This window comes from Mauremys reevesii, linkage group 8, assembly GCF_016161935.1.
Source record: "Mauremys reevesii isolate NIE-2019 linkage group 8, ASM1616193v1, whole genome shotgun sequence".
Taxonomy (NCBI): domain Eukaryota; kingdom Metazoa; phylum Chordata; order Testudines; family Geoemydidae; genus Mauremys; species Mauremys reevesii.
The window spans coordinates 50735698-50807622 of record NC_052630.1 but is presented as its reverse complement, the minus strand read 5'-3'; the positions used below and the strand labels follow the sequence as shown (position 1 = coordinate 50807622).

Sequence of the window (71925 nt, the reverse complement as noted above, 5' to 3'; positions counted from 1 at the left end):
TACTCCCTCCAGTTTGACAGTGAACCATTGATAGCTACTTTTTGAGTATGGTTTTTCAACCATTTGGGCACCCACCTTATAATAACTTCATCTGGATCATACATCCCCAGTTTGCTTATGAGAATGTCACGTGGAACTGTGTCAAAAGCCTTACTAAAATCAAGATACATTACTTCTGCTGCTTCCCCACATCCACTAGGCCAGTAATCCTGTCAAAGAAGGAAATTAGGTTTGTTTGGCATTATTTGTTCTTGACAAATTCATGCTGGCTATTCCTTATAACCCCATTATCCTCTAGCTGCTTACAAACTGATTGTTTAATAATTTGTTCCAGTGTCTTTCCAGGTATCAAAGTTAGGCTGACTGGACTATATTTCCAGAGATCCTCTTTGTTCATCTTTTTAAAGATAGGTATTATGTTTTCCTTTCTCCAGTCCTCTGGGACCTCTTTCATCCTGCATGAGTTCTTGAAGATAATTGCTAACAGTTCCGAGATTGCTTCAGCTAGTTCCTTAAGAATCCTACGATGAATTTAATCAGGCCTGGCTGACTTGAACCCTTCTAACTTAGCTAAATATTCTTTAACCTGTTCTGTCCCTATTAAAGGAATAGTCTGCAGAAAATAAAGACATCATTGCCATATGCACCACATGTAATATAATTTCAAACATCGTCTAAAGATGGTCACTTGAGCTTTGTGTGCTGTTATACTTTACCCTTCACTGGTCAGAACCTAGATATCTGTCTGCCAATTCTTGCAATTTTGGGAACGTTGTGATATTTGTTTATCATAAATCCCCGGCTCCTGGAGGCATGTAATTAAGAGAAAAATTCAGCTTTAATTTACAAAAGTAAGTTTCTAGCCTCATGATTGCATATAAAAACTTGGAGGTATCACACAAGTGTACCCTAAAGTCTCTCAAATCAGAAGGCAAATAAAAGGAACCCGAAGTATATCTTTTAAAAATCTCATGACTTCTTTTTTGAGGCCTGACTCATGATTTGCTCCCTCCTAGAAGTCACAATACTAGATGCTGTGTGGCAGTTCAGCATACTGTGGTCCTGATTTTCTTCTGGCTTGCCTTCCACAATGGAGTTAGACCAGCGTGATGCTGAGGTGAGAGTAAAATTGGGTCCATTGTCACTAGAACAACGAACCAAGTTCTCTGGCTTCACACAAAGCTGGGTTTCACATCTCCTTTGCTAAAGTTGGATCAGGTTAGTAAAGCTGGTACAGACTTCTTGGAGAAAGGCCTGTGACCTTCTTCCCATCATACTGAAGGTAGAGGAGGGATATAACAGTTTTCAAGTACTTAAAGGGTTGTTACAAAGAGGAGGGTGAATAACTTTCTTCTTAACCACTGAGGATAGGAGAAGCAGCAATGGGTTTAAATTGCAGCCAGGATAAGTTAGGGTGTCCGTTAGGAAAAACTTCCTAACTGTCAGGGTGGCTAAGCACTAGAATAAATTGCCTAGGGAGGTTGTGGAATCTCCGTCATTGGAGTCTTTAAGAGCAGTTTAGACAAACACTTGTCAGGAATGGTCTAGTTATTACGTAGTCTTGCCTTGAATGCAGGGAGCTGGACTAGATGACCTCTCAAGGTCCCTTCCAGTCTTACACCCAGGTATAGAATCATGGAAGTGTGGGGCAGACATTGGGACTGTCCTTCCATCCACATGTTGGTGTGGCTGTCCTAGTATAACCCCTTAGCACAGAACAGCAAAGCTAGTCTTCGGATTGGTGGAAACTCCCTTAGGTAAAATACATTAGTGCCACTCACGGATTACTTGTTTTATTATCTGATGTGGCAACACTAGTGGCTAGTCACTGATACCTGAAATTGGGACAAATTCCCAGTGCAGACAAGGCCTAAATTGTCCCAGTTGTGAAACTAACACACTCCCTTAGTGGAGGCTTCCAACTATTGCTGGCGGTTTGGGACTGAGAATTTTTCCAGGTGGCTGGAACTCCTTGTAATTATTCATTCATAGATTTTTAAGGCCAGACGGGACCACAAGAATCATTTAGTCCAGGGGTAGGCAAACGACGGCCCGAGGGCCACATCCGGCCCTCCAGCATTTTTAATCTGGCCCTCGAGCTTCCGCTGGGGAGCGGAGTCTGGGGCTTGCCCTGCTCCTGCGCTCCAGTCAGGGAATGGGGTTGGAGACTGCGCCGTGTGCATGTGCCAAGGCTCCTGGAAACAGCAGCATGTCCCACTCTGGCTCCTATGTTTAGGAGTAGCCAGGGGGCTCCATGTGCTGCCCCCACCCCAAGCGCTGCCCCTGCAGCTCCTATTGGCTGGGAACTGCGGCTAATGGAAACTGCAGGGGCAGCACCTGCGGACGGGGCAGCGCACAGAGCCTCCTGGCCACACCTCCACATAGGAGCTGGAGGGAGGGACATGCCGCTGCTTCCAAGAGCTGTTTGAGGTAAGCACTGCCCAGAGCCTGCACCCCGACCCCCTCCATGCCCTGATCCCCTGCACCAGCCCTGATCCCCTTGCACCCCAACCCTCTGCCCCAGCCCGGAACCCCCTCCTGCACTCTGAACTCCTCATTTCTGGCCCAACCCCAGAGCCCTCCCCACCTCTTGCACCTCAATTTTGTGAGCATTCATGGCCCACCACACAATTTCCATACCCAGATGTGGCCCTCGGTTAAAAAAGTTTGCCCACCCCTGATTTAGTCTGACTCCCTGCCTAACACAGGCCATAGAATTTGTGACCAAGACAGAGAGTGACTGACATTTAATGGATAGCCCCAATATTCTGGTTGCCAAGCAGGCAGTCCGAGCAACTGCCTCATTTACCGTGTCTGGAGAGGAAAGATGATCTAGTTGTGCTTAAGGAGCCAGCCTACAACTTGGGAGACACAGCTGCCAGTTCCTGCTTTGCCACAGACCTTTTGTGTGACTCTGGGTAAGTCACTTAGCCTCTGTGTTGGGATTCCTCTTTTGGTTAGGGTGACCAGATGTCCCGTTTTTAAAGGGACAGTCCTGTTTTGGGGGACTTTTTCTAATATAGGTGTCTATTACCCCCCACCCCTGTCCCGTTCTTTCACAGTTGCTATCTGGTAATCCTACTCCTGGTACACAGGGGATAATAGCACTCGCCTCCCTCACAGGGATGTTGGGTGCATACGTACTCTGAGCCTCTGAGATACTGCTGTGATGGGGGCTGTATAAGTACCAGAGAGGGAGATTTTAATGGTGAACAATAACACTTCTGGAGGGTCCTCCATCTGAGGAGTACAATATTTGCAAACAATGAATTGAGCCCCCTAGTCACTTTCAGGAAAATGTTTAACTACGGGTGGCCAAAAGGATTTTGCATTTGTTTTTTAAATTGGGGAACCAGAGGCACAGCCACTTCAGTGGGGACAGAAGTTCACCCTAGGAGCCCTGGCCCCTAGTTCTGTGCTTTCACCACTAGACTATGCTTCCTCAAAGCAGAAAAAATAGTAATTGGTCCCAATTTTTAAGGGAGTAATGATCACTCACTGGCATTGCCCAGACAATTGAGTACCCACCCTTCAAGACTGGACCCCTTTTAATGTGCCTCAAGTTAAGTACCCAAATAACTAGTTGCAAGTGGACTCTTTCAGTAACTGTCTCAAAATCCAGGTGAACCAGTGCAGAGGAAACAAAATCTGACCTGAACCGTCTGTCCGAGGGTGATACAAACACATCTGAAGTTACAAAACCCCAATAATACATTTTTCTCTCTTGTCCTTTTGCACTTGCTGTCTTGGACACAGACCAGGCCTGGAAGTGACAGTAGTGAGATGGACTGTATTTTGCAATATTTCCAGCCTATTTTTTGCAGACCAGGTGTCAAAGTTTCCAAAGCACATAAGTGATTTAGGAGCTTAAGTGCCATTGCCTTTCAATAAGACACTAAGTCACATGGCGCTCTTGAAAATCTGTCCTCAGCTCTAGCTAGATAATTGTTGGATAAGCATCCAAACTCTTGGGGTGTGTCTGAACAGAACCACTGAAAGGTTAGAGCTCTGACCGTTGCAGATTTGTTAGCAGCACCATTGGAATTTGCTTTTCACTAACCTCTATGGGAAATGGCTAGAACTGCCAAGATCTGTGCTGAGAAATTAATGTAAAAACTCACAGGGACATTCTTCCTGGTATTCCCTAGGGGACTGCAGATCCTGTCTCTATCTGATTAGGGGTCTACTAGGAGATTTATTTATTCTGCTCAAAGCCTGCAGGCTTATAAACACTAGCTCTTTTCTTCAGCTGAGGTAAAAGAACAACTCCCATTTGATTTCCTTAGGGATTGGAGGCAGCTCTCGATTTCCTGCTCCCCCCACACCTTAGCATACAAGTAACAGCAAATAGAGTAAAAACTGGGGGTGGAGTGAGGAGGACTGGGCTATGAGCAGAGGAGGTGGTGTTGGGTAACTAGGGGTGGAAAACTCTGATTACACACTCAATAAAACTTTCTCTGCTGCAGCCAGGTCTCCTGCCAGGAAGATTAAATGAGTTCTTTAAACTTTTAAAGAGGCAGTGGCAGCAGCAGCCGCTATGACACAGGAGTGTGTGATTTGTCTTCCAGTTAGTAAGACAGAACTGCTGTCCAGTTCAGCATGAAGGAGAACACGTGCATTTAACAGACATCTTGGGGTAGGGTGAGGGGGAGACAGGAGTGGAGATGAGGCATTGGCCCTTTCTCTGATGACCACTTGGGATCAAGCTTTTAGCCCTTAAGCAATACTCGAGTGTCACAGAGTGAAGTCCAAAGCCCAACAGCTCGTGTGAGTGATGCAACACTTTTCTGGCGTCCAATAGGCCAAAGTCTCTGGTGCATAGCACCTTGAGTTTTCCTTCACCCCTGGGCAAAGTGAGTGTCCAGTGCTACCAGGCAGCGTTTGTACACAGGAGAGGGTGACAACACAAGGTGCAAGGCAGGGAGCATCTGAATTTTACCATATTGTATTACAGTAGCACCTAGTGGTCCCATTATACTAGGTGCTGTCTATACACATAGTGAGAGACCAACCCTGCCCTGGATACCTTGCATTCTAAATAGACAAGACAGACACTGGGTGGAGGAAAGGAAGAATTAACATCCCCACTTTACAGATGGGGCAGAGAGATGCCAAGCACGTGGCCCACTAGAGTCAAGGGTATTGCTCTTATCTCCCGAATCCCAGTCAAGCTGGGATTGAAGTGATACCTTGTCATATTCATAGAATCCAAGGCCAGAAGGGACCATTGCGGTCATCCAGTCTGCCCTCCGGGATAACAATGACCACAGAGCTCCCCCCAGGTAGTTCCTGGAGCAGATCTTTTAGAAACACATCTAATATGATGGGGGGACGCGAGCAGTTGGGGAAAGTTGGGAGGAAAACTTCATGCTTTTCCTCTCTCTCCGTTTGTTCGGTGTGCTCGGGAGAAGTTGGAGAGATGTTCTTGTGACTAAAGGATGGCCAGTGCTGCTGTTGTTGAGTGCCAAGCCCTGCCTGAAAACCTGGAGCCCTGTGGTCTAGCAGCCATGCCCTAAGGGGGGGGGGCATGTAAGCTTTGGGTCACTGTGGATATACTTTAGGTGCAGTCCTGGAGTGGAGGGAGCAGCAGCTCTGGTTACTCTCTTGTGGACCCCTTCTCTCTAGCAGATATATGGGGTGGGGGTGATGAGTTCTTGAACAGGGCCAGGGTGAGAGGAGTGTGCCAATCTTGCAGGATTTGAGGTAGAGGAGAGCCAGATAACAAATTCCTGCCCCTCCCCCCTTTAGCATGTGGCATAGACTGTGCCAATGGATACTATTCCTGCAGAGCAGCCTCTGAAGCTAGGACCTCTGGCTGGCACCATTGCAATGTCCTACACAATCAGAGCTCTCCCATGCTATCCTCTCGCTTTCCACAGGCAGGGCTACTCCCGGATATGATCAGAAGGGTCACTGAGCAGGTATGAAATTAGCACCCATGGGAGAGATACCTGACCCTCAGTTTGTTCCCAGGGACAGGTCAGGCAGAATGACAGTGTTATGAAGGTATAAGGGGAAGAAATAGCCAACATGTTAAAGTCACTATCCCTGTGTCTCATTCCTGGCTTTTGATCATTCTATCCCCAAGCCTGCTGGGGATAGAACCAGCCTGGTTCTCACCTGTGCCACCACCTCCTTTTACACTGTAAGCTCCCTGCGATAGGGAGTGTCTTTAGTATGGGTCTGATTTTCTTAAGAGCTGAGTGCTCATGGTTCCAGGCTAGCCCCTGGGAGTGGTGGATGCTTAGCACCTCTGGAAACCAGGCTTGACTATCTGCCATTGGGGGTGAAAAAAGGAACAGCTGGGCTTGGTGATGTTTTACACCCAGCTTCTCCAGGTGCCAACCCCTCCTTGAAGTGAAAAACATGGGAGAGGCAGGCCCCTAGTGCCGTTTCCACCACTTGTGCTTGAGATGGGCCCAGATCCCAAGCCCTCTGAATGTCGGGAAAGCGTGGATCCAAATTTCAGGACTGGCCCCTCTTTCAGCCTCTAAAGTCTTCATTCAGCCTTCCCCCCAGTGAAATTCAAGGGGTCCCTTTCCCAGGTTCCTTCTCACGTGCTACCACAAGTAGGATTTGTTTTGGATTCGAAGAGCCTGCTCATTCTCCACGGCTCTGCACCCTGTGTGGTCACTTCCACCTGTACCAAATCCAGAGCACTCCACCCGCTTACGTGGGCAGAAGTAGTGTAGGCTTTAGTGGGCAGAGGTGTTGTCAATGACTTCCTGAGAGGAAAGTCACTAAAGAATTGCACCCTAACTCTGCACAGGTGTGTTCGTCCCCACACGCAAACCCTGTAGAGCTGTAACTAGCTATTTTTGCACCCGAGGCAAGAATATAAAATTGTACCCTGCCCCCTCCATATAATTTCATAGTAGGTACTCTGTAAAAAAAAGAAAAATACGTAAATAACAAGAATAATAATGATAATAGAATGTTTATTTATTTTAATCATAAGTTCCGCGTACAAAATTAACTAATATATATAAGGTGTGCACCATAGTGCATGTAACATACTATTTAAATAATCACAAATAAAATTTATCTGTAGAACCATATCAGATACAATTAACGATTATTTTTCAAAATTGTACTTTTCGCGCTTTTAATGAGGCAAATTAATCGATAATTGCATCAAAATTAATATTATTTGCTACTTCATATTCTATTGACAAGATGGACATATTTGTTAATCTCTCTTGACCTGTGGTTGCTTGAAGGTAGTTTTTAATTAATTTGAGCTTACTGAAGCTTCTTTCGCAAGAAGCCACAGTTACTGGCAAGCAGAGAAATGCAATTTCTAGATCTGGGTAAGATTTAGCCAAATTATATTCATGAATTACCTGGAGAAGGTCCAAACTAGTTGCGCATGAAACGTTTGGAAACAACGCTAGTGCCTGATGTTTAAAACTCTGAATCTTTGATGAAATTTCTAAGGCATTCAAAACGCTGTCATATCTGAGACTTAAATCTACTGCTGCTTTTTGAAGATTAGTAGTGTCCATTTTAACAAGCGAATCACCCAAAAGAAAATCGAAATCAGAAGATCTCATTTAAAGTTTCATATCTTCAATTTAACTCAACTATTATAGTGTCAAATACGGTTTTTATTTGTACTTTGAAAGATTGTTCAGCTGATAAACTAGAAGATACGTCTGCACACTCATAAAGTTGCTGTCTTTTTACTTTTCGCTTTCTGGATTCAATAAATTCTGCTGGTATTTCTATATTTTGAGCCATTTTTTACAATCTGTAAAAATATTGACCATATCGTTATCGCTTTCACGCATCTCTTGCAAAATATTTCATAATCTGTCGATCATTTCACAAACCTGAGAAACAGTGATGCCTTTTGCTTGTAGGGCTTTATTCACTCTGTCAATATGAGTTAGGATATTGCGCCATATGGATAACGTGCGCAAAAATTTGTAATTAATTTTTTTAAGAAGTCTATTAGCTGTTGATACTGCTTCTGGACATTTCGATGCAACAGCAACATTTTTAGAGCCTTAGTCACTTCTGTAATCTGCGAATATAAGGCTTCAATTGCATTAGCTCTTGATGACCATCTAGTTCAGCATGACCTTTTAGTGATACTTTTAACATATCCATTAAAATATCCCAGCGACTGGTTGAATGAGAAAAAAATGTGTATAACTTTTGTACAGCGGCAAAGAATGAAACCATAGTGGAATTTATGGAAGCCGCACATACTCCAAGTAAATTTAGACAGTGGGCTGAACATGGTACAAAATTCGCTAGTCTGTTTTTTTGCAAAATGACAGCTTTGATGCCTTTGTACACACCTGACATATTTGCGCCATTATCATAGCCTTGGCCTCTTGCATTTTGAAGATCAAGCCCATCATTTTTGAGCTTCTTTATTATTTCTTCGGCTAATCCACTTCCCGTTTTTTCTTTGGTTTCAATGAAATCTATGAAACTTTCTTCTATAGATACAATTCCGTTATCAGTTCTCACGTATCTCACAATCTGGAACATTTGCTCTTGATGAGATATGTCTGATGTGCAGTCCAGAAGGACAGAATAATATTTACCTTTTTTTATTTTGGATATAATTTCATTACGAACTTGGTTTGCTAGTAAGCCAATAAATTCATTTTGTATAGCCGGTGAAAAATAACTCACTGAACCTTTTTTGTGAGTTACGATATGCTGTTTTAGTTGAACATCATAATGACTTATAAATTCCAATAGATTAAGAAATATTCCCAAATTAGGGTTTTCTATACTGCTACATGATCCTCTAAGTGGTAAATTGGTTTTGGCGCAAAACATCACGGCATCAAGAATTATTTTTTAGAATTTATCTCCATTTTTGTTTATCAGTTTCAATAGCTTTTTGTAGTGCATCATTGACACATTCTCCACTTAGTAATCTCGTTTGTAAGGATTTCCATTTGCAAAAATTTTCACGGTGATTGGTTGAATTTTCATGTTCCACAACACGGTTTAAATTTTTCCAGTCATTAAATCCTACTTTCTGATTTGCAATATTAGGTTTGGTAAAGCGCTGATCGAATAACATGCATTGAAAACAAAAAATGGACTTACTGGTTTCCGAGTAAATAAGCCAATTATGCTCTACAGTTTCACCATTAAAAAGCTTTTTAAAAAACCAATCTCCTGAAAATTTTCCTCCATCTTCCAACGTTGATTCATGGAAATCTGCAGATTTTTCCTGCTTAGGTCCATGTTCAATAAGGTGGCATCTTATTTTATCGTTTATACAGGGCCAAGATGGTGGATCGTTAAAATTGATTTCAATGATTTGCCTTGCAGAGGAATTATGTCGCTGATGGTGGCCGTTCACATTAGTTTTAGTCATGATATCGAAGGTGTCGAGGGTCTCATCATTGTCAGTAATTGATACTGAAGGTGAAGTTGTAACCTCACAATCCAATTGCTGGTCGATAGCAACAATAATTTCTGAAGTTGTATAATTCTCATTGTTACTATTAGATAGTGGTGCCGAATTTATGACATCAGAGACATCAGCTATTGGCGTATTCCCATCGTTTGATGCATTTTTCACTAGCCATTTCCCCATTGTCATTGACATTTTTTCATTTTCTATTATAGCGTGTTTTCGTCGTTTACGGTACTCTGTGCCACTCGGACGTTTAGAATTCATCCTATTCATAATGCAGGGTCTTGGTTCAATAGACTGGAATAAAAATTAAAAATACATAAATAAATGTATTAAATTTGTCTAAACATTAGACAAAATTAATATATTATAGAGATTGCAGATTCCCAATCTGTGATCTCCATAAGAAGTAAGGAATGATAAACAAAGGCACTCACCGTTTGGTGGGTCTTAAGTGGATCCAGGAAGTCCTAATATATAATAAGCGTGTGCTCACTGGGAATACTAGAACTTGATTACTCAAATGACGGTTGTTGTGTCTGTAGACAAACGCACTGATGTCATCTTTTTCTGCGCCCTTCAGCATTGTGTCCCCTAGGCAAGTGCCTCACTTGCCTCGCCCTTGTTACGGCACTGCCTGTTCTTACAGAAAAGTGTAACAATCATGAAAACAAACCATGAGCCAGATCCTTAGCTGCTGAAAATCAGCCATATTCCACTGAAGTCAGTGCAATTATGCTAATTTACACCATCTGAGGACCTGGCTTGCTGGTTAAAATACCTACTCCGGGGGTGCCAACTCTGTGACAATGTCTCTCTTTAATCCAGAATACAAAGGATGGCCTTGTGGTTAAGGCACTAGATGGGGATCTGGATCCAGTTTCCGGCTCTGCCAGACTTCCTGTGTGACCTAGGGCAAGTGATTTAGCCTCTCTGTGCCTCAGTTCCCCTTCTATAACATCCCAGCTTGCTTTATTCGCCCATAGGCCCTTTGGGCGGGGGCTGCTTCTTATGATGTATATGTACAGCGCCTAGCACAATGTTGGCTGTGATCTCAGCTGGGGCTTCCGGGCCTTAATGTCATATATACGCTATATGACACATGTTAGAACAGCAGCCAAACTCATTATAAACCCAGGTGCTTGTAACTCTGGGATACTGTGGGCCCTTCACTTGGCTCGCTTTCATTGACATGCTGCTTTCCCTTGGAATGTAAAGTCCTGCCGGCAGTACCTGGGAAGCAATTCCATTTGCTAGACTCCTGAGTCAGGTTTCAGCTGCTCTGTGATTTCTAGCTTTGCCACAGAAAGCTTCTTGGTCCAGATGCTGCTGATGGTGCCACTAACGGCCTTGGGTATCCCTTCCTGTGTCGCGGGCCATTAAAATATTTATTTCTCAGCATATAAAAAGACTTAATTCAGTTCATATTCTCTGCTGGCGTTCCTCGGAGGTGAGTGCGTCCTCTCAGCACGACTCCTCTGATGCTTCTAATTAACTTGAATGGATCGTGTCACTCCCTGGAAATGTCACTAGCCCTTTTCAAGTGCAATTCCAGGCACTCAGGATCAATATGTTCCTTTAGCTAAGCATATTAGCACTTGATTGACAGCCCCAGAGCATTAGCTCCTTTATGTGGACTTTCAGAAGCTCATTTTTCATCCCAGTATCAATAGTGATCCTGGAAGTGGCATATGAGCACTGTAGTGTCGAGCCTGCCAGTGACACATCTTATGGGTGTTCGTGCTTTCTTACAGAGCACACCTCAGTATAGAGATAGGAACGGTGAGGGAGTATGAGGCTATTAGCAAATGTGTCCTTACCTCTTCTCCCATTCATGAACGCCTGGACCGCCTCCCCTCTGGTTCACCAACACTTAATGTATGTGCCCATGCACCTACAGCAATTGCTTCCATGACAAAGTAACATGCCAGATTCTCTGCTGGTCCATGGTGTGCTGAGACTGTGTTAGTCAGGCATGCAACAACTCATCTGTATGCCTTAGGTGGTCCAAAACGATGTCCTCCATGTGGCGTAACCACACATGTAATGTGCACACAAGGTCATGCTGGGTAGAGGCTTATTTTACAAAGTGGTGTCTTCCAGTAGGGCCAGATGGAATAATCCCCCCAGGCCGGATTCAGCCTGCAGGCCACCAGTTGGGTAGCATACAGCCACTCGGGCATACAAGGCATACAACTGATGCCTGGCGTACGTAGATGGCACACCATGGCTGCTGGTGAAATTCAGCTGGCTCCGATGGAGTTATACCAGCAGAGCATTGTGGCCTAGGTCGGTGGTTTTCAAACTTTTTTTCCGGGGACCCAGTTGAAGAAAATTGTTGATGCCTGTGATCCAACGGAGCTGGGGATGAGGGGTTTGGGAAGGTGCTCAGGGCTGGGGCAGAGGTTCGGGGTGAGGGCTGTGGGGTGGGGCCAAGAATGAGGGGTTCAGGGTGTGAGAGGGGGCTCTGGGCTGGGGCAGGGGGTTGTGGTGAGGGGGACAGGGCTCTGGGCTGGAGCCAGGGATGAGGGGTTTGGGGTGCAGGAAGGGGTTCGGGCTTTGGGGGGCTTGGGGCAGGGAGTTGGGGTGTGGGAGGGGGTCAGGGCTCTGGGTTGGGGATGAGGGGTTTGGGGTGCAGGAAGGGCTCTGGGTTCGGGGGGGCTGAGGGCTGGGGAAGGGGGTTGGGGTGCAGGAGGGGATCAGGGATCAGAGCTGGGGATGCAGGCTCTGGAGTGGGGCCGGGGATGAGGGTTTTGGGGTACAGGAAGGTGTTCCAGGTTTGGGGGAAATCAGGGCTGGGGCAGGGGATTGGGGCGCAGGCACAGATTTACCTCTGGTGGCTCTCAGTCAGCAGCGCAGCCGGGGTGCACCGCAGACCACACTGCGCCCTGGAAGCGGCCAGCAGCAGCAGGTCTTGCTCCTAGGCAGAGGTGCGCAAGTGGCTCTGCGCAACTCTTGCCCGCAGGAACCACCTCCCTATTTCCCATTGGCTGGGAACCAGCCAATGGGAATTCAGAGCCAGTGCTCGGGGCAGCGCACGGAGCCCCATGGCCCCCCTGCCTAGAAGCCAGACTGCTGCTGGCTGCTTCCGGGGCACAGCGCGGTGTTGGAAAAGGTAGGTGCTAGCCTGCCTTAGCTGGGCAGCATCGCCGACGGGACTTTTAACGTCCTGGTTGGAGGTGCTGACCAGAGGAAGGCAACCTAGTGCCTTACATGCCGTGACCCATTGCGACCCACAGATTGAAAAATACTGGCATAGATCCTCAAAGGTATTTATGCACCCAACTCCCATTGAAAGTAATAGGAGAGAAGCGTCTAGATGCCTTTGATAATCTGGTCCATTATGAGAAACACTTTCAATACATCTTTAGTTGCCTTACGATGTGACTGAGCAGCCAGTGCCAAGGAGAACCAGCATCTTGTAGCCAGCCCAGCTCTGCAAGGGTGACCTATGAGTGCGTGAGCCATAGTGTGAGAACTTCTGTCTTAATATATTTAAGCCCCTCCTTCCTTTGAACTATCAGCAATCTCTGCTCAGAAAAAAAGCCGGTAGCTGGAACAGGGAGTTTGTGCAGGTTAGAACTAGGAGAAAGAAGACAGCCACTGAAGGATCACACTCACGCATACCCCTCATTGTACTGGTGGGGAAACGCTTGTCCTAAGAGCTTGAACTTCTCCTTTGCAGTGGTGTTGGAGGGGGATGCTCGGTGACTAATGGAAGGCCAAAGGGCAGCGAGCCACATAGGGAGTAGATTTTAAAGACTACATTTTCCTATACTGACCTCTACTTTTAGGGTTAGAACCCCATATAGACATACGTGCCGTAGAATGTAGAGGGAGAAAACGGCCCCATCACATCACTACTGTTTTGAATGCTTGATATCCTGTAATTGCATATCACATCCCATGAAATCATACAGCAAGGGTAAGGAAAGAGTTAAATCTCATGCTCTGGGAAGCAGCCAGAGCAAATGTATCCAAAAAATGTAGCAATCAGGAGCCAGGGACAATTATTAACGCCTTGGAATTTAATGTGGCAGATCGCTTACGCCCCCAGTTATATTGGTTTGTTCAATTCTAAAGCGCTCAGGGAATTTTCATTCTGCAGCACATATATCATGGCGACCTTACAACCAAGTGGAGGGGCTTTGCTTCAGCGGGAATAACGACAGTCCCTAACCACTTTCTTCCCATAATTCATTTCACGTGCAGGAGTTCATCATGCAATCGACAAACGGTGTTAATTTCCTGCAAATAATTCTTCCAGCTGTCCACAGGACTCAAGCGCTCATCACCCAGAACAGTAAAAAATGTTTGTATTCCTTCATATAATTCATCATGCGGCCCACAAATCTCCCAAGCTCCCCATAAACAAAGCAGGATGCAAAGTGCAGAATAAAACAGTTCATCAAAGCGTTGGCACAGTGCAGTGCAGACCGGGAAGGGAAAGGGAAGGTGGGTTAGTCCACCAAAGCTGTCATCTGGGTTTGACTGCTCTCCTTGTTGGATGGTCTCAGCCACGTCAGCATGGGGTATTTGTGACTTTCTGGGCACCACCCAGACAGGTAAGGCTGCATCCGCATCCCCAGAATACAGGGGCATGAGCCTGCTTGGACCCACCTCTATGAGCCTGCCCCCGCCAGCATCACTCTGCATGGAGGTGCATCGTCCAGCCATGCCCTGGCTGCAGGGCCGGTGCAAGGAAGTTTCGCACCCTAGGCTAAACTTCCACCTTGCGCCCCTCCCCCCCAGCCCTGTGGCAGCTCCCCACCCCCTCTCCACCTTGAGGCGCCCCACAGCAGCTCCCCTGCCCTGAGGCACCCCCACCCGGGCCGTGCGGCACCTTCCCACCCCAGCTCACCTCTGCTCCGCGTCCTCCCCGAGCATGCCGCCCCCGCTCTAATTCTCACCCTCCCTGGCTTGTGGTGCCAAACAGCTGATTGGCGCTGCAAGCCTGGGAGGCCGGAGATGTAGAGCAGCTACTGTGCTCCGGGAGGAACCGCTGTAAAAATAAATTGGGGGCACCGCTTTTTGGCACCCTCAAATCTTGGCGCCCTAGGCAACCGCCTAGTTTGCCTTAATGGTAGCACCGGCCCTGCCTGGCTGGTGTTCTCCTGTGACCCCAGTCTCCGCCTCTCATTTTCACTGGACAAAGCCACGTCTGATGCTAAGTCCCTACTGGAGAGGGACAGTGCTCCATAAAACTAGAGCTGTCTGGCTTTAAACCAGACGAATGGCCTCCTAAGTCATCAGAGGCAACACATAACTCTTGATGGGGTGGGGGTGGGGGCATGTGACCGCCCCATGCATTGCCTCTGATACCGTTTGTCCTGTAACCTTGGTGGCCTTATGCTGTGCAGCTGTGGTTCAATTCCCGAACACCTCCTGTGAGTTCTAGTTGAAGGTGTATTACAAGTTATAAACCAGCTTTCTCTCTATGTATAAATACATAGGTTCATAATCACAATCTGTATACATATCTCATAATGGCCAGCAAGTTCAGAACATTAACATACAATATGCAATCAGTTGCTTCAACTGCTCATTTCGGGGGGTTAAACCCGTTCTCCCCTTGGAATGTCTGGACCCTGATTTTCACAGTATTCACTCATTACACCGACACCGTCCAATGTGAGACAATTGGTAGGAGGAATTCAAGGGCAGAATTTTAGGGGGTGTCACAGTTCAGAATTGGGGTGCATTAGCAGACAGGCCGGAAATAGGGCTTGAATCCCATGGACTTTAATGGGAGAATTTCCATTGACTTAATTCAGGTCTATCTCAGGCCCATACCAAGCTGTTTTGCAGGTCAGGATTGAAGCATATGGGCAAAGTTGTGCAGAGAAAGCCCATAGGGTGCCTGGTTTTAGCCATTCCTAGCTTCAGCCAAAATGTACAAAGAGAGAGATCAAATCCTGGGAGACTCAGGATAGGAGCAGAGCACTGAAATGTCTCCTGAGTTTCAGTTTAGACAAGTGGAAGTTTACAAGGAGGGAACTAGTCACTGCAAACACTTCAAAGGAAGCCATTTGTTCAGAACACAGAGCTGGGGAAGGACTTGGAATGTGCGGGGACAAGACTGTAAAACAGTCAGCTTAACCTACAGCTGCCACTGGAAAAGCGCGCAGAGCACGGGTTGTGTGTTGACTTCAGTAACAAGGTTGGTACCAGCAAGGTTGGTACCTTGAACTCCCTCCCAAACACAAGGTGTGACTGACCCCACAAGGTGTAGGGTGGTGGAGAATCAGGCCTGGGCCCTGAAGTTCTGAGCCAGGCTAGAGCTGGGGGAAAGTTTTTAGATACAACTTTTCACCAAAAAATGTAGATGGACAAGAATTTGTGTCAAATTTGCCAAATTGTTTTGGTCATACTCCTCTTCCCCCTGCAGAACCCCTCCATTTTATTATTATTTTTATATAATTGAAGTAAAATTCTAAATAAAAGCCTAAAACTCATGAAACTCCTCAGAGTCTGGGGGCATTCAGATCTAAGGGTTTGATCTGAACCCATTTGTAAATAAAATGTATACACCTAAAATAACATTCAGTAATGAAATCAGTCACCTCCCATCCTTGGAAATCTTCACCAGTTTCCTGTCTGGTTCAGAATAAAACAACTTCTTTGTCTTAAGATCTTCCATATACTTGGAAATGCACCCCCCGCCCCCCATGTCTTTTAGGCTACATCTTCGCTTCTAGGCTCCTGTTGTTTCATGGGCAGCTGGGAGCACATCCCCTTGGTGCGTCTCACTTTACACAGGTCCCTCTTAAATACTGAGTGAGGCCTGAGGCCTTAGTCCTGACTTTCGAAGCCCTCTGTGGATGTGGCCCAACTAGCTACGTGGATCCATAGGGGATTATTGCACCAGTGGGGCTGTTCTTGGACAAACGCCTAGTGTGGCCACTCTGAATTGGTGTAAAAAGTGACTTGCACTAGTGGATGGCCTCAAATCTAGAAACAAGTCACTCCTTACATTAATGCAGCATAGCTACACCAGTGCAAAAACTCCCCCATGTAGACAAGGCCTTGGTTACCATGGTGATGAGCACAAATGCTGCTAGTTAGTGGATCCTTGGTTGCATCAGGAAAACGCCTGCCTTCGTTTGGAGTCACCTTGATTTGCCGACCAGATTTTTCAGTCTGAAGCTGTTTGTTCTAGGTGACCCCAGTTCCTCGTGGCTATTTCTTCCCCCTTTTCCCCTGCTAACCTCTCCTTTAATGGCAGTTTAATGGAGTGAACCCTGTCTCCCCTACTGCATCTTTTTAAATGAAAGGTTTTGAAATGTGTTTCTAAGCGGCAACTGCTGCATGGTTTTTATGATGAGCTCTTCAAGGGACCACCTGAGAATTCCTGAGGTTCAGAGGGACTGGAGCAGGGGAAGCAAATGTGGCAAAGAGGGAAACTTTTAAAATCTATTTAAAAAACTGAGTAATAAGTATATTTCCATCTAGGTGCATGAGCCAGTTTCTCCTCCATCTATTTCCCATATATATTGGCCTAGACAGATATGAATGCCACCAGACAGCTTCTTCACAGGTGCAATGTATGTTTCCAGCTCTCATGGTTGCTCAGAAAAGCTAGAAGGGCTGAACTCTAAAGGCTCAAAAACCAGGAGGTAAATAAAAAGAACCCACCATTTAGTAGCTTCAAAATCTAATGATTTTTAAGGCAATCTCATGATTTTTGAATGCTTCAAGCAGTACTATCACCACCAGCCTGAAGCTGGACAATAAGACTCATTTCAGAGTGGAAGCATATGGAGGATTGGACAAAACTGCTTGGGAGAAAATCCGTACTCTCTTAACAGTGGGAAATTCAAGTGGTCAGGGCCATCTCAAAGAACGGTGCACTTTGGGTAACCTCAGCAAGCACCCGGCATTGTCAGTGGGATTTCACAGAAGGCAAAAAGAATTGGTTTAAAAAAAAAGTTGCTTGAAACTTAATTTGTGTGGAATGCCCTCTCCCAGTTTGGATAAGGGGCTTTCAGTAGTGAAATCTGGGATTAACTCCATTTTTCATTTTAGAGGTTTCATTTCTGTGCTAGAGATTTTAGTTCAGAACTCCTGGGTGCTGTGCTAGTTTATTCCTTTCATTTAACAGACCTTCACTGTAGTTTTTTCGTTGTTGTTTGATGCATAGAAAATGTGTCTTCCTTTCTAAAGCTACTGGGCCAGATCCTCCGCTGGTGTAAATCAACATAGCTCAAGTGTATCAATATGCACCAGCTGAGGATATCACCTGTTCTGTTGATTTCGAAGTACACTAAATACCAGATTATTCTGCCATGCCAAGGGACTCGGATTACCAGACTATAAAAAGGGAGGAGTAAAATGAGATGAGACATTTAAATATAAAATAATCCGATGAAGGACAAGAAATTAAATAACAAACCCAGTGCAAGTGAAATAATAAGAAAAATTGATTCTTTAAACAGATCTGTGTCAACAGGACTTGTTAAAACACAGGCCTGGGAACTGGGATATTTGGGTTCTAAATGGTTCTGACACCAGATTTTCCAAAGAGCTCAGAACATTGGGTGCTGCACTCGTGACAGTCTGAAAATCTGGCCATGAGTGCTACAATAGGAGCTGCTGGGTGCTGAGCACTTTTGGGGAAAAAAAATTCCATTGCCTCAGTTTCCCCTTTGTACAAGGGGTTGATAATTTCTTACCTCATGGTGTATGGTGATATGGAAGTGCCAGAGTGGCTCCAAAGGCTGCACTGAGGCAGGGATTAAATCTCTCCGTCATGTGTGAATAATAAGTGCTGTCACCTCTTCAGACGGGCAGCACTTTCTTCTTGAGCACCGGATAATGCTGGAGAATTTCCAAGTCAATTTATTAATTAGGTTGAGTTATAAGTATTTAAAATGATCCTTTTTAAAAATGTCTTTGACTCTTTGGTGGAGTCTAGCTTTCTTTCCAGCTCCCACGAGCAAAGTGATGAGTGAAGTTTGAGAGTTGAAAGGGACCCACTTGTAGATTTTTCCAAAATGTATAATACAGGCTGGGTTGGGGTTTTTGTTTTAATTTTTATGATTTATCAATGTATAAATGTTGAGTTCATCAAGACGGCTCCTTCTAACTCTTTCCATTCCCACTGCGGTGTTTGTCAGCTTGTGGTTTTTCTGTCAGATTCATGTGAAGTCAAATGTATTTTGAGGTGAACATGGGGTCATGTGATGGACTCGTGCAATAATGACTTGGACAGGGAATGGTTTGTTCAAGGTTACAGGATCCATTACCTGTGGGGAAGTTGACAGACAAGGCATTCTTCCTCCCAAGGGCTTGCCATTCAGTTCAGCACGTCACTGGCTGAGCTAGCCTATAAGCAAGACCCAGTTCCCAGGATCCAGTTCAAGGAAGCCTCTGTATTCAGCACATGTTTCTGTCCCATTGAAGTCAATAGCACTTAAGTATGTCCTTAAAGTGCTTTCCAGAATCAGGACTCCAGAGCTCATCTGCTGGCCCTTGGGCGGGCTGCTCTTCTGTGGATTTGTCAAACTCTGAAGGAGGCTTGAACTTCCCATCGTTCCCTGTGTTCTCTTTCCCACCCTTGCATACCTGCACTGGGTTGAACACAGTCTAGCTTGAGCTCCTAGTGGTAAAACTCTCATTGACTTCAGTGGTGCAGGAGTAGGCCCTAAGATAAACATCTGGGTTAGGAATTCCTCAGCCCAGCAGGGAGCTTCCTGCCCATTTACCTGCTTTTTGAACAAAATCTGCTTTGAGCATACTGGCCTTTCAAATGCGCTCCCCTGGATGAAGGTTAGGTCCCTTCCTGACATTCCTCAAAGAGCCTGTATGGGGAAGTTCCACCCAGGTGATACAGAACTTGTAATGAGGTCATAGTTACATGTCCAGGACAACCAAGATGCACATTCTTGGTGGGGAAACTAATTGGCCCTAGAGGCACTTCATGCCAGGGATGCTTGGGAGAAGGTGAGCTCTGACTGACTGGGTGCTTGGAGCCTTAGACTGGCACATCTAATGCTGCCCCAGAAAAGAAAGGGTTATGATGGGGCCATGAGGGTCAATGAAAGCCTGTGGGCCCAGCTGGCCCTGCCCCACCTGCAGCAAATGTTGGTTGTAGAGCGGGAGGAGGAAGTCTAGCCTGCTGACCAGAAAGGGAGCACAGCTGTGGTTCCCCTGATGAGAGAGGAGCATGGTTGTAGCCCAGATGAGCCCCTGCTGGAAGGGACAATCAGACTGTTTGGAGACAAATCTGTGGAAACACCGACTGTTTGGAGACAAGCCTTGAAGAGAAGGGTGGGGTCCCACAATGGGTTTGTTGGATACCCCTGTTTTGAGTTGTGGATTTTTTTTTGTTCTTGATTTTCTTTGCACCTCAACACCCCAGAAGTGGTAGGACTGAAGTTTGCCTGGGCTAGAGCGAAAGAACCACTCCTGTGGACCTCACAGTGACCTAGCAATGGAAACCTGCAGCTGGGTGAGTTGTGCCCTGATGGGCCACAAGGGGGTGCTGCAGAGGCAACCTGGTTGCAAGGTGTATTGGGGTCTCCTGAAAACTATCTACATAAGTAGCCAGTGGACATTGCCTGAGTGATCACAGAGGCTATGGGAGTCTAAGTTTTCTTTAACAAAAAAGGGCTTGCTAAGGGTCAGTATGAGATCTTGTTTAATAAGAATTTATTATGAAGTGGTTTTCCCCATCCCTGCATATAGTGTGTGGGGTAGTTTCTTCTGGTTATGTGTATGTTATTGTTCTACTTCTGCTATTCTCTGTGTCATGTCCTGTTGGTCATTTAATTGGGGATTGGTCCTGCTTTGAGCAGGGGGTTGGACTAGATGACCTCCAGAGGTCCCTTCCAACTCTGATATTCTATGATTCTATGACTATAGAGGTAGATGAGTGCTGTCAAGGTTTGCTGGGAGTATTTGCTCCCATTTGAGTTGGCTTTGATTGTGTTTGTTTCCTGGGAGCATCTGAGTGGTCACATTTTGTTTTCAGAACACAAATGTCAGCTTTTAAACCAGGGGTAGGCAAACTATGGCCCGAGGGTCACATCCGGCCCTCCAGCCTGTTTAATTTGGCCCTCGAGCTCCCGCTGGGGAGAGGGGTCTGGGGCTTGCCCTGCTCCCGCGTTCCACTCTGGAAGTGGGGTTGGAGACCGCTCCGCGTGCGTGCCGAGGCTCCTGGAAGCAGCAGAATGTCCCGTCTCTGGCTCCTACGTTTAGGGATAGCCAGGGGGCTCTGCACACTGTCCCCACCCCAAGCACCACTCCCGCAGCTCCCATTGGCCAGGAACTGCGACTAATGGAAACTGTAGGGGCAGAGCCTGCAGGCAGGGCAGTGTGCAGAGCTGCCTGGCCGCACTTCCAAATAAGAGCTGGAGAGGGGACATGCCGCTGCTTCCAAGAGCTGTTTGAGGTAAGCGCTGCCCAGAGCCTGCACCCCTGACCCCCTCCCATGCCCTGATCCCCTGCCCCAGCCCTGATCCCTCTCCTGCACCTCAACCCCCTGCCCCAGCCTGCAGCCCCCTCCTGCACCCTGAACTCCTCATTTCTGGCCCAACCCCAGATCCCACACCCCCAGCCAGAGCCCTCATCCCCGTCCTGCACCTTAACCCCAATTTTGTGAGTATTCATGGCCCACAATACAATTTCCATACCCAGATGTGGCCCTTGGGCCAAAAAGTTTGCCCACCCCTGTTTTAAACCAATCAAAGACTGAGCCAGATGGGGTCTGACTGCTCCCTCCTCAGCCTGGGTGGCACATGCATCTACTTTTGGTCAATGACAGGCCAGAAAATCACAGAGCAGGAAGGGCAGTGGACTTGGCTCATTTTATATGGGATGAGACTGGGGAGAGAGTTCCCCAAGCCCTTTGCCTGAATCTTGTTATGGGGGATGCTAGCTAGGAGCTAATAGTGCTAAAGCCAAGGCTTCTCTCTAGGACTGACCGTGACTAGGGAACACACTTTTAAAGCTGTTAAACCCTGTCTACACCAGGTGCCAACTGGTGTTTACAAATGAGTTAACTAAAACGTGTTAGCTAGTCTACTTTAAAATACTCCATTTTTTTTCTAGTCTAGATAGGGTCTAGAGCAGCACTGCAGGAAATGAAGAGCAGTGTCGTGCTTGTTTGAAATTGGAGAGAGATTTAGGTAACTTCCTGACTTGGAATTTAGCCAGGATACCAGCATTACCATCCCTATCCCTGAGCCTAGGGATCTTTAAAAACTCTGTGTTATCAGAACACCAGCTTTGCATCTAATCCTAAAGCTGTCATCTCCAGCAGCACTGGAGATCCGTTTGCACCGTGCTTGGGCATTGGTTCTCTGCTATTGATTTACTCAGGAGTCAAAGAACTGTAACTCCCCACCAGGCCAATGAAACCCTCTTGCAGGTTTGAACGTTATTTGTATTGCAGTTGTGGGCCAGGACCCCATTGCGCTAGGTGCTGTACAGACACAGAACAAAGAGACACTTCCTGCCCCCAAAGGGTCTATAATCAAAGTGAATGGAATATGTATGATCTCCCTCTGGGGAGTATGTCTCCAATATTATCAGATGCAAGCATTCCATGATTGTGAGTCAGTCTCTCCCCCAAGCATAAGATTGGTTTAAAAATAATGAGGTTTTAAAAATACTAAATGTTGCGGTGGGAGTGTTATTTGCTTCCTGTTTTTTGAGTCTGCAGGGGTCATGTTTTCAACCATGAGGGTTTAAAACCTTTTTTTTTATAGATGAAAGTTGAGATTCTCATGCAGTCACCTGACTCCAGGATCTGGGGTTTTCAGAAAATCCCCAAATATTGTGAGTTGGCAATTGCTGTGTGCTTGCAGCTATCAACTTGTGATGCTTCTGATTTACAATCCCATCCTGATCACTAGAATTACTCTTATGTTTTCATACACAAAAACCAAAACATATCCTTTCAATCTAAACTGTCCTTTACATTTGATGAAAGCCCCTCAGGAGAGCACAGTTTGTGTGTCGCCTTTGTAACAGGTTGCAGTAGCTGTGTGACTATATAGCTCTGAACCAAGGCCGGCTCCAGGCACCAGCGAAGGAAGCAGGTGCTTGGGGCAGCCAATGGAAAGGGGCAGCACATCTGGCTCTTTGGCAGCAATTCGGCGGCGGATCCCTCAGTCCCTCTCTTCCTCTTTGAGTGGCTGCTGAAGTGCCGCCGAAGAGGAAGAGAGGGAGCAAAGGACCCACCGCCGAATTGCTGCCGAAGAATGGAGCAGCACAATTGAGCTGCTGCCGAAGAGCCACCGGTCGGCTTTCTCTTTTTTTATTTTTATTTTTTTCCCCGCTTTGCTGCTGGGGGTGGCAAAAAAGCTGGATCCGGCCCTGCTCTGAACACATCGAGAGGGTGTCGAAATTTAAAGGTACTGTACTTGAAAAAGAAGTCGGCACCGTTGGCTAGTTACATACCATTCCCATTAGTTTGGAGTTTGGTGTTACTTTGAACTAGAAACATCAAGGCAGGCTATGCTCATGGTATTTCTTGTCTGAGCAGAGGAGAAAGTACTGGAAATCTCATAAGTGTGCAAAGTGCTTCAGGATCCTTCAGATATGCACCAGGCCTGTCTAAAGTCATCCCAAATTTACACTTGCAGGACTGTGGCAAACTTCCGGCAGTAGCTAAAACCAAATGTCTATCACTCTCCAGTTGCTACAAGTTCAGACATTCAGCTTCATGCAGGGGTTGACCATGTTTAATCAACAGCAAAGTAAAATGAGTCCAAGCAGCATGGAACAAAGGGCAGGGATTTGGAAAAACAACCTGCACAATATACAGATGCTTTCCATTCATACGAGCAGTAGATTTCTGTGCTGGGGTCGTGGGTGCAGGAGGGTGAAGGTAGCTCAATTTATGTCTGATCATGGTGACCAGCTGGCTGTTCTGCTACAGTTATTAAAACCCACCTCTGTCAGCGCAGCCTTGTTAGCTGTGGATTTACAGAGCACAGAAAGAAATATTGATATTTCATTCCTGATGTCACACAGCAAATGGCTGGCTGCCTCCTCTCCCCCTTGTGATGCTTTCTCCCCCACATATAGACATTTAATCCCTTCTACGGGACGTGTGTGTGTGTATATGTGTAAATTTCACTCCACAGCCTGGTTCTTTAGAAGGCTTCTGTCCACAGCTGTGACAACCCTGCTTCTACTGAAAGACGCATTCATGTCTCATTTAAGTAGCTCTCCTGTCAGTGGAATCTTAGACCAACTTTTTAAAGTATTTTGCCTTCCCCCAGCCAATCTTAGACCCCTCTCTTGCAAGTTTTATCTTTATTTACATGGTGTCTCATTTCTAACAAAAAGATTATCTTCCATGAAAGTGGCAGACTGACTGTTCTGAAAAGCTAGCCCTGAGTGCTTCAGAAAATCTAGCCCTTAAGGGGCTAGGCCAAAGATTAGAATAGCTAGCTTTCGTAGCAGGTGAACCAGGAGACCATGTAGCTATTACCGAAGTATGCACTCTGGACCTCCTTGACTGCACAAGCTAACTATGCCAACACAATGGAGCAGAGATTTTTAAGATGTCTATCAAATCTTCCTTCATCTGGATGTCTCCATTTTACATGCATGCCCCCAGATTTATTTTTACAAGAGCTCAGGCCCAGGCTTTCAAGTGCTTAGCACTTGTGGCCAAATTTTTCAAAAAAGTTTAGCACTCAGTATGCTGAGTTCTTTTGAAAATCTGGCCCAAGGTGCAGAGCAGAGGACAGGGACAGAATTAAGGTTGTTTAGGTGATTTCTATCTACCTACTTTGCTCCTTGCTGATGTTTGTTTAAAGTTTAAGTGGAATTTTAACTTTGAACTTCCAGAGTTTCTTCCTTTTGTATTTGCTGAGAAAATTATGTTATCTTAAGGTTGTGAATTTCTCTCAGAAAAATACTCTTAAGTGCAGATTAACAAAGCATTTTGCCTAGGAATGTTAAGTACACTATACTGGGTGTAGCATCTTCCCACAAATATATGGACAATGCTGCACCTCCTCCTGCCCTTCGTATCAGGATTAAATGGGCATGAAATGTAGTAATACTGAGAACTCCACTGCTGTAAAGTGTTAATGTGGAAATAAATGAAGTTACTCTTCAGAACGAATGGCCCAAGCTGTCACTGGGCTGTAATTAATGAATAGGGTGGCCGAGATTTATACGAGCAGTTTAGGATGCTGCTGCACGCAGCTCTGGCTTTTATGGCAGTGCTAGGGCAAGATCAATGGGGAATCCATTAATGCCAAAGGTTTAATGGATGGCATGAGGACAGCTCAGCGTGTCACTTACTGACACCCCCTTTCTAGGGGGTAACTTCCCCTCCCCCACTTCAGCCAATGCTGGGATGTTGAAGGAGAATGCCAAGACACACACACACACACCACCATCCTGTTCAGGATGGAGCAGGCTGGCAGGAATGTTCTTGGAAACTGCCGATTTTGGGTGAATTCTGGGCTATTGTATGTGGCGCTTGATCAGCAAGAAAAAGTGAAGTCACAGTTCGTAGAAAGGAGCATTCACATTGGAACCCTGATTCAAAGGGAACAAACTGCAGAAAGACTCATCCAATCAGGCAAAGGAAACCTATCGTGACTTTCACATCCAATCCAGACTAACTAATGCAGCTGGACTATTGTTGCCCCTTTTTTACCTCAATGTCTAGCCAACGTTTAGGGAGCAGGGGATGTTTCCGTTGGGAGCAGAAATTGGTGGTAGTCAGGTATTTCTCTGATGTGATTGTTTATTGACACAGAAGGTACAAAGTTCTGTGTCTCTGAATGCAGAAGGAATCAAATAGCAGGAAACAGCTTCTTTTGCTTGTGGGACCAAGAGTACACTTTTCACCTGCACCCCTGACCCAAAAAACGGGTCAGCCACACACTTTTAGCTGCTTCTTCAGGCTGTTTCTCTGATGCCATGTGTTCTTCTCTGACCTCATTTTCTTTGAGATCTCTCTTCCCATGCACCCACACTGTTCCCCCAAACAGTACTGAGCCACAAGCTCCTGGATGGGTTCACACACACCTCTTGTTTTAGGTGGAGCTTATGCTTACAGTTACATTAAGTGAAGTGAGTTCACACCTGCCAGTCTCAATGGGGTTTGATCTCAACCCACAAGAAGGTTTCACCCAGCTCATAACAATATCAAATGCTTAAACAGGGAGGATTAGTCACAGGAATTCTTCAGCCACTAATGTTGAGTAAGTAACGCATCTGAGAACATCATAATCTGTTTGCAGACAATTCTCACGCAGAAGAGTCAAAATTCATCAAGTTATTGGCTGTGAATAATTCACCCAAGCCTCCTACTGACAATTACATCTCAGAGCTTTCCATGGCAACACTCTGTATAACAATAGATGTGTTATATGCTGGGATCTACATGTGAACTATCAACAACTATTCCAACAGATCCTTCCCCTGTCTGAGGTTTCCAACCCACTACCTTGTGCCGTGAAGGATGGGGGAGGTGGGGGGGACATCTAAAATATATATATATATATATATATATGTAAAATATTTAAAGTGCCCATGACACTGTGTTCGATTACTTCATGGCATGTAATATTTTCTCTGGCACCTGCTGTTGGAGGATCACAAAGCACTTTACAGCTGAATTAAAGCCTCACCTCACTTCTAAGGAAATAATATTAACCCCTGTTAAAGATGGGGGACCAGAAACACTGAGCACCAGTGTGATTTGCCCAAGTTCACATAGGCTGGCCAGAGCAGAGCTGGGACTAGAACCAGGTCTTCATTCTATGGTTCCAGGTCTTCGTGCCACCATTCTGCCATGGAGTTTACGGTGAATGGTGGGTGGGTAGGCTGACCAGCCAGCAAATTGAAAAATTGGGGCAGGGAGTGGGGGGTAATTGGTGTCTATATAAGACAAAGCCCCAAATATTGGGACTGTCCCTATAAAACCGGGACATCTGGTCACCCTATGGATGGGTGGGTGGGTGGGGTGGAGAGACTTGCTCTGAACCCAAAACCTGGGCCAGGGTTGTGGCAAGGTTTGCAAACATTTCAGCACATTTTGGCCAAACTTCAGATGAGTCATCAGAGTCGCTTTTAATTCATTCAGACTTGAGATTCAAGGGATAGTGAGTGAAATTCACCTGAAGCCAAACTTCCGAGAGATTCTCCCGAATGCCTGGGAACAGGGGTTAAAGCTGAGTAGACTGAAACGGGTTGGGGTGCACTGCTTAGCCAAGCCAGCAGAGAAGGGGGAGCTCACCCACTGCTTTTAGCAGGGAAGAGAGAGTTGCACTCCCTCCTACTCATTGGACCACATGGGCAGAGCTTTGCATAACTTGCGTACGGTGGGGAGGATTCTGCTTATGCCAAGGCTTGATTTTAGGGAATTCAGTGAGAAGATAAAGTCAGGACTGCACTCCGTACCTGACTGAGCCTAGCCTGAATACACCGAGGGGTACTTTTTCTTTCCCCAACCATGGCTCAGTGCAGTATCTATGCCTAAGGCGCATATGGGCCCTTTTTATCTTCAGTTATTTCAAAGAAAATGTATATAGGAAGGGGGTACACAGCAGGTGGCTTGGGTTTGCAAACTGAACCAAAAGCAGAGGCTGTCCAGATCTGGGTCCCATGATATCCAGATAGCCTAAATTTCATGGGGGTGGGTTGCTTGTTGCGGGTAAATAGCTCCTGCTTATCCTGCAATGGGGGAAGTGAGTTTCTCCCAGAAGAAGGCAAAGCAGAATGAAGAGATGGCAATATATTGTGCTCACGCCTTTCATCTGGGAAGTTTATTGCCCTCAACAACAAACACAGCAAGGCCAAGTCCCAGAGCATCCCCTGGCTCTCAGTTATATAACCAACAAATACTGTACAAACAAATGGTTCTCCAGCAGGCAACCGAATTAAAACTTTCCTCCAACTGCTCCAGTGGAAAGTTATCACAGGAGCAAGACATTAAAATTAATGCCGGTAAACAAGGATAAAATGAATGAGGCTGTAACGAATCTGGGTCCAGTTGGACTTCCAGCTGTCGCTGTGCTGCATGGCTCTTCGGAGCTTTGTGGTGGCAGAGGAGCAAGAGAGCTCAAATCCACCCACTCCAAAAATGCACAAGGCCCTGCTAAAGCTGGCTGGGTGAGTAAGCTGCTGGACAGAGATTCAGGAGATCTGGGTTTAATTCCTGGCATTTTGGGGAGGGGCTTAATGATGCATTCCCCAGCTGGTGCTGTTAAGTAACCAGTGATGATCTGCACAGGCTAGTCCCACTGCAAAGGGATAGGAAGTAACAGCAGCTGATTCTTGGACTGCGGGAGGGAGAGATTGACTGGAGTGTTCTCTTGTGGTACAGGTAGAGCCATCATCACAAGAGTATGCTCAGCAGAGCAAGGAACCCCGCTGGAGGGGGAGAGGTCCAGATTCTGGTCCTTGTTTTGGCACCTATATCCCACTCCAGTAGCACTCAGCACTACACCTATTGCAGGCTGTGGGGCAGCCCAGATGCAGCTGTCGGGTGGCTGTCCTAAATCTATAGCACCCCCAAAGCTGCTGTAATTTAGTTCAGGGCCATACAAACTCCCAGAGCAGCCCAGATGAAAGCCACCTCTACCCCCCCATGCTGCACCTTCTGAGAGTCACAGCGCAAATGTGAGCCTGGAGAATGTGACAGGCTTGTGGAGAAAAGAGCACCACCCCACTTCCTGAATACAGATAGGGATGAGAGGTGAGAGAGGAAGGATGGCCCATGGCTAGGGTGCTAGCTGCACACACGGGTTCAAGGCTCTTCTCCACCACAGACTGCCTGTGTGACCGTGCCTCGGTTCCCCATCTGTACAATGGGATAATAGCACTGCCCTGCCTCACAGGGGTACTGTGAGGATAAATACAGCAAAGATTACCAGAGACTCACATCCTACAGTGATGACCTGAGAGAGAGGCTTGCTTGTCACTTTATCACTGCTCCCACATTTCAATCCCTGGGAACTCCATTGCATTCAGCTGTCAAACTCTGCCCAGGCACTCTTGGCAGGGAGAAGAGGAACATGAGTCTCCTAGTCATTGAAGCTAGCAGTGCATTTAGACTAGATAGAACACTAGCTCTTCCTCGTACACCACACAGCCGCTTCAGTGCAGCAGCACACAAGCCAGTGCACTCACCCCTAAGATACAGCACATCACATCTCCTCAGGCAGCCCGTTTGAAAACAGATTTGGCTGCCAAGGGTTCAGTCCTGTTGTTTCTGAGAGGGCGAAGCTCAGAGGAGATGGAGCACTGCAACTATATTTTGGGTGGACACGTTGCATGTTGCACCTGGTCATGCAAAACTGGTCGGCTAGACCCAAGCTGCTGGCACTAGAAATTCAGCTGAGTCACAGAGGATTTTCAGAGCCCAGTCAAACCCAGGAAAACTTCCCAGCCCCAGGCTTAAAGTGAAGGCCAATGTTTTCAAATGTGGTTACTGGCTTTGGGTGCCCAGTACAGAACAGCAGCAGACTCCTGTCTGCTAAGCACAGTGCACTGGAGAATTTCTGAGTTCACCACCCCTGCCTTGCCCTGCTGTTGAAAATCCCTGAGCCTAGGGCATTGAGCTGGGGTCATTTTATTTCACCTCTCCCTCCACTCCCTACAGAGGGGCTACACACCGAAGGCAGCATTAAGATCCAAAAAAAAAACTAACAGAGAAAAGATGGGAAGTCCAAATGGTGACTGCCACCCACACTGGAGACCCTGAGATAAGGTGCCCTGATAAGTGTCTCTAGCAACTGGCAAGGAGGTGGAATGAGACATCTAAAGGACTCTCCAAGATCAGAGAAAAGGGTGCAGGGTTGGGGTCATCACTGATGTCCATTCATGAGACCGTGTAAGGTAAATCTACGCAGCATTTTGGAGTGAGCCTCCCAGCCTGGGTCAACAGACGTGGGCTTGTGCTAGTGCTTTAAAAATAGCTGTATAGACAACATGGTTAAGTTGCATCTCAGACTCCGAAGACTAAGGACGGGGGGTGGGATTCAGAGCCTAAGCTCCAGCCTGAGCCACAACCTCGGAGCGCTGTCTTTACAGCTGTTTTTACAGCACTAGCGTGAGCCTGGCTAGCCCAAGTCTGTTGACCCAGGCTGGGAGGCTTGTTCCAAAATGCTGTGTTGACGTACTCGTGGTGGCCAATTCTGAAGCAAGAGCCTCAGTACTAGAGGTACCTCGTGTGAACCCCACTACACGGGGCTGTGTGGAAACACTTTCTTCAGTGGAAACACTGGCGGGTGCTGAGAGGAAGGAAGTTCTTGTGTGAAAGTCAGTGAATTGGGAACTGGTTGATAAAGGGTAAATACATTCTGAGTTTTTCAAAAAACAAAACAAAAACTTGTTTTCTTTGAAAGCTTTTGTGGAAATTTCCAGTCTTTTTTAATGAAACAAAAATTGTCATTTTGATTTTTGAAAAACCAAAATAATGTTAGTTTCAAAGCATGGGGTTTGCCTTACCCCCTCTGTTCTTGTCCTCTTTTCTGGTGGTGACGGGAGATGAGAGAGAAGGCGGGGGACCCTAATTAAAACCCTAATGTTTTCATTTTTGATAAATGAGATGCCATTTTTTAGTACAAAGTTCAAAATGTTTATTTTGTATCATCTCATTGAAATGTTGGGAAAAGTTTGATGGAAACACAATTTTTTCAGGAAAACTTGTTCCTTCGAAAAGCTGCTCCTCCCCATCTTGAAACGTTTTTGATTGCAAAATTTTGACTAGCTCTATTCAAGAGATCTGGGCTCCATTTCCTATGTGGGCCACTGGCTTCCTCTATGTGAAGTTGGCCAAGTCACTCAGTCTCTCTGGGCCTCACTTTCCTGTCTGTACAGTGAGGTAGTAAGTCTTTGTCAATTTCAGCTGCATTTTCTTTGAGGCAAGGACTGCGTCTCATTACACATTTGCACAACAACGGGTGGTGTAAATCACCATGGCTTGGTTTTAGTCAGTGGAACTGGGTCCGTTCACACCCTCCATGTCCCTGTGTTTTTCTCAGCTATGTCTACACTGCAATCGCTGGGCGTGGTTACGTACGCTGGGTGGGGCAGACGTACCCAAGCGAAGTTTAATGTAACTAGCTTGGATAGCTGTAGCAGTGTGGCAGCATGGGCTTTCCTCTTGGCTAGCTCTGCACGTTATTACCAAGGGTTCTGGGCAGACTTGAGTGTGCACATACCCAAAGCTGCAAGTCTCACCTCACACCGAGCGTGATTCCCAGGCCTGCCTGACTAGAAATTCATTCACAGGCAAAGCACCTTTTGGAACAGATGCTGAGGTCGGAGGCGCAGGCATAGGGGACCCACCCCTATGGCAGTGAGCTGTGGGGCTGGTGCAGTAGAGGAGAAATGCTTGCCGGGCTGAAGCCGCCATTTCCCAAGTAGCCAAATGCTGCATGGGCTGGCAGATTGAGCAGGCTGGCCACCTTCTGTTTCCCAGCCCCGCCAACTCCGCTGCTTAGCTGCTCATGACAGCCCTGCCTTCCTGTGCACACATGCCACCTCTTCCAAAAATAGCCCGGCAGGAGACAGAGCGCAAAGCCACCGCAGATGGCTCAGAGTTCCACGCGCAGCCGAGTGTGAGACTCAAGACAGAGGCTGTCAGTTCCTTGCCTAAAGCCAGCCATGAAACCTCATTAAAAACAGTCTCCTCTTCCTCCCCCCTCCACCCGTTTGCCTGTGCTCAAGCGCCCTGATTAAACATGCACTTCTAAGCAAGGAGCACTGACTTCCTTTTAATTGAGGCATAATAATTAGAGCATTAACACATTAGGAGGGTGAGACAGCATGTTTAGCTTTTGTGATTAATTATCTGAGGATTGTAATAAGTTGTTAAGACATTAATTACTCTGGCATGTTTATTGCTCTAGATTGCAGAACAGACACTTTGTAGCGGCAAGTCGGTGCCTGTCGGAAAATGGGGGGGGGGGGGGGGAAGCGTGAGGGGCCATCTCTCCTCCTACAAAAGTTTTAGCTGATATTTGGTGAGGACCCAGAGGTGCTGCGGTTCCTTTGCGCTGTATTTGCATGTGGCCTTTAACGACCACAGATTCCCATTTTCATTGCCTGGATTAAAAATCACCTCGGAGGAAGATGCTGAGGAGCAGCTGGTGGTGACACTTCGTATGGTGACTGGCAGGTTTGGCTTGTTCTTCATCCAGTCTCTTGTTCCCACAGTGTGAGAGTTGGTGGCTCTCACTCTGGTTCCTACCATGCAGGTGTCCACATCAGAAAGGCACCACCACACTAGGAAATGATGTTCCCCCCACCCCCGCCCCCTTCTTGGAAGTCTCAGCAGAGATCAAGGACTGACTGGGTGTAGGAGCCTGTCCATGCCTGGAGGGGCGTCACAGATCTCCAGCTCTTAGCTATGCCCTGGCCTTTAAATGCTATCCTGGGAGTGATCCCTCTAGTCTGCCAGAGCCCAAGGTCCACACTTTTCCCAGGCTGGGTGTCACAATTCCAACGCTGAGCTTTCGAGCTCCAGCACCCTGTTTCTCACCAGGCCTCTCAGTAGCCCATCCAGCTCAACTCAGAAGTAAATGCTTTTGAAAACAAGGTTGCATTGATTAGTCAACTGGAATACAGGTTGAGAAAGTCCTTAGGTTAGTATGGCACAGGCAAGCGTAGGTCAGAATCCATATTGGCAGGGTGCATTCACTGTAAAGAGCCGGAAGCCTCACAAATGAGTCGATTTGCGTTACTGCACCATGATTAGTTCAGTTTGCTTCTGCTGTGTGGGCAGTAGTGTGAGTTGGCACCGCGCAGGGGCCTGTTTCTGTGGTAGCCGGTGGTCCAATGGGGCTCAGCACGTAGTCCAAGTTTCCCTGCAATGACAGATGAAAGAATAGAAGACACTCAATCTGATTTTAAAAGAAGAAAGTGGGTATGTTGCTTGAAGCATTTAGTTAATGGGATAGTGTAACACGATGGCGGACTCTATTTAGTAACGCAGACCAACTCTGTTTAGTCATCCTGGTTCAGGGGCTGAAACTCTTCATTGAGAATCAGTGACATTTCTGGTGTTTTATGGGTGTTATTTGGTTGACGCACCAGGGATTTCCAGAGCTAAAAGGGTGCACTACTACAGCTTGAGATAAAACTCTCTAGGTGGCACTGTCTGACGTGTATCCTTTGTGGATGGGGCCTTATGAAAAAGCCCGACTGCTGGTGGGTTATTCTAGCTGGTTGGTTGAATTAGGATGTGGGAACTAGTGAGTTGAACTGGTCAAAAAATGGAAAAGCCGTTGTGGGGGAAATGTTGAGGTCACTTATTTCATAGTTTTGAATTAAAATCTTTTTCACTTGTAAAAAAAAAAAACCCAAAATAACTTTTTAAATTGAATTTTCCAAATTTTGGTATTTTTCTTGTTTTCTGTTTTGCCACTTAAGGCAATAAAATGAATGATGTTTAACTTTTTTCATTTTCATTTTTCCTTTAGTTATTTGTTAACTTTTGAAATTTTTCTTCAGCATTTGAAAAGTTACTGAGTGGCACAAGGAAAACTGAAAAAAAGAGTGAAAACCCCTAGACATAGGGCATTCTGTTGGTTTGGGTGTCCAAAAGAAATAAAGAAAAAAAAAAAGAGGAGAGGGGGGGAAACCCAAAATTTGAAATTTTGACAGAAACCCAGAACATTTTGCTTTTTTGGGGAGAAAAGGCCATTTTCATTCTCTCCCCCTCCCCCACCAGTGGTTTGAATGCAGAATGTCAGCCAGCAGTACTGAGGAGCCAGCCCCGAGGTTTTATAGGGGAAACCTAAGAAGAGCCAAATATATGGCAGAAGCTTAGACTGTGCCACGTGGCGTGTGACCAGGGCCAGTGCAAGGATATTTTGTGCCGTAGGCGAAACTTGGACCTTGCGCCCTCCCTCCCTCTCCCCTCCCGCCAGAGCATCGCTTATTATAAACTTTCAAAAATGAATACAGTGGAGTCACATCTTACGCAGGGGTTAGATTCTAAGGTCAGCGCATAAGAAGAAAATCGTGTATAGTGAAAATTACCATAAAGTACAGTACACACCATATACACTGTATACACTAGCACAGAGGTCCTCAATCTACGGCACGTGTGCCAAATGTGCCACGCGAGCCGATTTTTTTTTTTAATGGCAGGCTGCGGGACCCGGCCGCCGCTGAGCCCACTGCCGCCCTGGGGTTCCGTTCACTCAGCTGGCAGCGGGCTGAGCAGGGCCGGCAGCCGGGACCCCTGCTGGCAGGTTCCGTCCACTGGCTCCCCACTCAGCCTGCTGCCGGCCGGGGTCCCAGCCAGCAGCTCCGCTCAGCCTCCTGCCAGCCTGGGTGAATGGAACCCCAGGCTGGCAGCAGGCTGAGCTGGGCCAGCGGCTGGGACCCCGGCTGGCAGGAGCCGGTGGACAGAACCCCAGACCAGCAGCAGGCTCAGCGGTGGCTGGGATCCGCCGCCTGCCATTAAAAAAAAATCGGCTCGCGTGCCACCTTTGGTACGTGTGCTGTAGGTTGAGGACCCCTGTTCTGGTGTATACTGTGTGTACTGTACTTTATGGTAATTTTCACTATACTTGATTTTCCTCTTACATGCTGACCTGAGAACCTAACCTCCGCGTAAGATGTGACTCCACTGTAGTGGAAAAAAAAAATTTGTGGCACCGCTTTTTGGTGCCCTCAAAACTTGGCACCCTAGGCGGCTGCCTAGTTGGCCTAGTGGTTACACCGGCCCTGCGTGTGACTCCCTTTGATTGAATCATAGAATCTCAGGGTTGGAAGTAACCTCAGGAGGTCATCTAGTCCAACCCCCTGCTCAAAGCAGGACCAAACCCAACTAAATCATCCCAGCCAAGGCTTTGTCAAGCCTGACCTTAAAAACCTCTAAGGAAGGAGATTCCACCACCTCCCTAGGTAACCCAGTCCAGTGCTTCACCACCCTACTAGTGAAAAAGTTTTTCCTAATGTCCAACCTAAACCTCCCCCTCTGCAACTTGAGACCATTACTCCTTGTTCTGTCATCTTCTACCACTGAAAACAGTATAGATCCATCCTCTTTGGAACCCCCTTTCAAGTAGTTGAAAGCAGCTATCAAATCCCCCCTCATTCTTCTCTTCTGCAGACTAAACTATCCCAGTTCCCTCAGCCTCTCCTCATAAGTCATGTGCTCCAGCCCCCTAATCATTTTTGTTGCCCTCCGCTGGACTCTCTCCAATTTATCCACATCCTTCTTGTAGTGTGGGGCCCAAAACTGGGCACAGTACTCCAAATGAGGCCTCACCAGTGCTGAATAGAGGGGAATGATCACATCCCTCGATCTGCTGGAAATGCCTCTACTTATACAACCCAAAATGCCATTAGCCTTCTTGGCAACAAGGGCACACTGTTGACTCATATTCAGCTTTTTGTCCTCCGTAACCCCTAGGTCCTTTTCTGCAGAACTGCTGCCCAGCCATTCGGTCCCTAGTCTGTAGCAGTGCATGGGATTCTTCCGTCCTAAGTGCAGGACTCTGCACTTGTCCTTGTTGAACCTCATCATATTTCTTTTGGCCCAATCCTCTAATTTGTCTAGGTCCCTCTGTATCCTATCTCTACCCTCCAGCGTATCAACCACTCCTCCCAGTTTAGTGTCATCTGCAAACTTGCCAATGGTGCAGTCCACACCATCCTCCAGATCGTTAACGAAGATATTGAACAAAACCGGCCCCAGCACCGACCCTTGGGGCACTCCACTTGATACCGGCTGCCAACTAGACATGGAACCATTGATCACTACCAGTTGAGCCTGACCATCTAGCCAGTTTTCTATCCACCTTACCGTCCATTCATCCAGCCCATACTTCTTTAACTTGCTGGCAAGAATACTGTGGAAGACTGTATCAAAAGCTTTGCTAAAGTCCAGAAATAGCACATCCACTGCTTTCCCCTCATCCACAGAGCCAGTTATCTCATCATAGAAGGCAATTAGGTTAGTCAGGCATGACTTGCCCTTGGTGAATCCATGCTGACTGTTCCTGATCACTTTCCCCTCCTTTAAGTGGTTCAGAATTAATTCCTTGAGGACCTGTTCCATGATTTTTCCAGGGACTGAGGTGAGACTGACTGGCCTGTAGTTCCCTGGATCTTCTTTCTTCCCTTTTTTAAAGATGGGCACTACATTAGCTTTTTTCCAGTCATCCAGGACCTCCCCCGATCGCCATGATTTTTCAAAGATAATGGCCAATGGCTCTGCAATCTCATCGGCCAACTCCTTTAGCACCCTCAGATGCAGTGCATCCAGCCCCATGGACTTGTGCTCGTCCGGCTTTTCTAAATAGTCCCGAACTACTTCTTTCTCCACAGAGAGCTGGTCACCTCCTCCCCATACCATGCTGCAGAGTGCAGCTGTCTGGGAGCTGACCTTGTCTGTGAAGACAGAGGCAAAAAAAGCATTGAGTACACTAGCTTTCTCCACATCCTCTGTCACTAGGTTCCCTCCCTCATTCAGCAAGGGGCCCACACTTTCCTTGACTTTCTTCTTGTTGCTAACATACCTGAAAAAACCCTTCTTGTTACTCCTAACATCTCCGGCTAGCTGCAACTCCAAGTGTGATTTGGCCTTCCTAATTTCACTCCTGCATGCCTGAACAATACTTTTATACTCCTCCCTGGTTATTTGTCCAATCTTCCACTTCTTGTAAGCTGTTTTTTTGTGTTTAAGACGAGCAAGGATTTCACTGTTAAGCCAAGCTGGTCGCCTGCCATATTTGATTTTCTTCCTACACATCGGGATGGTTTGTTCCTGCAACCTCAATAAGGAGTCTTTAAAATACAGCCAGCTTTCCTCGACTCCTTTCCCCATCATGTTATTCTCCCAGGGGACCTTGCCCATCAGTTCCCTGAGGGAGTCGAAGTCTGCTTTTCTGAAGTCCAGGGTCTCTGTTCTACTGCTCTCCTTTCTTCCTTGTGTCAGGATCCTGAACTCGACCATCTCATGGTCACTGCCTCCCAGGTTCCCATCCACTATTGCTTCCTCTACTATTTCTTCTCTGTTTGTGAGCAGCAGGTCAAGAAGAGCTTTCCCCTAGTTGGTTCCTCCAGCATTTGCACTAGGAAATTGTCCCCTACACTTTCCAGAAACTTCCTGGATTGTCTGTGCACTGCTGTATTGCTCTCCCAGAGAGAAAAGCATGAACACAGGGACATGGTCAGGACAGATAGGTTTGTACACCCACTCAAGGCCTGTGTGCTTTGTTGAAGCCATGGCAGAGATTCACAACCAGTTGCCCTCTTGGGCACATTACTGAAGGAAGAAAAAGAGAGTTAAAAAGAAGCAGAAACACCCCCAAAAGCAGTGGAAGGGAAAAGCAGGGGCACATTCCCAAGCCTTCCTCTTTGCATCTTGACTTATCTCTGCACAAGCATAGTGCATGGCCGGACTGGCTGCCATGCGTTTGGGATAGAGCCAGGGAGAAACTTCTGTCTAGGGGCAGATTTCCAAGTAGAAACATGGTGATTAGTGCTGCTGGACGGAGCAATAACTTCCCTCGCTAGCTCCTCTGAGCAGGAGGCGGGAGAGCTAGTAGCAGTTCTCTTCCTGCAGGGGAGAAGATGGATGCTCTGGCACTTGTAGACTCGGGTTCCCCTCATGCTCCTCCAACTCTGCTGGATTGGGCTCTAGACTGCAGCCTCCCCTGGGAGCAGGAAGCCCCTCGCTCTGAGAGCAACCCGAGCCAGGACTCCACAAGATGCTTGTCCCTCTCACAGCTCATTCCGTTGGAAGGAGGCAGTCAGGATTGTGTGAAGGGCACACTCAAACTGCTCAGTGTCCTCCCCTTTCCCGTGATACGAAGGCACAGAGGTACTCTGGGAAATAAATGGCAGGTAAATTAGAGCCAATCAAAGGAGGACCTGGATCATCCAGCCTGCAGACAGCTGGTGAAGCTCACACAGGAAGGTCACAGAGTCCTGTTACTAGATCTGGTGTTAAAAAGGGATGGACAATTGGGGTCAAATTTTTATAAAGGCGACATCCCCTGCACACACCTTTTACAGGGGTGGTCACTTGGGGGTGCAGATCAGAAAGTGAGAGACTCGAGCACTGAGATTTGCACCCGCAGGTCAATTTGCAGGCACAAAGATGTAGGCTCCAGTCTTGCAGGGGATAGTTGACAACCCCAGAAAGGGAGGCTGGGTTTCTAAAAATGTACCCTTTCCTGATCAATGTTTGTAATGAGGTGCATGCCCAGATAGGGATAACCTGACGGAGAAGGGACAGGGTCTGGTGGAGAGAGCTCTGCACGGGGGTCTAGTCCTGGCTCTGCCACTGAGCTGCTGGGTGACCTTGGGCAAGTCACCTTGCCTCAGTTTCCCCTTCCACTCTTTGTCTAGTAAGACTGCAAGATTTTTGAGACAGGGACTGTCTTTCATGTACAGCGCCAAGCACAATCTCAGTTGGGACTGCTAAGGCCCTATTATGATGCAACTAATGAAGAAAAGGTCTCATGCTTCAGGGCAACTACTGACAAATCCAGTGGACAGGAAGGAATGTTCTGCTCCAAGGAACAGCACTGCATCATTAGCCAGGTACATTATGCAGAAGCGGTCATCTTCCTCTGCAATATTTGTTATTGGCCACTGCAGGAAGCATGGTACTAGATCTGACACATCTGATCCATTATACTTCTTCCTACGTACCTAATCCTTGTTCTTCTTTACCCTGATTTCAAATGTAACCCATTTAAGCTATTTTATGTATTGTTTAATTGTTCCAACAAACACAAGGTGGAAGGTGCTGTTATAAAATGAGGGTTAACTCGTCCACACGCACACTGAGGAATCTAACTGTGTCAGCTGAAAGGAATCTGCTTACATTAGCACAACGGGGCCCGCAGCTTGCATCTCACTAACCCAGATTTAATTCACCATTCACAATCATACGTATGATTTGTGATTCTGAATATAGAAACTGTCAGCCTTGCATCCTTCCTAGACTCCTAAGAACTGAGGGGTCATGATCTGTGCGTTTTATCATTAAAAATATAATTTTCCCTAGATGTGCAATAAGGTCTCGGGTCTGACCTGTGCTCTCAGCATGATGCAACATTAATGATCCTCCTGGCAGGTAATAAGCAGGCAAATATACACAATTTTTAATAGCTTTGTTAGATTTTTGAAGATTACTGACTTACTGGGCTACACTTAATTAGCAGAACTCATTTTCTCAAATTTGATGGACTTACATTGAACTAGTGCCGCACTATTCACACTGATGTGATTGTTCCATTAACATTTCATGCATTGCCAGGCATATTCTCAGGTGCAACCCTTTAGCTCAAGGTAATACTGCAATAACCAGATTAGATTGGTAGTCATGGGGCGCCTGGAAAAATACCACTTTTTAAAAAAATCCTAGGCCTTAATTCACTAGTTCACCCAGCTCTGTAGAGCAAGGACTTCAACAGGTCCTTAAAAGCATCCCTGAATAAAGATTGACTTAAACAAGTGCTTACATGTGTTGCTGACTTGAGGCCCTAATAGCAACATCAGATTGGCCACTGTCGAAGAAAAACTCAGTTCTCGCTTTCTGTTTGGGTGCAGCAAAATCAAATACTTTATTCTTTCTCTAGTAATTACAATAGAGGGAGAGAGTGTCCTAGGAAACAGGGTTGCCCCTTGTCCCGGACAGGTCTCTCTCAATTAGTAAACAATCACTACAAGCATTTATACCTTTGTTACAGACAATAGCTAGCAATCCTGGAGACAGTAAAAAGAAAACATTTGCATTTGTTTATACATAAGCTTCTTTGCTATCTTATTTGTCTTACTACTAGAAAAAAAAACAAGACTGCACATTGCAAGGTCGTAATAACTTTCACACAGTTCACTCTGTCTTACATTCTCTTGCCTACATTCTCTAGCCAACTCATGCTAACTTAACTAACATACATTTAAGATCCCTTCAAATCTTTGTTAATTATTAATTGGCTTCCACACCACACTTGGTCCATCTGGGTCACAGGAATGGCCACAAAGAAATAAAATGAACAAATCCTGCACAAGACCTGATGTTTCAGAGAAAATGTCCCGTACTGTATCTGGTCAGTTCCATGACACTGTACATGTGAGCAGGGCAGAATTCCTCCCTTTTTCCTACCACACAGCCCCAGCCAGGGGATCATTTTAAGCTCTGAAACATGAGACTGATTCACTTGGTTATATCAGGCACTGGTTCTGCATAGTGCTTCTTGTGGGTGAACCCTGAATCTATGGGGTGCTACCTGAGCAAAAAGGGCTGCCTGCTTTGTGCTCCTGGCAGGATTGGGGCCTAAGCTTGCACACCAGCATCTACAAATATTACTGGTGATATTGAATTACCAGACCTTAAAAAAATCCAGCCACGGTATTTGCTTCAATGACTTGCAGTGAGAATTACCTTCGTAGCATGGCTATGCGCTACATAAAGAATATTTGCCTTTAAGGGGTTCTAAATTTATTTGCCTTTAATCTAACTGAGTGTTCCTTGGTCGTCAGTGGGTGGAGTTCCATGGAGGAGGGACTATAAGTGAACATCGTATTCAGACAGATGGGCCATCTGATTGGATAATTAAAATGAGGCTTGTTAGTGAAGACCACTCAGAAGCTGCAGTCTTGCGCAGTGGAAAGTCACATGCTGCAGCATTGATAATTAGGATCATATCATGGCATCTCCAGAATCTGCACTGGCTTTCGACTTGCTTTCAGACTGGTGACAGTGATCTGTAAAGCTCTAGGTGGTCTGGGCCCTGGATCTCCTCGCTCCCTCTGCTCTGCCAGGAAAGCTGAGGTCACTAAGGGGCACAGTGGGAGGGTTAGCCCCGTGTGGTGACACTTCATTCTGAAGTTTGCTTGTCCCACTGGACCGTCGGAGCCCTAGTCTATTGACCTTCAGGCATTCCATAGAGTGGCTTTGGGGGTGTCTCTGGTTTAGTGGCAGGAGAGTCACTATTAACAGTGACCACGTTTTGCATGTTCTTTGTTAAAAATACTGTACATTGCTCATGGGGTGTCTGATGTGAGAACACAGCTCCCAACCCAGACTTCACGTTCTATCAGAGCTGAGATGCTACATGAGATACTACTAGATGTAGACGTTTAAGCACTAGAAAGAGTCAATGCGCACTCTTATCCCCAACTATCGAACCAAACATTGGTGAGCAGCTTGAGGTATCCAGATAGCAAGCATCCTTCAGTCTCGCGAGACCATGAGTGTGCAACCCGGAGAGGTAACAAATTTACTCAGGTGGTTTTATGGCAGCCGCAGCTGTGGCTGAAGAAACCCACTCGAGAGAGACAATCTCTGCCGAATCTGTCGCATTTAAAGGTGGTGTCTCGACCCTTTGGGCTCTGCCTTCTCCTCTGCTAGGCTGGGCGCCTTCCTCTAGAAACTCTGGAGACCTTTGTTAAGCTCTTGTTTCCAGAGGCTACAGTCCTGAGAGTGGTCTTCCTAGTTGCCCACATCCATGTCCATTTCTTAGAGGTCTTGCTTCCACACATCCTTGAAATGCAATGTTGGGCATCCTTTGGGTCTTTTTCCAAATGCCAGTTCGCTGCCCTTTGGGATGCACCCATCATTCATTTGGCACACATACCCAAGCCAGCGAAAGGCTCTGTGTTTGAGGAGTGTTTGCATGCTGAGTATGCTGGCCCTTTTGAGCACCTCCGTGTTGGTGATTCTGTCCCTCCAGGAGATTCCAAAGATTTGATGAAGGCAGCGCATATGAAAGCTGTTGAGCGTCTTTTCCTGATGAGAGTATAAGGTCCGTGTCTCACTCCTGTACAAAAGTGTGTGGTATCCACAATAACACTGCAACCATCACCCCACCGACGCCTGTCTCCTCCTTGGTATTTTGGCTTCCTCCTTTCTCTTCCCCGGTGCAGCTTGGTAACAATACAATTCACAGGGAGCAGACACCTTTGTCCATGCTCCTTGAGTGAAACAGATTGGGGTAGGGAGGTTCCAAGAACTCTTTACCCTTCAGCACCTCTCCTTTCTCTTAGAGTGTGTGAAATCACCCAGACAACAGAGATTGTAACAGAAACCAGGTGTATTAAAAAGAGGGAGAAAATGGAGTGAAAGTAAAACATGCAGCGTGTTTAAAATCTCTAGATTTACCTTTTTCATGAGCCACACTAGATGAGGTTGCAGGCAGGCAGAGGGGACAAATTTAGAAGTGAATAGTCTACATTTCCCAAGAGCAATCTTCTCTCTGATCCTTTTGGTCAGACTGGCACTGCTGCTTGCAATTTAGGTGCCAACCCCTCTGCTGTGTCCAGAGATCTCACTTGTCAAGCCCCTGCAACAGGATAAGCTCGCATGTCGAGATACGCCGCCGCTGATCCAAGGCAGCTATTCCCACTTTCCAAAGCAGTTATCTCCAGTTACCTACACACCCGGTTGGGTTTGGACTCAATGCTTTCCCAAGGAGATGGTTCACTGAGGATACAGAGCCCCAGTAATGATGATCAATAGCCATCTTTCTAATGCTTAACGACCTGTCAAGGCCTTTCACAGACCACCTTGACTGGGTTTAAAATTCCCTGCACAGTTTTTCTTTGGCCAAGCAAAAAGAATTAGGGTCAGTCCCCAGACCCACCATCACATTTAGAAAAAAATTGTTGAAAAAATGTGTTTTGGTGTCTCCACCCCAATTCTGTGTTCTTCTTGCTGCCCGATTGCTGCAGACTAACAGAAGAAAGACTTCGCCCTTGTGTGCTGCCACTGCACCAAACTGTGACTCAGGAGATCTGCTTATGCCTGTTTGTTCTCCTTCACCAGCCACCTTAAGTAGTGCTGCAGTGGCACGTGTAGGAAGATGGGATTGCACTCAGCCCAGTGATCCATCCAATTCCGTCTCCTGACTCCAACAACGGCTCCACTGCCTAATGCCCCAGAGGACGGCAGCAAGTTGGATAAGTGAGAAGGCCCAGAATGTAGAACTGGTGTGAGGAATTGTTCACAGAAGAGACTGAATGTTTCTCTGACACTATCCATCACCTTTACGGCCCTGCTAACAAGTCTCCCTGTGACCTGTGAGAGACATTTCTTTAGCAGCAGTATCTATCACACCCACACTTCTCTGTGGACACCACCAGCTCCATGATAGATGGTTGCTCCATGTGAGAGCAGAGCCCTTAACGCCACTGGCTGCCCATCTGAACTAAGGCCCATACCACTCCTTGAGCCATTTGCACACAGCCCCCTTTGACCTCAATAGCAATTGCACATAAAGATCTGGTTTAGAGTGTAAGTGCTTTGGTGCGGGGATCACATCCTCCTTCAGCTCCTGGACAGCACCAAGCAGACTATCAGAACTGTTGATGTGGGATGTGTGTGTGTGTGTGTGTGTGTGTGTGTGTGTGTGTGGGCGGGTGTTGCCTTTCCACTTATTGTTTTCTGCTCCTTGAACTCATTGTTGCTGTTCGTGCATGTGTGTACATAGCGTTGGGTGTATGCCAGTACTTGGGGCCTGCTGCTACATACCTGCCATTTGGACTGGTGTTACGTTTTGTTCAGACTGTTGCTGATATAACTGTTTCATGGCTATTAGATGTTTTGATTAACCGCGTGCCTTGCCTCGATTTCCTTGTGTTTTGGGATTCCGGGCGCATCAGAGTGGAACAAGCACTTGAGTTATTCTCACCCAACAATTATAATGTAGTACTGCCCAGAGGTTCTGATTAGGATCTGAGCCCCAAAGACTTAGTGCCTGCCCCAAAGAGTTTACAATCTCTATGGGCCATATTGTAGGCCAGCCTACACAGCATAGAGAGGCATAAAGGGGAGTAAGACTCATACCCTTATGTAGATACCCTACATCTCCCCTTCAGGCTCTGGGGGAACATGAGGGCTATGCACAGGTGGGTGGGGAGTGAGTGCAGAGGAGCGAGAAATGGCAGGAACCTTGGTTCTGGTCCCCTAAGGCACTGGCTGGCACAAGGAGATCTGTTATTTGTCAGGGCCAATGGCAGAGTATTACTTTCTGGGAATAAGGAAAGAAATTGCACCTTTCTGATTTCTGGTTTCCTGCTGGGATTTCTGCATCTGGTTTCCTGCTGGGATGGTGCAGCTGCGTGCTGTCCCTCCCATGGAGCTAGCGGTAAAGCCCATGATGCGAGTCTCAAGTTTTTGCGAGGGAGGGTGGTGAAAATGTTTCTGAAGGGGTGTGGAAAACAGAGCCGGGTGAAGAGCGGTAGGCACGCAGCTGCCTGTGGTGCCATCCCCCCGAGTCAGCCAGCAAGGAGTTAGGCGAACAACCCACATGATTGTGAAAAGGGCTCGTGCGACGTGAGTGAAAAGACACATTCACTTCCACACCAAACCCAGCTCCACCATAGCTTTCTAGGGGCTAGATCCAAAGCCTCTTGAAATCAATGGGAGTCAATCCAGTTGTGGAGGCTCTGAATTACCCAGGCTGTTTCCTTTTCTCTAGATTAATTAATGCTTCCTAGTTACCAGAGGGTGCATACTGCATAAACCCAGGTTGTTTAAGTAGAAGGCTGTGGTGTCCCAGGGCTGAGTTCTCTTCACCTACTGGAGTGATTGCATTTGGAGCGCCGTGCACAGTAGGTGAGCATTAATTAGCACTAATTGCCTGTAATTGGAGGGCTTTTTTCCCTCTACCTCCTTAATTTCTCCCTCTACACCAGGCTCAGGCTGTCAGAAGATGCATTTCCATTGGCTCACAGTAATGCCCCCAAAGTCCAATGTGAAAGACAGACAAGGCTGTGTCAGAAATAGTTACTAATTTGATGGTGGAGGGGAGAGAATGAAATAAGAGACTCAGTTAAGGGAGGTTGACCTCTAGAAAGTACATGGTTAGGGAAAAAAGATGCAGAGCATAATGGGTAGACATGTCAATTACTCTGAAAGGTAATTAGATTGATTTCCCTGCCATCCTCAAAGGTGCTAATAAGGGAAAGAGCAGAAACAGAATAGGCAGTATTGTCCAGTGGGTAGAGCACTGGCCTGGGACTGAGATGTGTGTTTTAGTCCTGCCTCTGACACTGACTGGCGGGGTGAGGTTGGGCAAGATGTATCACTTTTCTGCCTCAGTTTCACCAGCTGTAGAATGGCAGTACTGATCTGATGATCCTGTGGAATCTAGGGATGGGAAATGCTATGTATGAGCTAGGAATTGTTCTTCTTTACTTGGACTGTCTCCTCCCACTCCACCACATTCCTCATCTGCCCACTTCAGCCGCTGCCTTCTTCCAAACGGAGAGGATGTGTAAAGAGACAATTTCACAGAAAACACCAGGAAAAGAAAATTAATGTTTCTTTCCATTTAGCAGCTCTTACCTAGCCAAGGACTCCAGCTACTTTTACAATCTCCATCCTATTTCACTCCCACAGCCCCCGCTCCTCTATCTCCTTACACAGTAATGAACTACAAACCACCTGCGCTCCATCTCGAAGGAAGACCAGGTTTCACATCCCTTCCAGCAGGTGGTCTGAAGCAGTGGGCGCACATGCAGAGCTATTTGTTCTCTCTAATTGGTTACTGAGCAGACAGGAGTGTGGCGCGGTATGTGACCCATCCATATCCTTAAGCATCAATAGCCCAATACAAGAACAGCTCTGAGGGGGAGCAGAAAGGGTCGAATTCTGGGAGATTGGTCTCTAGTCACAGACGGCATGAGTTTAAGTGGATTTTCAGGACACACATTCCAGCTTCATCTTTAGTTGCAAAAGGAATTCATTTATAATCTGAAAACATCTGGAGGTGTCTTACCAGAGCCATTAAAGAGCTGACTCTAGGGAAGGCTCCATACATCACCCTTGTCACGAGCACCATTTCACCAAGAGTTGGAAGGAGATTAGCCTTCAATCACACCTAGGCTGGGATTGAAGGAACGGGTCCGGGGGACGTGCAGGAGAAACATTTTCATTTGCTGGAAGAACCTGACATAGATGAAGCACACTCTAGCCCCATATGGTCAGCAGCAGCCTAGCCAGCTCCCTGTGACTGATGTGAGCACATGTATGAAACAGCTAATGAAGGAGTCACTGCCAGATGCTGCTTCTTGAGTGCTTGGCACATCCAGATGCAAGAAACAGCTGTGGAGTGGATAAGTAGCACATTTATAGCCCAACGGGGTTGATTGGACTGGATTTTGTCTGCCGGCTAGCACTCATGCTAGGAGTCGAGCTGCCTTCTTCCCCGCCCCATCAATCACTTGGGAGCTGGAGAAACGATGCGCTGGGAGCGTGTCGCAGTCAGGGAGCTGTGTGGTCCAAAGGGGTTCCCCTGGGGCAGCAGGGAGAACGTACCAAGGCATGGATTTTACATAGGGGATTCTCAGGCCCTCTGATTCTCACTGTTCTGTCAAGGGGTTCAACACGTTGTGATACAGCATGGCCAGAGGGCAGCAAGAGAGGGTTAGAAGGGAGCCTTATTCCCTGTAAGGGGAAGAAAGTTTGCTATAGATTAATTAGAGCACCTGAAGCCAATTAGAGCACCTGAAACCAATTAGAGCACCTGAAGCTAGTCACATGATTAAAAAACCCCTGCTTCAATCAGACAGTGTGGGAGTTGGAGCAGAGAGGAAGTGGTGTTGGAGCAGAGAACGGTTTGAAGGAGTTGGAGCAGAGAGGAATTGGTGTTGGAGCAGAGAACAGTTTGAAGGGAAGCAGGGGACAGTTTGGAGAAGTGCTGCGGTGAGCAACCCCCTAGGTAAGGGGCACCTGGCTTGTACAGAGGGAGGGCAGGAAGCCCCCCACAAGCTGAAGGGCAGGAGAGGGAAGTAGCCCAGGGGAAGGAAGTGTCAGTTCAAGTGGTTCACCACTATCCTCAGGGCCCTTGGGCAGGGACCTGGAGTAGAGGGCGGGCCCAGGTCCCTCCCTCTCCACTCCCCTCGTCTAAGACACTAGTGGAGCAGTGCCCTGAAACACCCCCCCAAAGAAGAGAAAGCACAAGACCCATCAAAATAGTGCTGGCAATTTGCCACAACGTGGATTCCCGGTGACAAGACACAGAGTTCCAGGCTGAGACTTTCAGTGTCCTAGGGGATTCAGGGGCCCCAAACCCATTAACTTTAATCCATAGTATGTAAGCAGCCACAGTACACATGGCAAAGCTGTTCCCTAAGCTTTCCAGCTCTTCCGACTCCTGCAGAATTGGGTAACCCCCTTACTACTTCCAGCACACACTGTCACTGGGAGGGAGATGATAGCGTAGGTCACAAGGGGCATGGTATAGAGAAATGTGTCCTGGGGAGGCTGCCTGTAGTATTGACTCTTTGTGCTTCTCTAGCACCTCCAAAACATTTGACAGGCTGTTATGAATTAGGCCACGCATCATCCCTGTGAGGCAGGGCCGTATTGTATCCATTGTACAGAGGGGGTAAACTGAGGCACATGAAGGTTAGGTAACCCACCCAAGGTCCCAGAGCAAATCAGGAGCAGAGTTACACTCCTGATTCCTAGCACACTGCCCCAACCTCTACACTATCTGCCTATCACACATCTGTAACTAGGCTGTGCTGTGAAGTCCTGTGTTCAATTCCAGAGAGAGGAGATGATGATGACTATTTATAGTATGGTAGCTCCTAGAGGCCTCCGCTGTGCTCAGGGTCTCCTCACGCAAGGCGGCATATGATCACGCAGTGAGAGGGAGTCCTTGCTCACAAGACCTCGCAATCTAGCAGGCAAGACAGACACAGGATGAGATGCAGAAAGAGAGGCCAGGTGATTTGCTTCAGGTCTCACGGCAGAGCTAAGCATATAACACAGGTCTCCTAGGTCCCTCCCCTACCCACCAGCCCAAAGAAGCACTGGCTTCCCCAGGCACAGGAATGGGTATGGTAGCAGATGAGCTCTTTATACTGAGCTGCTGGAATTGGTGTTCCCCCTTCACTGCTGGGACAGGAGGCAATCTTCTCCATCTGGCCCCAGCACACAGGGAGACGGAGCCCAGGGATGGCTTCCTGTGGCAATGGGGACTCCTTAGGCAGGCTGGCTTTGCCTCTGACACAGCATGGCGTTTCCCGGTTGCTGCTGTAAATCCTCCGATGTCCCCGGTCTCCCTGACTCCCTGGGGTTGGAGGACTGGGATGATGGCACAGTCCAGTCTCTCTCACTGGAGGTTGAAGGACGCCTTGTCCAATTCCGCCCCGCCCAGGCAGAGGGCAAGCGTTTAATTTGCATGTCACATTCCTTTGCAAAAGGCTAGGCCACCCTGGAGATTTTTAACTCCTTTTCAAACGGTTATTAGCATCTCTGCCTTTCCCCCAGCCCTGTTCTGCTGGGGTGGCCTGCAGTACTGCACTCGCACAGCACGTTTCCCCGGCGTGTGAAGGTGAGCCTGGGCCCTTTCAAAGGCTGAGTCACTGGGACTCTTCCGCATCCCTCCTCTGCCCTTTCTCCCCTTTCCCTTGTGATTCTCATCCTCCTTCTTAGCTGCATATTGTTCCCATTACCTCCTCTCTGTCACATTTATACAGCATCCTCCCTCCAGGAGGACGCCAAAGCACTTGAGCGGCCAGGCTGTAGAGCAGCATATAGGGTACAGAGGGCATAATGCATCCTTCCACCCAAGCGCAATCACAGTTCTTGGGACTCCTTGGCACAAGGACTGTGTGACCAAGACTCTCACAAGTGATTTTGGGTTCCTCCCCGTTTGGATCCCAAAGGGAGGCAGTGTGGCCTAGTGGATCACGCATTGGATTGGCACTAAAGAAACTTAGATTCCAGCCCTCCGTTGGCCTGCTGGGTGATCTTGGGCAATCATGTTGCAGCTCTGTGCCTCAGTTTCCCATTCTGTAGAATGGGGATAATGATACAGACTTCTTTTGTAAAACACCGGTTTGCTCTGTGGATGAAAGGTGCTAGGTCAGAGCTGCGTATTAGCATCATTAAAGGTAGAGAAGGTTTATTTTAAGAGTGTGGATGCTCCGCACTGTCTGAAAAATCAGGCCCCATTGAGGCATCTCAAACTGGCCCTCCAAGAACTGAGCCAGCCAGAATCTCTGGGAAATCTTGCCCCCCACCCCCGAGTGCAGCACTGCAGATGGCTTTTGCACATCCCTCCAGTGGTAGGCCTGTTTCTGCTCTACGATCTCAGGCAGCCGAGCTCAGAGGCGAGGCATTCTCCCTAAGAGAACTGCTGGGTTATTAAAGGAAAGGAAGCCAATAAAAGGATGGGGGGTGGGAAGGGGAGGGGAGGGGAAGGAGGATCCAAGGTGGCTGCTGTGACAGTTTTATTATGGAGCAAAGATTTCTTCCCAGGCAACTTTCTTGGAATGTTTCTTGTTGGGTGACATTTCTACCAAGTCCCAACGGTAACCTTAGTTGCACTTCACTGCTCGTTCCTGTGTCTGTTCCTTGAGGGAGGCTTATGTCAGAGGAAGCTTCATACAGCGCAATGCCCATGGGTCCCTGCTACCTTCTCTCTGCATCTGATTCGGCATTTCTCTTCCCTTTAGGGAACTGTATGCATGGATAGTAACAGGGCCTAGGGGAAGGGTGGATGAGCATGTGTGGTTTGCTAGCATTGATGCATCTCCCAGTGAGGTCAAAGACAAATTGGTTTCCATAATAAATGGGGTAGCCTGCAGAAGGGAATGGAGGGTGTGTGTGTGTGTGTGTGTGTGTGTGTACGCGCTCCAGGGCTGTGACACCAGGAGCCATGCAGACAATACATAGCAGTAAGTAAGTTTCATGCATTTCTTATAGGTTAGTTGGGGTGGGACTGACCTCTGCTTCAATGGCTACTACTGAGATCTAAATATTCATAGCAAACAGCTGGCAGTCAAGCCACAGATGAAAATAAAACTCGCAGAACTGACCAGTTGGAATTTGGAATAGCGAATACGTTCAAGGAAAGAGGGCTCTCTGGTCAGAAAAAGGATGAAATCCAGTCACTGAATTATTTGCTATGAAGTATCCACTACACCTTGAGCCAGAAACTGACTGAGATCTTGCTATGTGTGCCTCATAGTTCACCAAGAGGATTGGGTGGAGTCTGTGGCTTTCTGTGCTCCTTCACAATATCATTGTCAACTTGCATTTCACACCGTGATGGGGATACTAAGGCTGAGGTCAGTTGTGACTCTTGAAGGGGTCAGATCTGTGCCTATCTTTAGTCCATAAGGGCTGTCCTGCTTCTCTCTTTTTCTAGGATGACACATGGCTCTTGTGTTTGTTTGGATTATAGAAACCACACTCAGGCCTGATACATACCACAATGCCAGTAAAAGCCAAGAAAGCATCTGTTATGAGCAAGATTTTTACTCATGCTAGCCCAAGGCCAATGGAAACTACAGACTATATTGGATTCAACACCCATTTCTCACTATGTCTGTTAGAAGCAGGTCTGCACTGTGCCATTGACCATTCTCACAAGTGGGGCACAGACCCAGTAACCACCCCAAACCCACCAAGAAATCTGTTAGCTACAGCCAGCTACCACAGAATATGCTCTGAGGAGAAAGTCGGGGATGTATACCTTAATTCACTTACAACCGCCTCCACCAAACAAGGACACCCCACCAGAGAAGTAGATCACATGATGGAACAGGTCATTAAAACCCCTCAAGAGAACCTGCTTCAGTACGGCAATAAAACTCCCTTTGACTGCACATCCCTAGCTGTCACCTAAAACCCTATGCTGGAACCCATACAGGGTCTCATCAAACAACTGCAATCCATACCCAAAGGGGACCCCATCTTGAAAGAAATCTTTCCTGAATCCCCACTTCTGGCCTTCAAATAACCTCCCATCCAATCCAAGTTTATCAGCAGAAGCAAGCTCCTTACAGACCATCTCAAAGTGGCACCAGACCCTGCCAAAACAACAGATGTAAAACCTGTAGGCATATCTCCACTGCAGAATTTTAAAATATTTTTTGGTTCAGAATGTTTAATGCCCTCAGGAGTAAATGATCAGCACTCCCCACAACACACCTTTCAAGATCCATGGGTCCTACACATTCCTATCACAACATGAGGTGTACCTCATCCAGTGCACTAAATGCCCCAATAACAACTATGCGGGTGAAACCTAACAACCACTACACTCTTGAATGAACTCACACAGGAAAATGATAAAAGACAAAAACCCCATAGTCACCTGTGTGTGAACCCTCTTTACAAAGTGATCACTCTGTACCTGACCTCTCAGTCCTCATACTCAGCACCTTCAAAAGATGAGTCTGGGAACTTAAATTCATAACTTTGCCAGACATTAAAAATCATGGACTGAATAGAGGTGCTGGATTTATGGTTTATTATAACAGCCTTTTTTCCTCCTTTCCCTCTATGACTGGAGAGGTATAAACTGGCCACTTCACCTTGAATATATGTTAACTACTTGAAATATGTGTTAACTATTTATGCTAAACGATCTGTTCCACCTTGCATTTAGCTGTGACAGTCTGAGTACCTTTCCCAGACCTGAAGAAGAGCTCTGTGTAAGCTCAAAAGCTTCTCTGGCTTACCAACAGGAGTTGGTCCAGTACAAGATATTACCTCACCCACCATGTGTTTCTAATAGACGTTAGAAGCAGATATGGCCTGTCCTTCCATCTCCCTCTCACTGTGAGTCTGTTTCCCACGGTCTATTATGTAAGAAGTAATGGGGCTTCCCATGTCGCGCTCCTGCCATACCCTCAGGTAAATACATTGCACCGCTCCTTGCTTTGTCTCAGAGGCAAGATGGCCCAGGGATTAGGGCACTTATCTGGGACTTTAGAGTTCTGGTCTCAATTCCCTGCACTGCCACAGACATCCTGTATAACCTTGGGCAAGTCACTTTGCTAGTGGGTCTCAACCAGAGGTATGCATATCCCTGGGGGTACACAGGTCTTTGACAGGGTACATCGACTCTAGTTTTACATAAAGAGCACTGGCAAAGTCAGTACAAACTAAAATTTCATACAGACAATATCTTATTTATATTGCTTTGTATACTGTACACTGAAATATAAGTATACCTCTACCCCGATATAATGCAACCCAATATAAGACGAATTCGGATATAACGTGGTAAAGCAGTGCTCCGGGGGGGCGGGGCTGCGCACTCCGGTGGATCAAAGCAAGTTCAGTATAACGCCGTTTCACCTATAACACTATAAGATTTTTTTGGCTCCCGAGAACAGCGTTATATCGAGATAGAGGTGTACAATATTTATAATCCAAATGAATTATTTTATAATTATATGGTAAAAATGAGAGAGTAAGTGAATTTTCAGTAACAGTGTGCTGTGACACTTTTTTGTATTTTTATGTCTGATTTTTGTAAGCAAGTAGTGACCCGGTGTGCCTACAGCAACCCTCACTGGAAATGTCAAGGTCAGGACAGGCTGCAAAAGGGAGAGCAGCTCCTTCCAAGATTGGTGGGTAACACTGAAGTTAAACTCCACAACCAGTTACAAACTGTGCTTTTGATCCCCCACACTGGTTATCAAGAAGCAAAAAAGAAATCACACAGCCCCCTTCATTGCATTTCTGTTCTCTGGCTCCCAGTCAGCACCTAGGTCCAGTACAGTGAGAAGTTATTTAAAAAACTCTGCTCACATATACAAAATGTTCTTCTGATCCCAAAGGGTCAGCCACGTTACCAGGTCAGTACAGGTTTGGATCTTACCCAAAATACCACGCTGCCAGCCAATCCTTTAGTGTCTAAAACTAAAGGTTTATTATAAAGAAAAAAGAAAGAACGAGAAGAGAGTTGTTAAATCACATACATACAAAGACTTCAGGTCCTTAGCAGTATTGGTGAGTTTGTTGACTTGAAAATCCCTCTGGAACTCATCCACAGTTTGGATGGGTCATTCAGTCCCTTGTTCAGAGCTTCATTTGTAGAAAAGAAGCAAGAAGCAGGACTGAAGAGAAAATGGAGATGATGCAGCTGCCCTTTATCATCCTTTTGCCATGTGTCTGGTCTGGTACTTCCTTTGTTTCAAACCCAAGTTGCCCAGCACATGGCATTGAAAGGCCTTAGAGTTCTCTCCATAGGCATGCCCCTGCATGCCTTGCTGAACTGTAAGGTATAGCCCTTGGCCCCTTCAATGGGTTCACTGTACAGCTGATGTCCCTTCATGGGCCATCAAGCAGCCTCCTGCTGACACCATTCCCTCTGCCGGTGTCACCCAGAAACACAGCACAAGTTTGGAAATACAGTTATACCCTATATATCTATAACTCATAATACAAAGGTAATACAAACATATAAACAAGATGATCATACTTGGCAAATTATAACATTTTTGCAGATACCTTACACAGCATATCTGGCACAACACATTGCCATTTTACAATATTGGTATTCATAATATCCTAAAGCATCCCCCAGATTCCATACAGTGTCACAAGTAGTTTTTAAGTGAGGTGAAACTTGGGGTAACACAAGACAAATCAGACTCCGGAAAGGCCACTGGAAAGGTTGAGAGGCACTGACAGCCTACGTCTGCACTACGAGCGAGGGGTGTGATGCCCAGCATGGGTATAAGTAGCTGTGGTAGCCTGGGCAGTATTGGCATGGCTTAGCCATACTGCAGTGATGGGGGGCCACCATAGATAGACAGACTGCTCTGTCCATTGGTTCTACCCTGGTCCTGTTGCCCCCTACAGTCTGATTCACTGGCTGCTCCCTTGCCCTCACCTACCAGGAAGCGTCACGTGGCATGGGGGCAGGCTAGCTGAATGAACGTCCCTTTGCCCACACAGCTGCAGCTGGAGCATGGCTGGAATTTGGTGGAGGGGTGGGTCAATCGTTTAATGGGGGGAGAAGCTGCCAGGCAGGACTAGCTGGGCAGAGGTTTTGAGAAGCAGATGAACGATCAGCAGAGACCAGGCTGAGACCCACCAAACTCGTGTCACTTCTGACCTGCACTGTGCTCCAAATAACAGGTTGGTCCTGCAGGATAAAGAGCCTGATCCTCAGCTGGCATCCACTGAAGTCGATGCTGAATTGCACAAGCTGAAGACCTGGCTCAGTACTTTATGACTGTATTACCACAATGGCCATGAGTCCCAACCATGGACTGGATCCCCATTGTGCTGTATGAACCCAGAACAGACAGCCCCTGCCCCAGACAGCTTACCGTCTCTTGGGGAGCCTGCTCGTTGGGCAGCTCTCCCGCCATGCCCATCTGGGGAAGAGGCTGTCGCTGCTGTTTCTGCTGCACCTTGGTCTAGTCAAGCCTTGATGAGAGCCCAGTGGCCGTGAGAGGGGCTACCTGATTCTTAGCTATCTATGCACTGCTGTGCTCTCGGCATGGGAGCGTCGGTCCACTTTGCATGTTCTCAGTGCTCCCGCGGGTAGGGGCCCCTGTCGCATTTTCCCAAACAGATGCAAACTGCTGCATGGTGGACACAGGGTGAGCTTCTGTGTGTGACGGGGGAGCAGAGGTGGGTATAACACTCTCCGAGTAACCAGTATAACCTCAGCACGTCTAATGCTCTCCTGTGTTACTACATGGGGGAAACTCACAGCCTGTCACTTGCTGTGCTGGGAGCCTGATAGGCCAAGATGTCATTAATAGCAAGTCATCATTTCCATGCTAATTTCCAGCTATTAGCTGGTGCTGGAGGAGATAGCCCAGAGAGTCATTAGCAATGGGAGAGAAAAGTGTGTGTGTGTGTGTGAGAGAGAGAGAGAGAGAGAACCAACATCCCTAGTGGTGATCCCCTGGGCATAGGAGAATTGGCCGCCACCATTTAGAAAGGAGACTTGGCAGCACCAGTGTGTGTGTTTGTTTTCAAAGCCTTACTGCTTGTGATGGTTTGCATTTACTTTAACTCTTCTGGCTACAGTTTAATTTTCTTTGTTCACTATTTATTAGTGTCCTGCCTGTGTGATAAAGGCCCTGGAAGCTTGCCTTGCATCCCCTTAGCTTTAGTAACACAGAGGCCAAGACCTCCACAATGATTTTTTTGTGAGGGGGTGGGGTGTGCTTCCATTTTTGGCTCCCAACCTGAGACGCCTTAAAGGGGCCTGATCTTTGGGAAATGTGGAGCACTCACCCAGTCTAAATCAGCAAGCCCCATGTTGGGCCCCACCCCCCAAATGGAAAATCTTGGCTGGAATGTCTAAAGTTAGATAGCGAAATAATTACTTATATTGTCCCACAACTGCCTACAAATCTTGAGACTTTGCCTTTATCAAGCACCCCCATATTCCAGGACTGGATGGGTGCTTTGCAAATATTGACGAATTAAGGCCCAGGTATATCCCCATTTCACAGCCTGGGAAAGTGAGGTGCAGGGAAGCTGAAGCCAATTGGGAGGCCAGAGGAGCGGAGGGTGCTCGAGGCACTTGATAATCAGGCACCTGGTATAGGTGCCAAAATTAGGGCACTGTTGTTTGAACTTAAGGGGCCAGATCCTCATCTGGTGTGAATCAGTGTAGCTCCATAGCAGGCAGTTTACCCCAGCTGAGGATCTCAGCATGGTCAGAATGAGTGGAGGTAGGGTTTGAACCCAGGAGTCTTTGGCACCCGCACCCATGCGCTGTTCAGTTCTGCACTCTGCCTTGGTGTAGGTACATGAGGGGTCAGACATCTAAATACAAGGTGCCCAAGCATGGGACGCAGGCCTTAGCACTAATTCCCTTTGAGGGGTGCAGCCTGGTATGAGCTCCTGATTCTCCTCTCACTGACCCTGCTTTCATGCTGGTGTTCTCCATGGAGCTCAGTGGGATTACTCTTGATTTACACCAGTCTGCAAGGAGAATTGTTCCCATAACCATCAGTGAGTCACAACAGCTCCCCGTTCCATAGCCCGGGCTTTCTGACCTTTGGGTGGTGATCCCAATGCTCCTTGTGGGGGGTCCCAACCAGGGTGCTCCACCATCCCCTGCCAGTTCATTGCCCACAGGTACATCTCTTGCTCTGCCTCCTCTTAAGCAGAGTGAGCAGTAAACTAGCCCCAGGAGGAATCTGCTTGATCCCTGTGCAGTGAGGCAGAGTGGGAGTGGCTTGGGCAGTGCCCGAGAGGGGATGGATGCTCTCCCTGTGGGGAAGGGGGAAGAGAGAGAGAGAGTAACTGGGTAACTGTGGGGTAGAATAGGGAAGTTCCTGCTTTTCTCAGCAGCCCCTAGACTCTTTCCCTGCTCCAGGGAGCCATGAGGGAGAGCTAAAGAGTGGAGTTGTCTACTTCTGCTAGCAGTCAGGAGAGGAGAAAAGGCCACAGAGATAAAGAGAAACCTCTCTCCTGCCTGGAGCCCTGGAAGTGCCATGGAAGCTGGGTCACACACTAGTGGGCCAGGGGGTCAGGGGAGAAATCAGCAGGTGAATTTGGAGCTGCAGAGAGAGAGGATGAAAATCCCTGGTGTGGATGGATTGTTTCCCTTCTCTTTCCGTAGGTGGAAGCACACCAGTGTCACACAAGGCAGAGCTCCTGCTGATATCTCATGGCCACCTTACCTAGCAATGGTTGCTCAGCAGGAGAAGCTCTCACTACTGCTCCATGGTTTGGCTGTGTGGCTGCTTAGGAGCTCTTGGGGAGTTCCAGGAGAAAGGGGCGGTTGCACTGGGAAGTGGGGAACCTGTGGGCTCTTATGGAAGCCGTCGGGGAGGTGAGTCCTCAGTTTCTAGCCCTGCTCAGTGTTCAGAGTCTTGACAATGGAAACCACGTCTCATGCCCCCATGTTCCAGATCCTATCCCTGCCCCCCATCGCTCACATCCCGGCTCCTGGGCTGAACTGCAACACCTTGGATTGTGTGCACTTCCAAGGGCTTTTCCTCCCTACCCCTCTGCTCCACCCCAGAGCAGGAATTCAGTGATGGCAGCTAAGTCCTGCCTTAGAGTTCTCCAGCGTATTTACTTCCACTGCACAGGTGTGCTTCAAGGATGGCGTCTCAGAAGTTTAGTTCAGGTGAAAAAAAAAAAAGCCCAGGGGCTAGATCCTCAGCTGGTGTAAATTAGCATCGCTGCCATGCACCAGCTGACAACCTGGTCCCAGTTGTGTATTCAGACTATTAGAGCCCCTAAGGTCTGCAAAACTGAGCTAGAGACTGGGCACTCTTGTGCCATTTCTGGGACTCTCAGCTTCCAATGAGGCTAGATGCTGCCTCTGTAATGGTAGGAAATAGGGTCTAGTGGTTAGAGAACAGCAGAAGAAGTCAAGAGAGCCCAGTTTTTTTCCCTGTCTCTGCAACAGGCTTCCTGGGGCCAGGCACAGCTCTTTTGGAACTGTATGCCAAGAGCTCGACACAGCCCATGCCTCTCCTTTAGCCTCAGATAACGTCTCCTCCTGCACCCTAGTCACCATTGCTCTCTTTGTCACTGGGGGTTCTTCACTCCCTTGGCGACACATCAGCTGCCATTAGACCCTTTCCTACTTCTTGGCCATTCAAACGCTCCCAGGTGATTTTCAGAATGAGAGCTGCACGCCCAGTGGGAAGGGCCCCTGGCTGAGAGTCCAGGGCCTGTTCCCAGCTCTGCACGTGACCGTGGACAAGTCCTTTTACAGCTCCGTGCCTCAGTTTCCCCTCCTATCCTTTAGCTGTCTTGCCTACTTAGATTGTAAGCTCTTTGATATGGGGACTGCCTTGCTGTGTGTTTGTACAGCATAACATGATGGGGCTCTCATCTCAGCTGGGGCCTCTAGGCTCTACTGTAATACACGTCATAATGATGAAGACTGGGAAACATCTTTCATTTTGGCCCTGGCTTTACAGTGTGCAGTAGAACAGTCAGGGCTGGATTAATCTTTTGTGGGCCCCAGTGCCCAGACCGTAGCCCCGCCCCCCACTCAGGCTCTTCTCCCCGAGGGCCCTGCCTGTGCTCTGCCCCGAGGCCCCATCCCTGGTTGGCCTCTTCCCCCCTGAGGCCCTGCCCTCTGCTTGCATGGGGCAGCGGGGCCCCGGTCCAGGTGCTGGGGCCCCATCTGAGTGGGCCATTGTAAACCCGGTACTGAGAGTGGCACAGACAACAAGAGCATAGCTGGACTCTTCTATCACAGAGCTATGTGTGCAGGGCAGGGGCCTGATCCGCTGGGAGTGACGCCCGTACGAGCCCAGTCATAGAGTCACCTGATGGATGATGCACCATAGGTGGCCACAGACACTCAGAAGAAAAGGGATCGCCAGGGGCTCTAGGCTGAACAGTGGCAGTGAGGCGTAAGGGCCAGCTGGGGATGCATTCCTGCTGACGTCTCTCTGTTAATGATCCCCTCTCCTCCCCTCCAAACCGGAGTGCTGACACTCACAGTGGCTGTAACAAATGGGCCTGAAAGGGATACATGTGTAATTGCTAGCTCCGTGCCATAGATTTCCATTACGTCTGATTGAGCCGAGCAGCCCTGCACGCTACACTGCGTTGTACACTCATCTGTCTCCTTCCTGCCTTTCTTTTGCAAGTGCCACATGTCTTCCAGCCTCTCTCGCAGTCAGAGACTGGCCTTGCTACACCTGGCTCACTCCACTGACTTCAGCTGGGGGGGGAGGCACGAAGGACAGCAGACGGTGGGCCCCCTTTGTGCTCTTGTCTTTCAGCTGAATAAATGCTCCACAGTCCTAACTTCACCTGCTGGTTGTAAATGTCCAATATCTTCCCAGCCAGGGGATGAATCTAATCTTATTTCTCCCCTCCTCTGTGTTCTTCTGCTTTCTAACTTCTCCCTGATATCTGGGGAGAGCTGGGTTAGGAGCAGTAAAAGGTCTTTGTGTGTATGTTTGTGGCCCGATGCCTCCCCTGGTCCATATTCCCTCCGTTCAGGCACCTCGCTGGAGTCAGTTCTGGTGGCTGTGTTTTTGCTCCTGGGAACGGCGTGCGCAGCGGCGTGTTCAAGTGCAAATAGGCAGATTATGCTTGGAGCGCTTCCCTGTCCATCCTATATATGTTGGCCTAGATTTTTTCAGCTCCAGCCCAGCTGAATTCATCGGCAGCAGGGGCAGGGTTTGCATCCTGTTAGACTTCTCTAATGTATGCCTGAGTGACAACAGCCCTAAAGGGGCATCCCATCAGCTGTAGGTTGTCAAGGTGTAAGATGCCCTGGTCTGGCCTCTTGCTGGTGCTTGTAATATCTCTTTAAGCAGAAGCTATTTTTAAAGTGCATATGTCATGCATAATGCCGCACTGAGGCTCCCAGCATGTTGCGTGGTGATATCTGGGGTATATACCCAGTGATCTATTGATGGCAGCTGTAGGAATGTTAGGGGGGCAGACAGACATCTCAGACCTGCAGACCAAGCTTAATCGCTTCATGGTCTTTGCCTGGCTGTGTCCACATCCTGCCCCAGGGGATAACGGAAACCACAGGAATCTAGAGGAGGGGGGAAGGAGATAGAGTCCCTGCCAGGAAAGATATTGGGTGTTTAAAACTGAGGAGCCAAATTCAGACTGGATGTGAGCAGTTACAAGTCTAACGGCCGGTGTGTGGCCCAAACAACGGCTAATGTAGAGAGTGGCCATGAGTTTCCCCTTCCAAATAAATCACTGTTCGTGATTCCTGCCCTTGCTCATTATCCAGTATATGACATGGCAGAGAGCACAGACAGGCCTGGTGCCAGAGGATAAGGCAAGATTGGCTAATGAGAGCCAGAAGATGGTAAGGATCCGGAGAGCATCACTGAGGGATGGAACCCGGTGAGAGCTAAACAGCTACTAAAGCCAGGGGCAAGGAGGGGTAACAGACAAGGGGATCGGGAGCCACATCCGGAAGGTGTGATGTATATTTGATCATCTTAGGAGCTGTCAAGGAATATGCAGCAAGTTCAACTCATTTCCCGATGGGACTAGCGTGGACCTGTGGAAAGTGCGGAATCAGGAGCTGTGGGTTCTAGTTTTCTTTTAGCCATTGACCCACTGTGTGACTTTGGGTGAGTCTCCGTGCCTCAGCCTCCCTGGGTGTGAAATGGGGATGGGGATCCTTACCCTCCCGTGTAAAGTGCTTTTGAGATCCAGGGGTGAAACACAGCGTGTAGGGGCTGGGTGTGATTATTTCATTGGTTTCTTTCCAAAATGATGGAATATTTCGAAACATCTTGAGTACGTGACAGAAAAGTCCAGGATTGACAGAGCCACAGATGCGTGTAGGGAGGCAGAACGGGACAGACAGTTCAAATGGAGAAAGGGGCAGAAAGACAAGCTAGCTACCAGCGGAGAAAGAAAGAAATAAAGACAGAGAGCCTCAGGGGACAGGCAGAATAAGGAAGGGAAAGTACAAAAGAGCTGGAACACACTGGCTGGAACAAATTCATCCTGAGTGTAACTCCATTATTAATTATCATTATTATTTATTATTATTTGCATGATTTGTGCTTGTGCCAACAATAGTTAGCCCAGGGCTGAGTCTGAGCCACTGTTTTTGAGGAAGGCTCTTGCAGACTAAATGATTCCTGTCACTTCTGAACCCTGGGGAAAAAAAACAAACCCAAGATAACTTTGCCCAGCAGGAGAAATGAATTTTCCCTCAAGTGGTTCAGTTAAGAAAGCCATGAGAAGCTGCTTACGCCTTTCACAAGACAAGCAGAAGAGCAAAGAAGAGAAGCCGTGGTGCTTTTCCCAGTTCAGCACTCTGAATAATGAGCCAACAAGCTGGAGGGGGGAGCTCCCTGGAGGCTCTGCTAGGTACCGGAGATGGACACAACAAGTCGCTCAGACGGGCCAATATCTGAAGCGATCTCTCTCTAATTTTCTACATCAGTGAGAATACAACACAGTGCCATCAATCATAGTCAAACTGGCTCAGAAAGCCGCCTCTCGCTCGCTCTCCTCTGCAACGACTCCCTCCTCGTGCCTACCCCCAGCTTAAGAAAGCAGGTGCCTCCTGTTCGGCTGCAATCGCACCCTGCCTCCTTTGGGAATGTTTTCTGCCGCAGAGTTGCTGTTTCCCAGCACACTCTCTCCCCGCCCTTCTCAGGTGCTGTCTCCCGGCGGCATGTTCTTTCTAGTCTGTGTTTAACTAGTGTTGTTTGGGTGCAGGGTAGTGCAGGCTCTGAGACACCCCGGGGCTCAGTGCCTTTGGGTGGGATCACCTTGTTAGGGGAGCAGGAGAAAAGGCAAGGGAGGGGCTGCAGTGGGCTGTGGGCACAATGCTGCACCGAATGCTGAGCACAGAATGCTGCGGTACGCCTGAAGGTGCTGGCTGATGGCATCAGGTCTAGGTGCCTGGTGACCATCAATCCCTTATGCTCAGTCACCCTTCTTCTCCCCTGGCCTGCCTCTCCCCAACAGTGCTTTAGGACCAGTCCAACAAAGCAACTGAGCACTTGTTCAACTGAACCTTGCTGCATGGTCCCAATGAATCTGAATGTTCTGACTTGCCCAGATCTCTTTGGTCTAGAACCAGGGGCCGGATTGTGCACTATTATAAATAACCATAGCTCCCTTGACTCCAATGAAGCTATGCTGTTTTACCCCAGCTGAGGATCTGGATTCAGGGCAGAAAGTCTTCCTAGCACAGGTACTTCCAGGTGTGCCTTGAAACATGACTCAGTTAATAGCACTCTCATGTCTAGACCAGTAGGTTCAAGCCTAGGTCCATGGGCACTGCTTATGGTACATTGCTGGAGGGAAAAGGATGCTGCTGCTGGACTGTCTGTCTGTCACTTCACTTGGGAAGGAAAAATCAAATGCACAACTACAAAATGGGGAGTAAGTGGCTAGGCAGGAGACCTACTGGAAAGGACCTGGGGGTAATAGTGGATCACAAATTGAACGTGAGTCAGCAGTGTGATGCAGCTGCGAAAAAGGCTAATATCGTTCCGGGGTGTATTAATAGGAGTGCTGTATGTAAGACATGGGAGGTGATTGTTCTGCTCTACTCAGCACTGGTGAGGCCTCAGCTGGAGTTCTGCACCCAGTTCTGGGGGACACACTTTAGGAAAGATGTGGGCAAATTGGAGAGAGTCCAGAGGGGGAGCAACAAAAATGATAAAAGGTTTAGAAAACCTGACCTGTGAGGAAAGGTTAAAAAAACCTGAGCATGTTTAGCCTTGAGAAAAGAAGACTATGGGGGGACCTGATAACAGTCTTCATCTATGTTAAGGGCTGTTATAAAGAGGAAAATGATCATTGTTCTCCATCTCCCCTGAAGGTAGGAGAAGAAGTCATGGGCTTAATATGCATCAAGGGAGATTTAGATTAGAGATTAGGAAAAGATGTCTAACTATCCGGGTCATTAAGCTCTGGAACAGGCCTCTGAGGGGGGTTGTGGAGGTTTCTAAGAATAGGCTGAACAAACACCTGTCAGGGATGGTCTAGGTCAGGGGTGGGCAAACTTTTTGGCCCTACGGCCACATCGGGTACAGAAATTGTATGGAGGGCTGGGTAGGGAAGCCTGGGGGAGGCTAAGCCTCCCCAAACAGCGAGGCTTGGCCTGGCCCCTGCCCCCATCCAGCCCCCCAGCCCCTCCCCATCCAGCCCCCCTTGCTCCCCACCCCTGACTGCCCCCCCGGGACTCCCAAATCCTATCGAAACACCCCTGCTCTCTGTCCCCTGACCATCCCGCTGGGATGCTCGTCTCCTATCCAATCCCCCCTGCTCCCCACCCCAGAACACCCCCGGGACCCCTGCCCCCATCCCAACTCCCCTGCCCATGACCACCCCTGGCCCCCACCCCTGTCCAACCCTCCCTGCTCTCCCCACCCCACGTTACCTGTGGGGTGGGGGAAAGGGGGCTCAATCCTTTCCCTGTGCGTTTCCCCTGCTCATTTGGCTGCTCTCCCTGGCAGTGGGGCAGGGCTTGCTACCTGTCTGGGCTTGGCTGCTGGGGACAGGGGCCAAGCATGCTGGGGGTGCAGGGGGCCCTGACTAGTTCTGCCCCTGTCCTTGGCAGCAGGGCCCAGGCCCCTTGCCCACCCCCCCGCTCCTTGCCCCCCCCCCAAACTCCCCCTGCTCCCTGCAGGGCCACCCAGAAAATTCAGGAGGCCTGGGGCAAAGCGGGGGAGTGGACATAAAAAAAAGGCGCCACCCGCTGTGGCACTTGTACTCAGTCGGTGGCACTCCGAGTTTGCAGTGGCAGCGGGTCCTTCACTCGCTCCGAGTCTTTGGCGGCGGTGGCAGCGGGGGGTCCTTCACTTGCTCTGCATCTTTGGCAGCACTGAAGGACCTGCTGCCGAAGTGCCGCCGAAGACCTGGAGCGAGTGAACGGCCTGCTGCCAAAGTGCCGCCGAAGACCCGGAGCGAGCGAACGGCCCGCCGCCAAAGTGCCGCCGAAGACCCGGAGCGAGCGAACGGCCCGCCGCCAAAGTGCTGCCGAAGACCCGGAGTGAGCGAACGGCCCGCCGCCAAAGTGCTGCCGAAGACCCGGAGTGAGCGAACGGCCCGCCGCCAAAGTGCTGCCGAAGACCCGGAGTGAGCGAACGGCCCGCCGCCAAAGTGCCGCCGAAGACCGGGCGGCGAGCGGCCCGCCGCCAAAGTGCCGCGAAGACCGGAGCGAAGCGAACGGCCCGCCGCCAAAGTGCCGCCGAAGACCCGGAGCGAGCGAACGGCCTGCCGCCAAAGTGCCGCCGAAGACCCGGAGCGAGCGAACGGCCTGCCGCCAAAGTGCCGCCGAAGACCCGGAGCGAGCGAACGGCCGGCCGCCAAAGTGCCGCCGAAGACCGGAGCGGCGAGCGGCCCGCCGAAGTGCCGCCGAAGACCCGGAGCGAGCGAACGGCCCGCCGCCAAAGTGCCGCCGAAGACCCGGAGCGAGCGAACGGCCCGCCGCCAAAGTGCCGCCGAAGACCCGGAGCGAGCGAACGGCCCGCCGCCAAAGTGCCGCCGAAGACCCGGAGCGAGCGAACGGCCCGCCGCCAAAGTGCCGCCGAAGACCGGGCGGCGAGCGGCCCGCCGCCAAAGTGCGCGAAGACCCGGGCGGCGAGGGCCCGCCGCCAAAGTGCCCCAAGACCGGGGCGGCCAGCGGCCCCAGGTGCCTCCCGCCCCTGACTGCGCCACCCTGGAGCACCAGGTCTGGCGGCGCTATGGCCGTGTCGCCCGGCCAGAGCTGCAGCCATGCTGCCCAGGTGCTGGGGGAACTGTGACTGCGAGGGAGGCAGGGAAGGGAGGGGAGCAGAAGGGGAGGGGCCAGGGGCTAGCCTCCACCCCACTCACCATGCTGCCGGTGAGGAGTTGGGCTGGCTCCTCCGCAAGCCTGTCCTGACCCCGCTCCCTGGCAGGAGTTCGGGGGCCAGAGGGAAGGGTCCTGCGGGCAGTAGTTTGTCCCCCTCTGGTCTAGGTTTACTGGTCCAGCCTCAGCAGGAGGACCTGGACTTGATGACTTCTCAAGGTCCCTTCCAGCCCTAACCTTTGATGATTTTATGATATAAAACCCTAAAATTGTAACCTTCCTCCCAGCTTCTATAAGCAGCGGCTCAAATGGAAGTCAAAGACCCTAGGGTACTATTTGAACAGAGCAGAAGATAATCCCAGTGTCCTGGCCAACACCTCCCCACCCTTCTGTAAGCCCAGCCTCAGTATCATGAGCTATTGCCCTGAACATAATAGCTGCTTTGTTTACCTCTATAGTCACTTCACTCCCAGTAATGAGTTATCATTCATCACTGTTTTATACAGTGCTCTCCCCTGAAGCACGGAAGGTGTTGCATAAAAGCACCATCTCGGCTGTTCCATGGATCAAGGAATGATGATCTCCTAGAGACGTAAAACGGCTGTACAAGGAGGAAGTGATTAAGGGGGAAATGCTGAGTTGGGGAATAATTACTGAGGAAGGTGAAGGATGTGTAGTAACTGGGTAATTGATGGGGGAGGGTATATAATAAGCTGTTCCTGCTACATGTTTGCTACAGTCTAGGATCCTGGATGTGAGGGATTTTTTTTCACATCTGCTTTCCTCTCTTCTGTTTGCCACCTGCTTTTATGGAGGGTATTTGAGGAGCATGTTTTTATTAGTGGCTCAGGCCCCGAGAGTAATAACGATTAATTTTTTTAAATAAGTCCTCGCATTAGCTTTAATTTCTTGTGGCAGGGGTTGACCTATGAAATCGGTAAATTTAGTTAACTTAAGACTCCTCTGGCCTTGTGAGTTTTGAAATGGCAATCCAGGGAGCTGGGGATGAGGTGGGCGCAGCAATCCGGTCTGGGTTTTCATCTCCCAGGGAATGCATTGAAAGTCCATTCCAGAGAGGTATGAAAAATGCAGGGCAGGATTTCCTACTACCAAGTGCCTGCCCTGGGTTCTGTCCCAGTTAAGTGCTGGCACCCAGACCATGGTAGAGTAAGTGGCACTGCCCAATCTTACATAAGAACATAAGAATGACCCTACTGGGTCAGACCAAAGGACCATCTAGCGTAGTATCCTGTCTTCCGGCAGTGGCCAGTGCCAGGTGCCCCAGAGGGAATGAACAGAACAGGTAATCATCAAGTGATCCATCCCCTGTTGCTCATTCCCAGCTTCAGGCAAACAGAGGCTAGGGACACCATTCTTGCCCATCCTGGCTAATAGCCATTGATGGACCTATCCTCCATGAATTTATCTAGTTCTTTTTTGAACCCTGTTATGGTATTGGCCTTCACAACATCCTCTGGAAAGGAGTTCCACAGGTTGACTGTGCGTTGTGTGAAGAAATACTTCCTTTTTTTGTTTTAAACCTGCTGCCTATTAATTTCATGTGGTGCAGATCCTTCTTCCATTGAAGTCAGTAGCAAAGCTCCCATTGACTGCAATGGAGAAGGACCTACCCTTTGCTTTCCATACCCTGGAGGGAAGAACAGGAGTGCCCTGAGCTGTTACCACGGGTGTCCAGTCCTTGCTGTACTGCATGGGGATAGTGCTCTGAAGTGAGCTTGCTTTCCAGTCATGCTTTTCTGCATATTGCAATTCAGAATAGAGGAGTCCGTTAGCTGCATTAGGCACATCTACATGGGGCTCCCAATGGGGTTTAAAGCTCGTGCACTTGGAAGTCAGTTGTGGCCAGATTATAACACAGTTTGGCTGGCTCCTGTGCACAGAAGCATATGCTAACTGGTCTGAACAAAACATGGTGTTGCCTGAGTGTCTATGACTGTGAAAAATGTCTGCCTATTGCTAACCCCAGTGCCACTCCAGCAGAGGTGGGAGTGTTAGTGTAGATTGGGCCCCAGGAGTGCATGTGCGCACAATCTCTTGCCCTTATAAAGTAAGTAGCAGTGGTGAAGGTTACATATTATGGAGAACATCACGCTGGTGCAGACGAGAGAGCTTTTTATTTCAAGGCAGTATAAAAAGCAGCTACAGCCTGCTGAGGCATTCGGGGAACCGCTGAGGACAAGAAAAACAGAGCACAATACAGTGTGACCTCATAAAGAAAGGGCTGTTAAATTTACTGCAGCACTGAGAGATTGGAGCTGGGACCCAAGCCAGCACTTTGGAAATGCGAGGGCAATGTGTGCGTACGTGTGTGTGTGTGCACACTGCGTGGATCTGTCTCTTTTTTCACACGTTGGTGTAGCTAGTCCTGGTTAAGAAAGTTTCATGGAATGATCTGTGTCTCTTGGCTGGGGGGTGGGGGGGGGAAGTTTTGTTATTTTCTTTTTAGAGCATCCTTGCAGCCTTGCCTTTGAAAGAACAGTTCCCCTTGGGGCTGCTATTGTTCCAGCTGAGGAAGGAGTAGCACCGCTGGATCTTTCTTCTGAAATTCCCTTTGGAGACCCATCCACCAAGGCCTCATTCAGGCATGGGGGGACGCCTGCCAGACTTTGCTCTGTGGGGAAACCTGAGGCTCCAGAAAGGGGCTCAACATCTCACTGTTCGTTCTAGCCATTCCCGAGGGGCTGGAGGGGGCTATTGTAATCGGCCCTGTGGGAGGGGTGGGGGAACATTTCTGCACTGCCCCAAGAATGCCGCCATCAAAGAACTAGTCCTCAGAGATGCCAGCTCCCGGCAGTGGGGAATAGCAAGCCCAGTACCAGTAGCCATTTGTGTTACCTGGGACATTGCAGGGCAGAGCTGAGGCTCCCCTGCCCCTCCAATCTCTGCCCACCCACTCCCCAAGTTCAGGGGAGACTGTGCAGGGGAGTGCACTCCTCCTAGAGCCCTGGGCAACCACCTGGACCTAGGTATCCATTCACAGCAATGCTCTTCGTTTGGGGTAGCCCCATTAACAGTATGGCTCGGGGGGCAATCTCTTGCCTTCCACCAGCACAATTACAGCTTAGGGCCTGATTGTGCCCCTTCGGATGCAGAATGGGCAGGGGGATGGCACAAGAAACCTGCCCTTCTGCAGTGGCTGGGCACAATTCCAGCCCTTGCACTCAGCGAACACGTGGGCTGTGCCCGGCTAGTGGCCTGCCAGCCTTGTCACTGCCCAGTAGAGTGGTCCCCCCCTCGACCCCCTGCCCACCCTGGAACACATGTTGCACCCTCTGAAAGGGTAGCACAGCAGCTCTGCTCCCGCTACGTTGCCCGGAGCTGAGAGGCACCATCCTGCCCTGATCTCCCCTGGGGCAGCTGCGTCTTCAAGGCACAAGTGAGCCCTGAATATCCTCAAGCCTCACCAGCTGGATCCAGGATCCTCTTGTACAACAGAATTAAGGGCCAGTGGGGACCTGGCTGGCGCTTGTCCCTGCTCCCAAGCGCTGAGAAAAGAGTCGCTGCTGGGCTGGATGGTGGCTGTGGTTAGAGCAGCATGGACGCTGGGGGACTCCACAGTAGCCAACACATTTACTCTGCTTTATGTGAGAAACCCACTCTGAGTACAAAATGTACAGCGCATGGGGCGGGGGGTTGTCTTCAGAGGATCCCTGAGGTCCCGTCTGCCCTGTGGGGATGTTAGAGATCCCCCAACACTCCCCATAGAGTCTGGGCTTGGCCCACTTCCTTAGCCAATCTGTGCAGTGTTGTGCAGTGAGATATTCCCCTTGGCTGCCACCCTCCACCCTGGAGGGATCTGTTTCTAGGCCCAGACCCTGCTAATGTGGACCCTGCAGCCTTGCTTTCAGCGGGGCTCTGCTCATGTTTCATTAGCCACACGAGATGTGGCTGGGTTGTAGGAAAGGGCTCGTTATGAAGCATGCAAGGAGGCCAGCCTTCGTGCGGAGAGCACCAGTCCACTCACCACGCTTCAGGGCGGCACAGTTCTCCGTGCTGGCAGAGCGGGTTGCAGGGGCAGAGCCATAGCCTGGGAAGCCCCTGGGGATGGTTCTGGGTGAAAGATGCTACCAGTGTGAAAACAGAATCATTGTTATTATTAACCCCCAGCTGATGTACAGAACCCTGCCTGGATTTGAGTGTGGGTTTCATGCAGGAACATTGATTGCCTCTCCTTGCAGACTGACCCTGAAGAGCACTGTTCTCTCTTGGATCCTTCCCTCTCTTCCCCTCCGGCTGCACCACACATCACAGATAACTGATGAGCACTGCTGCTGGGGATTCTCTCTTTATTTGGGTCAGCCGGCCAGGCAGTCTGAGATCACTGTACTGGAAAATGCCTGGTGCTGAGAATCAATTCTAGGCTAGGGATTGATAGCCCTAAAAGTTTGTTAAAACCTTGGTATCCTCCTGGTTAATGTATTCTTCCTGCCTAAGAGCACAGAGGCACAGACAGAAGGCCAAGCACCTGGGTCCCTGTGATCTATACAATGCTTAGGGATGCTTCCTTCACCCATTGATTTTACATCAGGGTAATCAGATTGACTTCCAAGGCATTACTCCTGATTTACTCCAGCGTCCATAAGAGGAGCGTCAGGACCTTTGGCTCCAAATACACGTCTGACTCCTTTAAAAATATGTCACACTAGTTGAGTTGCTCCAGTTGTGGCCATGTATGCTTCACTACTGGTTTATTATCATAATGAGTATTGTAATAGCAGCAAGAAGTCCCAACCAAGCTCAGAGCCCCTTGGTGGTGGGCACTGTACAGAAAGAAATAGGAGACAGTCCCTGCTCTGAAGAGTTTACTATCTAAATAGACAAAACAGATAAAGGACTTTTATCCCCATTTTACAGGTGGGAAACTGAGGCATAGAGCAATTATTAATTAACTCACTCAAGGTAACACGGAGTTTGCAGCAGAGGCAAGATATGAACGTACAGTTCCTGAGGCCTAGGCCAATACTTCAACGACAGGGCAGGCGTTATCCCTTATGCCTTTTGGTGCTACTGTAATACAAGTAATAAAGAAGTAGCTATAGCAATCACAAGTGGCCAGATCTGGCTTTTATAATTCCTCTAAAAAGATGCCTGAAAAGCAGCTCAGGAAGAATTGATTGGTAGAGTTGCCAGCTGTCATAAAAATGAGGGGTGCCTGCACCCCCCCGCCTTCTAAACCTCTTTCCTCAATCCCTACCCCCCCCCCTTGCAAGACACACAAAATTGGAAAGAGAGAGAGAGAGAGATTAAAGCTGTCACAGAGCATCGGGTAGTTTATGTGCAGTGAAGTATATATACAATTTTGCAGCTTGTGGGTAGGAGGAGAATTTTTTTGTGATAACTATATTTTATGGGTCTTTTATGGGATTTTTTTTAAATGGCTGTCACAATAAATTATTTGTCAGGGCAGCAGGAAATTGTTCCGACTGCATCGCTGATCATCTAAAGCCCAGGGTTTCCTGGGGTCTAAGCAGCCCCCAAGATCCCGTGCTCTTTTAAAACTTTGTCCAGTTGCTCTGTTGTGCCGTCTTTCCGGCCGGGCTGGTGTAAAGATCTGTAGCTCCTCCATTGGCTTCAGTGGAGCTATGCTGATTTACCTCAGCTGAGGATCTGGCCCCAAAGCTTAACTTGAGTGTGGTGGTCTCTTTTCACTGCTTACTCTCCCCATTACAAACCTTTTTTCAGATCTTCTCTATATCTTCTTTCTTTCCAAAGGACTTAAAAACAGATGTTCCCTCTCTGGTATAAAAGCAGCACGGAGGAGATGGAAATCATCCGAAAGCAACATGGTTTTAAGGTACAGGAGCATCTTCTCCCCTGCAGTGTGGGCTGTGGAGGGGCCATAGGGTGTGGTCACTGTGGCAGACTGACAATATCCTGACCAAACTTTATGGAATTAAGTTAAACCTTATTGAATTCGGATTAATACCTTGGGAATATATTGTATTAAAAATGCAGTTGTGTCTGTGTTACTGTGGCACTGAATGTACCTTCTCTAATAGACATGGAGATGCTAATGAACTTCCTCCATTATCAGTCTTTGAAGCCACCCACCAGAGAGATACACATACACTAGTTCAAACTGGATTCTCCAGAGACCAAGAGACAAAGAAAAGACTTGGATAAATAGTCTCAGTTTAAACTGACTCGCGGCCTCCTTCCTGAGCTAGCCATCAGACAGGACCTCTGGTCCACAGAGGGCACCAATCCTTGAGGAAGAACTCGGCCTACTCAGGCCCCAGAAGACTGAGTGCTCATTCTGAGCTGAAGCTGTGATGACCTTGTAACCACAAGGAAACCCTAGGGTGGAGAGTTGAAAGGCTGCTCCTGCCCGAGCCCATGTTAGAGTTGGGATGAACTCTGGTAAGTTTATTAGCATCCCCTTAGGTTCTTTTACTGTTTTTTAGCTGGATATTTATTGTTTTTATATAAAATATAAGCATATAAGCACACAAAACATACACAAGGAGGAAATCACATATAAAAAATTCCAGCGTTCAATATTTGCAAAACCTAAAAAAAAACCCCAAAAGCTGAACCAGTAAAGGTCATGCAGAGCATTCATTATTAAAGTGATTAAGTAGATAAACAAGTGAGAACATAGTCTGCGAGTCCCAAGCACTAATATATACTAAGCTGCAAAGGCATGCAATAGTTTCATGTGTGACCAGACATCCCTGTAGTTTTCCCAAGCGTTTCTATTAGACAGAGTCATTTTTTCCCATTAATGCGGTAGAAGAGAGCTCACTCAGCCAGTCTGTATATGAGGGAGGAACTGTAGAATAACTCTTTTGGCCACTAGACTAGTTAATACAATCCATTTCTTAATGTTAACTGGTAATGCCAACTCATCCAGCACCCCTGAAATACACATGCTTGGAGAAGCGACACTGAAAGTTTTTGAGAGAGCACTGAATCTAGTGTCCCAGAACACATGCATTTTCTGACAGGCACAGAGCATGGGTGAAAGGTTGGCATGTGGCTGTTTGCATCTCCAACACTCTGCACATTGCCAATCTGGCTTTAAACAAACACTGTGGAGTCCAGTCATGCCTGTTTAACATCTGGTTCTGGAAGAGTCACAAAAATCCAAAATGTGAAGTATTCGTATTAGGCCAGATGTCTTCCCAGGTTTCTGTTGTGGTAATAAGGGTAAGTTCTTTTCCCCATTTTCCTCTGAGACGGAGATTGAGAGTGTACTGCAAAGCATGAAGCCACATGTAAGTAATTCCTACAAAGGGACTTTTATTTCCGTATTTCTTAATATGTTCTAGAGGGGAGAGAGTTAAAACAGACCAATTGTCCCCCCATCTATGCATGAATTCTTGAGCTGTGAGACGGAACGGTGTGTGAGATAGTGTGTGATGGGGTGTGCTCCCCACATTCACCCAGAAGGGGTTAACGTAGGCCAGTTATCCTACTAAGCTGCAAACTGGGGATATTTAGGCTGAGCCCTGGTCTACATTACGAGTTTAGGTCGAATTTAGCGGTGTTAGATTGATTTAACCCTGCACCCATCCACACGACAAAGCCATTTTTGTCGACTTAGAGGGCTCTTAAAATCGATTTCTGTACTCCTCCCCGACGAGGGGATTAGCGCTGAAATCGACATCGCCGGGTCGAATTTGGGGTATTGTGGATGCAATTAGACAATATTGGCCTCCAGGAACTATCCCAGAGTGCTCCATTGTGACTGCTCTGGACAGCACTTTCAACTCAGATGCACTAGCCAGGTACACAGCAAAATCCCCGGGAACTTTTGAATTTCATTTCCTGTTTGGCCAGCATGGCGAGCTCATCAGCACAGGTGACCATGCAGTCCCAGAATCACAAAAGAGCTCCAGCACGGACCAAACGGGCGGTACTGGATCTGATCACTGTTCGGGGAAACGAATCCGTACTATCAGAACTCCGTTCCAAAAGACGAAATGCTGAAATATTTGAAAAAATCTCCAAGGGCATGATGGACAGAGGCTACAACAGGGACAACAGCAATACTGAGTGAAAATTAAGGAGCTCAGGCAAGCCTACCAAAGAGGCAAATGGCCGCTCCGGGTTAGAGCCCCAGACATGCCACTTCTATGATGAGGTGCATGCAATTCTAGGGGGGGCCCTACCACTACCCCACCCCTGTCCGTGGACACCTGCAAGGAGAGAGTCTCATGCAACAGGGATGAGGATTTTGGGGACGAGGAAGATGAGGAGGTGGATGAGGATAGTACACAGCACGCAAGTGGAGAAGCCATTCTCCCCGACAGCCAGGAACAGTTTATCACTCTGGAGACAATACCCTTCCAACCCTCCCAAAGCAGGCTCCTGGACCATGAAGCTGGAGAAGGCACCTCTGGTGAGTGTACCTCTGTAAATATAATGCATGGTTTAAAAGCAAGCACGTTTAATGATTAATTTGCCCTGAAGACTTGAGATGCATTTGCGGCCAGTACAGCCCCTCCTTTTAAATGGCCAACCCAACGGGTGCTTGGTATGAGAAAGGAGGGCGCTGCTGTTTGAAACCATTCCCACACGTTAAGAAGGTTGAAGAAGCCAAAAGACTGTGGCTTACCATGGCTGCCTGCAAGCTGAATTCTGTTGCCCAGCCCTGCGTGTGTGATCTCTCACACCAAACCGGCA

At 48.2% G+C, this 71925-nt stretch overlaps 1 long non-coding RNA gene across 1 annotated transcript; it reads left to right on the top strand.

Moving 5' to 3' along the window:
- Nucleotides 1-19324: 19324 nt before the first annotated feature.
- Nucleotides 19325-69642, top strand: LOC120370623. Its single transcript, XR_005583848.1, has 3 exons — nt 19325-19841; nt 69010-69091; nt 69297-69642. It is a non-coding gene; the product is annotated as an uncharacterized LOC120370623 (long non-coding RNA).
- Nucleotides 69643-71925: the final 2283 nt, after the last annotated feature.